The 72,089-nt window shown below is 40.0% G+C and overlaps 1 protein-coding gene across 1 annotated transcript; it reads right to left on the minus strand.

The window, feature by feature from the left end:
- Window positions 1-11,277: 11,277 nt before the first annotated feature.
- Window positions 11,278-49,947, minus strand: LOC116413594 (splicing factor, arginine/serine-rich 19). Its single transcript, XM_052894450.1, has 21 exons — window positions 49,781-49,947; window positions 49,547-49,710; window positions 46,792-47,157; window positions 44,513-44,922; window positions 42,069-42,245; window positions 41,835-41,991; window positions 40,074-40,199; window positions 39,910-40,019; window positions 39,693-39,828; window positions 33,135-33,358; window positions 32,636-32,894; window positions 32,125-32,452; window positions 26,127-26,281; window positions 25,624-25,824; window positions 25,156-25,419; window positions 22,628-22,861; window positions 22,145-22,339; window positions 19,642-19,718; window positions 18,534-18,594; window positions 17,711-17,757; window positions 11,278-17,259 (listed from the first exon to the last, which is right to left on the minus strand). Exons 1-21 carry the CDS (start codon window positions 49,836-49,838, stop codon window positions 16,920-16,922), a joined length of 4,089 nt encoding a protein of 1,362 aa, XP_052750410.1. The 5' UTR covers window positions 49,839-49,947; the 3' UTR covers window positions 11,278-16,919.
- Window positions 49,948-72,089: the final 22,142 nt, after the last annotated feature.

Genomic DNA, 72,089 nt, shown 5'->3' on the forward strand with positions numbered 1-72,089 from the left:
AAAAAAGATAAATTTATTACAGCCCTCCTAATCTATACGTGGTTTAAAGGAAGGACGACCTTCGAAAGGAAGGCAGAATAAATTTGTTGTTATTATCGCATTCATATAGAACAAACAGCATATGAGTTGGGAGGAAAGGGATTTGTTAGTAATGGAGATTTAGAATCCCATTGCTAGCAATATACCCAACCGGGTCGACCTCCTTGCGGTTCCCCCTGGAAACTATCATGATTAATTCTTGATGGATTCATCATGATGGGCTAACTGGCCTGTTTTCATTGTCATCGATCACCCTTCACTGGTGCCCCGCCAGCGTATCCCATTAGCACAGGCGGGGTTACCATTCCATTATCACCCATCAAAAAAAAACAGCATATAAGTACCACTTCTACCCAATTATTTGCCCCAGTGCCTTTACCTCAACGCAATCCTGAGTAATATCATAAAATTGTTATAGTGAGTTTATTTATTTATTAAGTCTTTGTGCCTTAACTGACGAATCAATTGTCATAAAATTTGATATACACTTACCACAGAGAGACTACGTATAAAAGTCGTTTGCTTGGGTACCTCTGTCCCATTCGTGTTTCTACCGTGAAGCAATTGTGTCTGTATAGCTGTGTTTCGGTTTGAAGGGTGGGATATGGCAGTGAATTTACAGGATATAGAGGAATATCACCCAAGTCCTCAGGAATGGCAACGCATGGGAGTATCATAGGCGAAACAGTATACTCTGTTATGTCCATGATACTGCTCATGTCTGTAGGCGACGGTTACCACTTTTCATCAGGTAGGCCGTCAGCTTGTTTGCCATTCAAAGTTGCATAAAAAAAGTATTTAATATAGAGAGATATATAGGTGGGCTGCTTTTTATCTAGATTAAGGAGCATTCAAAGGAATAGTGTAGTAGTGAGACCGATACTAGGAGAGGGAGATACGTTACGGTTACGAAGCGGACGCGCGGTAACCGCCTGCCGAGCTATGTATTGATAGAGATCGATTTACGGCGCGCCGAACACCAGAACAGATGTTCAGCGAGATTTATTGGACGTCAATAAATTTCCCTTGAAATTAATTAACATTTTATAAAATGTGGCCCGAGTGAAACGGTTTTATCGAAATCAGTTTCATTATCAAAAGAAACTTCCTCTTTTTAGTTGTTTTTGATATTTTTACAAATGTATTAGTTTTTCACGTCTCTTATGTGTCTAGATATAATATAAATCTCATAGTAGAAGGAAAGATAGAGCGTAAAAGAGGATAAGGAAGACCAAGAATTAACTACATGGGACAGATAAAGGAAACACTAGGCGTCATGTCGTATAGGGAAATAAAGGATATGGCCTGGGATAGAGCTGGCTGGAGGAAGATGCATGAATTAGTTGCACCGACAAGAGGGAACTCTTAAATGAAAAGAGATATGTCTAGATAAGTTACTGTATACATATATAGCTACTACATAAACGGCTGACTCTTGACTACAACAGAATATCAGTGTTTTGGGGCAAAGCAATAAACTGAGTTGTGACCATTTTGTGTTACTGTGGCACACGCATGAAGGAAGGGAAAGAAAGGAGATTGTTGGTTTATAATTTTTGTTTTTTTTTTTGTTGCTTTTTTATTTTCATTCTTTCATCTCTTTTACTGTATATTATGTGTATGTTTTTTTATTGTAATTCGTGTGCTGTAAGTAATGTAAATAAATTATCTATCTATCTATCTAAAATAGCTAACCCAACACGGCCCAGCAGAGAATGGTCCACCCCTTCCTTTTCCGTGGATGTCGTAAGAGACAACTAAAGGACTATAATGGTCGAGTGATAGGCAACAGCGTCCCTCTTAAAACATCACTAAAGCCTAACTATGATTGCCAACTCGCTTATAAAGCGTGAGACTACTACTGGCGAAACCCCTAAGTGGCAGTATCTATAATTAATAGTAGACAGTTAATGGCGGATAAAATGGTGATGATGAAGATGATGATGAAGATGAAGATGGTGATGAAGATGATGATGATGATGAAAATAGCTCATCCTTCCTTCTCCATTCTAATACAATATATATAATAATTTTTGTTACGATTGATTAAACCGTAACAAATAAACAAAATCGCTTTCACGTTTACTATATTAGTAAGGACGTAAGGATTCCGAAACACTTCTGTAAGTGCGTGTCTAAGTTGCAATTTCCAGCGTGCAAGCAGCCTAATCCGTGATTGAGCGCGTCTGCGAGACGCAATGCACAACTGCAGCGAGCGGCGCCCAGCCGACTAGCAGTAACGTGCCCCATTGTACGCACTGCACGACACCGCACCCGTGTGTGTATGTATGGGTACACATTACGGAGCGACTAATTAAATTATATTAATATTAAAAATGTGAAAATTTTAACAAATATATGACTATTCGTTGCTCAATCACGCTTGAACGGTAGAATGGATTAGAATGAAATTTGGTATACAAGTAAGTTATTCTGACTTAATACATACAATACTATATACTTATGTATATTGGTCCACGTGAAGTTAGTATAAAATATATTCTACGCGTTTGTTTTATATATAATATGATTCACCTGTGTACAAAATTTCATTAAAATTCTTTCAGTTTTTTAATCATGACTGAATAAGAAAACAAGAAATGGGCAGCAGCGGCCGTCTTATAACATAACCAAAGTCTAACTGTGTTTGCCAACCCGCCTGCCAAGCGTAGCAACTACTGTATCAGTTGATAGTACAATATACGAACATACGGCTGATACCAAGCTTTCGAAACGTCTGGAATATGACCGACGGCTCCATACCCACTTTTTGCAAGGCGATCACTGCAATCCTATTTTCTTTAACACCCCATTTTATATTGTGTTTTTAAAATGAATACGAAAAAATATGTGAAATGGCGCGAAGTCGAAAGAAGTTTTTAAAATAATAAACGTGTTCCAAATTCAAAATGATTAAAAAGTTGAAAAAAAAGAAAAGTTTTTATGTTACAGTATTTATGGCCAGGCTGGTTATATTATGTGCAGTTCAGCTAAGGCACTTAGTAACTATGCCCTCTCTAAACACTATAACTGAGTGAGTATAATGGGATGCCTTGGGATGTTATCTGACAAACGTTTACACAGTGTTACACTGCACTGGATACACCTACACTGCGTACAACGTGTTGCGGAAAGATAAGGAGATCAACGCTTGATGCACCCACTCATGCATTAAGCTGTACGAGAATATTCGATAAGTAAGATAAGCATTTATTACTTGTTCTAAGAAGTCTACTCGTATTTGCGGATTCGTTCATGTTTAATCAATTTCCCTTTTGAAAAGAAGCAAGTTCTCAATATCGATATTTTTTTTATTATAACGCAATTACGTGGACATTTTATTTATTTATTTAAACTTTAATGCGCAGTAAAATTCTATGTACATTTAGCGGACTTAACACCGGACGGTATTCTCTACTAGTCAACCATCGGGCGAACAGAGAAATACGTAAGCGGTGCATTATTGAATGGAGGGAAAATAAAGCAATACTTGATGTATTTATATAATATAAACGTACACATAATATATTAAATAAATAAATAAATATATAAATAAATAAATACATAAAATATTACTATCTAAAACAATTAAATAAAACAACTGCAATAGAAGAGCAAATAGTGATCTATGACTCAAACAGAGTACCCAGTAGGAGAAGTTTAAAAGGAAAGTGATCTTTCTAAGAAATTTATGAACCGATTTGATTATTTTTAGAATCAATACCGTATCGGTACCATTTACATTTTGCGACTATTGATTATTTATCTTTGCGGCGCAAAACAAATCAACGCCTTGTTGACACCCAATTCCGCATTCCGAATTCAAAATTTACAGTCTAATATATCTACCCACAGGTAATAAGTATTTTTATTTTATAGTTTCTATGAAATATCTCATAATTTATCGGTGATTAGTCGCCATTTCTCTTAAGCAGAGACTCCTTCCATTAGTCACCTATATAGCCTTCAGAAGATAGCTTACTCAGAAGACAATATCCCAGATAATCAAAAGGACGTCTGCGACTCGAATAAGATCTTAGTTTAAGTCGTTTTAGAGTCAACGATTGAAAATCAACTTTAATATGCCGAATAATTGCTACCTGAGACAACTACCTCGCCGATGTCTTTCGAAAAGACGTCATTATTAAGTCATAATAATTTCGCGGATCATAATTAAAGAATGCCGCCTCCTTAGAGTCCCAGACGGCAGCGTGCCACCCGGTAATGCAAGCTGCTCAACCTATTCGTATTCAAACAGCGTTAGCGAAGACTTTACAAGTACAATTTTCTTGTTGGTTACAGTTAACAAAGTATAATATCCTATCCGTGCTATCTTATACGCAGATTATCAACACAACAGTGTTGTGGGATACGTCCTAAGCAAACACGGGCCGTGTTCAAATGATGCTATCAATATAAGTGGATACGTACTGTTGTGTTATTGTTGCCTAACTTAATCTGTGCTAACGTTATTAATACTTGAGACACTGTCAGCCTGTTTGTTTGTTTACAGCGGAGTAATTGTATCTCCCATATCGCCGGCAAACAAATACCGACTCAGGTGAGTACTGCTGTGTACATACTGACTGCTGGGTACTGTAGTAAACCATTATTATCAACCGACTTCAATAAAGAAGGAGTTGTAATTCGGTTGTATTTTTTATGTTTAATACCTCATATGTCCAGCATTTGTTAACAGATTTAATTTTTTTTTATCTAAAAAGATAAATTTTTTGTAAGGCTTATTAAGGCTTCTGACCAAAACGGAATATCAGTGTTTTGCTCTTTTAAGGCCTAAGCAATAGACAAAATTGTGTCCATTTTATGTTACTGTGGCCTTTTGTTTCTTATTGTATATGTATTCTTTTATTTATTTTTTTGCGTATGTATATATATATATATATATATATATATATATATATATATATATATATATTATAAAAATATATTATAAATAAATTATATATCTATCTATACTTACTGATTAGTCCCATAAAATTCTTTACAAAATCCAATCGGTAATTTTGTTTTCAAAATAAAATAACTGAATTGCAACAGTTTAAATTGATGTTATTTTTTGTGGAACAAAATCTTGAATTATATCATTATTATTATGATAATAAATATTTATATCTTTATTAATTTTTTACATTCATATTACTTAAAACTATACATAAATGGTTCATAAATCTGGATATGAGGGGGGGGGGGGGAAGTGGTTGGTCACGGCAACCATGTGCAGTGTTAAAAATGTACTATTCTATCCTATTAAACTGAACTCTACACGACCCCACTTGGAACTACCGTGCTTAATCTCAGGTTTTTTTTTTTGTTTTTTTATGCAATTTAGAATGTCAAACAAGCTAACGACCGATTAGCAGTACCATGGACATAACAGAGTATACTGTTCTGTTCGCCCATGATACCCCCCATACGTTGCCATTCCTGAGGACTGAGATATTATTCCTCTGTACCCTGTATTCGTCACGATGGACTAACTGACCTACTCTACCATGCTCACCTATTACCCCTCACTAGTGCCCCATCTTGCCAGCATATACCTTTAGTGCAAACGGGGTTACTACTGTTTTCATCCTTAAAAAATATTTACATAAACGTGGGGGACCGCGCGAATTCCATCGAAATTTCCCTAAACTCCTAACTAGGAAAAGATACTTTATCTACTTTAAGTACTTAAGTTACTTCCAATGCATTATAGTCGCTAATTCTAGGCCGATTTTCACAATTCAAGGTAACCGACAGGGTTTATTCTCGTCTGGTTTCTAATTTTTTTACGATGGAAGCTGCCAGTTTTTGCCGGTTTTTGCCGGTTAAAACAAAACTGCATATTGCGAAGCAAAATCTTTTTATAGTCGCACAATTCTTAATTCAAACATTTTTAATGTAAGGTATCTACTAAACATCTCGTTGTTCATTAGTGTATGTGGATACGTGGGTGTGTGTGTATGTATATGTGTATGTGTATGTGTTTATCGCCGTTTTTTTTTTTTGAGCGAATTAAGTACTTGCAACCGTTTTTCTCAAAATCGTCGAAGAATTTTAGTTTTTTTAACTAGCTTTTTGTCCGCTATTAAGTATGCGTGCATTTTAAAAGTAAAAAACCAAGGAAATGGACCATTTTTAGAGGGCGTATCAAGATAAAACATATATATGCTCGTATAATTTTTTTCCAAATATCTCCCATTTAAGGTACAGAGATCGTCTAATTGTAATGTTATTACATTAGTAAGACAAAATTAAGGCCAGGAATGCAATAGAGCTGCGTCCGTAAAGCATATTGTCACGAGAGCTGCACGTGTGCCGTCCGTCTGGCCGCCTCAGCTCGCCACCCAATCGTTACGTACCAGCCCGCCCGCCAGCCCATCTAATATATTATGTACACACGTATAAATTGTACCGGCAAACCGATCGCCCCACATCCGCAGACACGTGAATTTCAGAGGGAACACGATCACCTTCGAATACATAAATCCAAGATCTCAATTATGTATCACAGTTAGAAGTACCTACCTGCATTTCTACGGTGCACTGTTTGTATCTTTGGTTTTGTTTTGTGTTATTTTATAACCACAGCAGCCACAGTCCGTGGCGTGTAATATTTTGTTTCTTAATGGGTGAAAAGGGGACGGTAACCCCGCCTGCGCTATCGGCATACGCTGGCGGGATACCAGTGATAAATGATAGGTGAGGATGAAAGTAGGCCAGTCGGCGCATCGTGAAGAATTCGACAAGAATTAACCATGATGGTTTTCAGGAGGAACCACGTAGAGGTCGACCTGACAGGGTATATTGCTAGCAATGGGTCTGGTAGAGCCCGTTACAAACAATCCCTTCTCCCAATGCCGTGTAGTAGTGTATACACGAGCCGTGTGGTCTCAACAGCTTAAGGTAGAGGGATGAGCAACTACGTCCCTCTTAAAACATTACCACAAGTCAAACTGCGGTTGCCAACCTGCCTGCCAATCGTAGCAACTACTGGCAACCCTCCCCCCTTATGGGGGAGGCTATGTTCAGCAGTGGACAGCTAACGAATGATACAATACAGCTACTATCAAATAAATTGATTAGATAAGTAATGTATAACTACTAATACTCAAATTTAATTAATTCATTTATTTATTTAGGATCACCAACATAAGATACAGCGAAAAGCGAAACATTTCGATACAATACACTAGTGGATTACAGCTAACTGTTCTTACATTTAGAGACAAGCACAGCATGCTTTGTGTTTAAAAAATATTAAAATATAATTAAATTATTAAACAATTAAATATCATCAAATGAATAAAAATATAAAAAATTTTCATTCATTCGATGACAGCCAACAATTCAAATTACTTGAATTTAATTTAAATTAATTTAAAAATAATACAAAACATAATGGTGAGTTACATCCACTTTTTAATTTAGACATGAACACAGAGTGACTGTCAAAGTAAATATCAAGTTCAGGCTTGGTTTTTTTTATACAACTTAGAATGGCAAACAAACTGACGGCCCACCTGATGGAAAGTGGTAACCGTCGCCTATAGCCATGGACATAACAGAATATACTGTTTCGCCCATGATACCCCCCATGCGTTGCCATTCCTGAGGACTCAGGTGTTATTCCTCTGTATGTATGGGACAGAGGTACTCAGTTTTTGGTAGCGAGAGTAGATGTACTAAATTGGTTTTGACAATATCGTTATCGTTATATATTTATTTATTTTATTGTATGTATTCTTTATAAAATTCATATTTCTATAGTGACATAACTATTTAGTTACTTCATTGACGCATTTCATCTACGCCGATATAGGTACATATATTATTACGTAGATGGAAGAAGAGCAAATATTTCGTTAAAGACAACTATTATTTTAATCTATGCTTACAGTAATAACAATAAGCTCGGTTCACATCCTGCACTGTTGTTCTACCGCTAACATAAGACTACATAGATTCTATTCTGTAAGGCATAGATTGTATCTATATTTTACTTAAAATATATAGGTATTTCATGGCATCAAAAACAAATAAGTGATTATTAAATTAATATAATTTAAGATTGTGTTTCATAAAAAAAACAAATTCGTTTTTTTTTTATATAACACAGGGGCAAACGAGCATGCGGTTCACCTGATGGTAAATGACTACCGCCGCCCATGATCACCCACAACACCAACGGCATTGCAGGTGTGCTGTCGGCCTTTTAAAATGGAATATGCTCTTTTCTTGAAAGTTACAATGTCGTATTGATTGTAATATTTTGGTTTAAAAACTAAACCACGGAACCGATTTTAATAATATTTCTGTAGGACCGATCTATAATTATGTCCTTTCAAATACAAAAAAAATACAAATCAGTTTACAACTGACAGAATTATGAGGTAAAAAAATATATATATATATATATATATATATATATATATATATATATATATATATATATATATATATATATACGCAGACGAATTGAGAACTTTTTATAATCGGTTGAAAATAATAGAATGAGTTACGAAAGTCAGGGTGGGCCGTCAGCTTGTTTGCCATTCTAAGTAGCATAAAAAAATTTCGTCCATGTAAAGAAATATGCATGTCGACAACCAGTAGGGGTGAAAGGTTATTGAATGGCGACCACGTACAAGCACAGTAAAGGACGATTCCCCACTAAATGGAGCGACAACTTTAAAGAGGTACATTGCAGAAAGTCAATGGATATAAGTGGCTCAGAACCGTTCTTTATGGCAATCCATATAGGAAGCCCATGTTCAAAAGTGTATAGTTGCCAGCTAAAATTAATACAAAAGTAAAGAAGTCCCACGAATATGGGTTTAATCTTAAACAGAGTGTTTTAAAAATATGCCTGTATGAGAGTCATCATTCAACAACAAGAAGGTAAGCCAACCTATTTCAGTTTACTTATGCTTCAGGCTATTGCGGTCAATAAATAGGTATATTTCTACTCTATTTCCACTTCCTATGCCACTGTGTTAGGTTGACTGCAAGAAATCTCTTTTAGAGATAAGATTGTTATTAACTTCTTGTTATTACTGCATGCTTTAGTGCAATAAAGTATATATACTGTTTAATTGTTAATTTATCGAAACAAACATTACAGTTCTAACTGTGGAAAATACATGACTAAATAGAAAATCAGTGCATGCACCTAGACCAATATAATACAATGTAAATATAACGCAAGAATTCGTACATTCAATCCAGCCGTTACATATTCATAGCGCAGACATGACATCCACTCCTGCCATCATTATCATGCCAAATCGATGTGATGAACGCTTAAATAGAGACGCGGCGACCCTCCGCCGTCCGCCGTTCGCCGTCCACCGTCCGCCGCCCACCGACGGTTTAATTCGGCGCCCGCTACACAAAACGGACGGATCTCATTTGAATAGGTGTTTGGCGGTTGTTTAATGCTAATTCCGATATCGGACGAGTCGCCAGCGCGACAGCCACCGTCGGATGTTGTACTCAGCTGCGCGGAGCGATACAGATGTCATTAGCATCTTTTTAACTGTTCATCGAACAGTGAATGTTAAGTTTCACTATTAATTGGTGGATCAGAGGGGAAAGGGATGGTTAGTAATGAGATTTAACAGCCCCATTGTTAGCAATACACCCTAGCAGGTCGACCTCCGCGCGGTTCTCCCTGGAAACCATATTGGTTAATTCTTGTTCAATTGGTCACTATGGGCAAACTGACCTGCCATCATCCTCACCTGTCACCCTTCACTGGTGCCCCGTCGGCGTATACCGATAGCGCAGGCGAGGCTACAATTACATCTTCACTCATTAAAAAAAAATTGGTGGTCAAAAAAGCTCCTTCCTTGCTCCGTCAGTTCTAAACCGATTAGGAAAATAATTTTTTATGAAAAGATATATTTCAGATTGATCCCATAGAAAATTTAAAAAAATCTGTTCAGATTCAGTGTTACTTTTTAAATGAAAACAACTGGTTTCGACACAATGGATGTTGGTTTATTTTTTGTGGAAAATGATCTTAATTATTATTATGGCTAATTACTGACTTCTTGACAACATTTTAATTTATAAACATATTAGCACATTCATATGATATTGTAGCAAATATTTTTATTACAGTAAGTCTATACAAGTATTTCATCTTCTATCTATACTTATAATAAATCTGTAGAGAGGTCAATTCTGTACATGAAATATATTTCCAAAATAACTATCAGGCGGTGATTAGTGATCGATACTGATGCCAAAAATGCAAACAGTAAAATTTTTGTCCGTCTATCTGTATGTTCGTTATAGAAATAAAAACTACTCGACGGATTTTAACGAAACTTGGTACAATTATTCTTCATGCTCCTGGGCAGGTTATAGTATACTTTTCATCACGCTACGATCAATAGGAGCAGAGCAATGAAGGGAAATGTTAGGAAAACGGGAGAAATTACTCAATTTTTAAGCTTCCGTCGCGTGTACACCCTTAATGGGCACATCTTTAAAATGTAAAAATGTCCATCCGCGCGATGCCGGGACGGGCCGCTGGTATAAACAAATAAAGTAGAAGGATCGTAAATAAAAAGCAATATTTTTCTATAAAAATTTATTCATATTCCACCTATATGTATGACATAATTTCAACTATTATTGTTGTAACATACTTGTATCTATACAAATAACAACAGCTCGATTAGTTGCGCCCGACGTCATTACAACAACGCACCAACATACATACATATACGTAAAACTCGACTATGTCTATAGCAGTCACAAGCACCTCAGTTCGATGACCGACAATTAATAATTATCAAAAAATATTCACTATACTCGCGTCTACTTGACATAAATAATAACTACCTACATATTAAACTTACCACTTACATCTCATAACCATTGTTTTCATTAAACTATACATTTCACTGAAATAAGTTACATTTAAAACACATATTTCCATTTATTATAAAATTAATTTCAGACATTTTATTATTACATTTAAGTTAAAATAGAACACTGAGATCTCAAATGTTACATACAAACTTAATAGATGCAAAATACAATTAAATATACAATATTAAATTAATATGTAAGTTTTAATCTGAAATCACTTTTGAGTAAACGATATAATAAATAAAATAAAATCATCAAAACGAGTTAAAACTTATAATAAATGTGTATTTATAAGTTTTTAATAAAAAAATTACATTTAAGTTAGGTCTTATAATAGTAAATCCAAATAATATAAACTGCTTACGGTGTTTATGAAAAAAATAGGATTCTTCCCATTCTTTCTCATCCCCATGACGGTCTAAAGAACGTATCACAATAAAAACATGTAGGGGCCAAGTTTATATTATAAATCATTGAATTATTGTCAAATTATCAAGTTTAACCACTAAAACATTGCAGTTAAATGTGATAATGTAACACAGTAACGGTGAATACCTCAAGAGTACACCATACGATCTGTGTTAAGCTTCTATTAGAACTAGAAGTTTGAAGTTGATACAATTATTTCAATTTATAAAACAATGTATAGACATCCCAAGTGCCTCCAAGTTGTGTACAAACACAATGAAGTAAACAAAACTATTATGTCTACCCCTAATTCAAATGAGATAGGAACAAATTGAATAGTTATTAGCAATTATCAATTGCATTGTTTTATTTCAAAATTACGAGTATTTACGTATAAATAATTTACCATACATTTAATTACCTATTTTTAATGGTTAGCTACCTAATTGGCTGAATTTTTACAACCTTATTCATGAAAACTGGAATCTCACTACAAACTTAGGTTTGAAAGGTGCAATATGGCAATTAAATTATAAGGTACAGAGGCATAACACATGTCCGTAATGAGGGATACCCCATGAGCGACACAGTATACTCTGTTAAGCCCATCGTACTATTCGTTTATAAGAGATTTAACGTTTTTATGAATAAGGGGATTAGTTTTTTAGAGTAATGTATTTCAAACACTGCCCGCTAGAGGCGCTTAATAACCAATCATAAGATTTTAGACTCTAATACAAAGACAATAGTGTTCACATTTCTAAGTCAGCACCTATACCGTTTTATTATTAATATACATACATTCTCGTTGTCTGCCTATACATAACATTGGATAACATGATAGTTATAATTCATATATAATATTCATAAAAATAGAATTTATTGTAACAATTAGCATTTATTGGCAATCAATTATATAAACTAGGGTACTATATGTATATATGTAGAATCGTTGAGCACAGCGCCAATATAATATTACATATAATCATATATCGAGTCGGCTAGTAGGTTTGCATGTTATCCTTGCCAATACCTCACAACGCAGGGGGGGAGGGATTATTAGTAACGTGGAGTACCAGTCCCATTGCTACCTTTTTTAACGGGTGATAATGCAATGGTCACCCTACCTGCGCTATCAATATACACTGGCGGGGCACCAGTGAGGGATGATTGGTGAGGATGAAAAGGCAGGTCAGTAAGGCAATCGTGATAATTCCATGGACTAGAATTAACCACGATGGTTTCCAGGGGGAACCACGTGGAGGTCGACCTGTTAGTGTATATTGCTAGCAATGGGGTATTTAAACCCAATTACTAACAATCCCTTTCCATTGCTACCAATATGCCCAACCTGGCCAACCAGCCCGTGGTCCCTCCTTGAAACCACTGTGCTGAATTCCAGGTGAATTCATCACGATAGACTAACTGGCCTGTCTTTTCATTCTCATCTGTCATCGCTCACTGGTGCCCCGCCAGCGCATGCCGTTAGCGAAGGCAGGGTTACCATTCCATTATCATCCATTAAAAAAAACCTCACAACGCGGCGCAGAATTATCATTTATATATGGCTGTATAAAGGGCGGTTTCGGAGGAGTTTTCACCCGCGAAAGTTCCAGTTGTGGATTGAGCTCCCTGCCGAGGTTTTGCTTAGAGACTGCAGCATGGAGTTCTTCAAAAAGGGTACGTTAAGGTTTCTTCAGGGTGGACAACGTGCACGTGACACCCCTACTGTCGCAGGCGTCCATAGGCTACAGTGACTGTTTACCATCAGACAGATTGCATGCCTATTTGCCAATTTCGTGGTATAAAAAAATGTATATATTGTAGCTTTGTAAAAATGGTTTTCCTTCTTTTTTTTTTTTAATAAAATACGAAAGCCAGATAATTTCCATAAAAATAATACATACGGAATATTTGAAGGCACAATCTATTCAAAATTACAATATAAACCGTTATCATTGTTTCCCCATCTGATATTACTAATGTGAATGTGAGTTTGTTTGTTTGTTACGTCCTCCTCAACTCGACTCTAACTGTCATAAAATTTGGCATATACCTATTTGGCATATACCTATTTGGCCCGTAGTAGGAGATACGCTACATATGAGTAACGGACAAAGTCGCAGGCGTAGCTAGTATGGCATTGTTTATCCATCCATTACCTATTATTTATGTACCCCATTAGAGGAGGTGAGAGCTGCGTGAGGAAATATATTTCCTCATTTTTTCACTCCCTGAAGGTGGGATCAGTTAACTACATAATTTTTAACAGCTGTTTAAGAGTGTCGCGTCACATGGTGCAATAGTGGCTACAGATATTGCGTTATCAATCAATACATATAACAAAATCAAAACTGATCGCTGTCTGTACATGGAAAATATACAAGAAAAACTATTATAGGGATTTTTAGAATTTTCATCCGTTTGTCTGTATGTCTGTATGTCTATACGTTTGTGCACGCTAATCTTAGTAACGGCTTAACCAAATTGAATGCGGTTTTCACTAATGTGTTGCGGTTTGCTTCCCTCAACATTTAGTGCTTATTTTTTTAGGCTAAGCGAGGAAAATAGAGTCTTTTTCACATTCACATTCACATAGTGTTTGTTTTATTGCAATCGATTCATAAATAAAAAAGTTACATCAATCTAAGGAATCACATATAAAATGCTATAAAATAACCGATCAGTCGAATTGGCTGAAACATTTTTTATACTTATTGAGTTTAAATAATATATATATAACTAAATTATTGTACGTAATACTGGACGTTTCTCGTTTACACTCCCACGAACACGGGTCACGATAGATACCTTCATGCAGACTCATTCAAGTTTCAACTTGTCATTCATATATACCATACCATATATGTATATATATATATATATATATATATATATATATATATATATATATATATATACACACACATATATACATATATGTACACAGGCAACTGAGAAATGCACGCATTGCCATGGTGACCAAAAATAACAGAAAAAGTTCATTCTCACTAAGAATATTTTTCTACCAGGACAACGTTTTTTATTTATCACAAAATTAATTAAATAGATCAAGTAATTCCTCAAGATCCACATCAGGGTTGAACAGCGGCAATTTACAATTTTACACAAATTACAATTTTCCAGACGTTTTATTTAATCTTTATGTTTTTTTTTTCTATTGCGCCCACGCAGGGTCTCTTATTTCGCATCGTATACCGTCATCATTGCACATACGATGTATTTTTCTATTATATCCGTACAGTTCTACGATATAGTTTCTATCACACTACAGGCAGTAGAACGAAACGGACTTTCTGCCCGTACCTAAGAACAAGGAATTACATAGAAGAAATGATAAAATAAAAACCGTAAATCATACGGTTGTCTCCTCTCTTCTTATGCAAATACAATTAGTAAAAAGAGGACGAAAGATACACCATCAGTTGCTATTTCTCACTTCATAGCAGGCTAGCGTATAAGAAAATGTTTGATATGTCAATTATTTGTCAATGTCAAATTTTACATTACTAGATTATATATTCGACACAGTTTATGTAGACAGTATGCGAGCAGGTTGTATCTGAATTTGGTAGGGCTATACGGCCGTATAACATTTTCTTTACACTGGCCTACTACGAATTGGCAGTTTTATCACTCTTCTATGTAATTCCTTGTTCTTAGGTCCGTACAGTTCTACTATTTGCAATATGATTTTAATCATAATACTTTATAACACTAATTTATTCCACAATTAAAGATACACGTCTATTAAAATAGGTACAATATAATGAGCAAGCACCACCGTGTTCATAGTACGTATTATTTACTTTACACTACATACGTATTGAGTATACATTTTTTATACAACATAGAATAGCAAACAAGCTGACGGCACACCTGATGGAAAGTGGTAACCGTCGCCTATAGACATGAGCAGTACCATGGACGTAACAGAGTATACTGTTTCGCCCATGATACCCCCCATGCGTTGCCATTCCTGAGGACTCAGGTGTTATTCCTCTGGACCCTGTAAATTCACGCCATATCCCACCCTTCAAACCGAAACACAGCCATGCAAACACAACTGCTTCACGGTTGAAACACGAATGGGACAGAGGTACCCAAGCAATCGACTTTTGTACAAAGTCTCCCTCTCTGTTATCAATATACATTAGTGGTAACGCTTACTGTACGTTCCTCTATACAGTGGCTGGTTTAACTTATTATAAATCGTTCGTGGACTTCACGATATATGTTTATAATTTAAAATACATATTACATTAAATTTCGCAATATTTACACATTTTTTTTCCAAAACAATACATGTTTAATATATTTTATATATTTGTCTCCTTTTTTTTTTCATAACAATTATTGTACTTCGTCGTTGATTACTTTCAAATTAGTTGAAAAAGTATAAAATTCGATCGTTTTTAAAAATCACAACCTTTTACAAACAAAACGAGTATTGTATTACAGTTGCTACACTGACGGACTGACGAATAATTTATATTATATTTATTTGTGTATATATATAACATATATATATCGTATTTAAAAACGATAAAAAAGCATATATTAGTATAGCTGTTTACAGGCAATATTATAATAAAACCAAAATATGGTACATAAGTCACAACTACGCCTAAAATGACACCTGGAGGTGAAACAATTTTTTTTTTTTTAGAAATTTGTAAGCTTTCCATTTTAGCCTATGAAGTAACAGACGTGTGCGGGCATATAGTGTATTGTATACGGCCAGACGGAGTGCATCTCTTTTTCATTCCACTGTCACATTTCTTTTCTCTTTTTGCTTACAAAGTAATGTGTGTGCAGTTGGTATATAATGGAAGTGTGGAGTATACTCGTGACTTGATATGTAACAGTAAATGATATATTACAAGATTTATTAACGCAGCGCTACTCAGGTCGTGGATTATAAAAAATTTGAGAAAATATTTTAATTTTTACATAATTAGTATAAGTAATAAATAAGCGAGAGTTATTAAAGTTCGTGGTGTAGTTATTTTAACATTTGTAACACCTGAAAATTATACGATATTTGTTGCCAATCTAAATTTTTGACACTTCGTTAGTATTGATAGATACTATATATATATGAAATCTTAAATTATATGGACATATCTAGTTAAAAGAGATAAAAAAATGTATATACAAAAAAAAGCAAAATATATAAAACAAGTATTTTTTTTTCTAAGTTATATATTGCTTCTGAAATTTGGCGAAGAGTTCATGTAAAATGTAAAATATTGACAAGATAGAAATGTATTCAAAAAGTTACAGTTACCATCTGTCTAAGATTTTCTTGGAAATATTCCTTTAATATATTCTTCGTACAGTTACTAGCATACGGAATGCACATTTGGCATGTTCTTTTACTCCTACTGCATTCTTCTACTGGTAGAAGTGCGAGGGTGACACAACTGATTTTTTATTCTCCTACCTTTTATTTGGAGCAGATAAAACTGTCACTTTACGTCGCACATTCTCGTTGAATGTCGATAAATGTTTAAATATGTAAAACTATGAGTGATCGCACGTGCTGGTCCACCGGGCGCGTGTCACGGCTGGCGGCGGGGCGGCGCCGGCGGTGCTGGTGCTGGCGGTGCTGGTGGTGCTGGTGCTGGTGGTGCTGGTGCTGGCTGTGCTGGCGGCGCGAGGCGTGCCAGCGAGTACGTCTCTGGCTGGAAGGTGGGCGGGCACTGCAGGTGCGGGTACTGCGGCCGCGCCGCGAACACCTGCCGCAGCCGCCGCACGCCCGCCGTCCCACTACTACCGCCACTACCGCCACTACCGCCACTACCGCCACTACCGCCACTACCGCCACTACCGCCGCCACCAGCACCACCGCCGCCGCCGCCGCTCGCGCTGCCCGCCTCCGGCTGCCGGCCACGAGCCCAGCTACAGACAGACACACCGCTTATTATTACATCTCCACCTACCTCCACTAATATACAGCAACTATCAAATATGGAGGGGACAGGGATAGTTAGTAATGCGATCCAACAGAGGGAGACTTTGTACAAAAGTCGATTGCTTGGGTACCACTGTCCCATTCGTGTTTCAACCGTGAAGCAGTTGCACAATCCTAAATAACACGTAAGGTTATTTTAACTCTCTCTTTTAATTCGTGGAGTCAAACTTATCACATTACAGGTGGTTACAGCAGGCTCTCTAGACAAGTGGCAAGCGAATTCGTCGATGGAATCGACAACGCTAGCAAGTCCGTGATGGAATGAGACATCCGGCGTTTCTATCTCATTCTATCTCACGGACTCGTCAGTAATGTCGATTCCATCGACGAGTTCGCTTGCCACTTGTCTAGAGGGCCTGGTGTGTGTATGTAAATTACCTGTCAGGCGATTGTGCCGGTGATTCGGTTCCGCTTTCACTGTGCACCTGTATAAAAACAAATATACATCTATTTCTCTGTTTGCCCAATGGTTGTGATAACTGGTAGAGAACACCGTTCGGTTTTAAGTACAACAAACGCATCTACAACTACAATGTGCATTAAAATTTAAACAAATCTTTAGTTATTCTCTAAATGATTATAGTGTTAGTTTGTCTTAGTTGTTGCTATAAGCTATGTTACGTCCGCTACTTGAGAAGCAAATTGTAAAATTAAGTAAGCATTTTTAAATGGTACCTCTGTCCCATTCGTGTTTCAACCGTGAAGCAGTTGTGTTTGCATGACTGTGTTTCGGTTTGAAGGGTGGTATATGACAGTGAATTTACAGGGTACAGAGGTATAACATCTAAGTCCTCAGGAATGGCAACGCATGGGGGTATCATGGGCGAAACAGTATACTCTGTTATGTGCATGGTACTGCTCATGTATATAGGCGACGGTTACCACTTTCCATCAGGTGGGCCGTCAGCTTGTTTGCCATTCTAAGTTGTATAAAAAAAAAGAGGTGGCCCATTCTATGCCGGGACCATGCGGCAAAGGATTTGAAAATGTATTAGCTGAATTACGAATAATTTACGTAATCTTAATGAACAAATATACATAGAATTTTTATAGCAGTGATTATTTTTAATTTAACTGCACTTTGGACAGTTCGGTGGCTACCAATTGGAGTGCATAGAAATATGTTACTCGTTAAACTTTTTATTTGAACATCATGTATATATTTATTTTAAACTCAACAGTGTAAATACGGCGGCGGTACCTTGTGGCAGCGTCGCAGCGAGTGGCGCCAGGCGTCCGCCGGCCACACCAGCCGCTCGTACCTGCAACACACGCCGCACACGCCGCACTCGTGTACAGTGACACACATCACCACTATCGTATTATTGTACTGATCACAATTATAACTTTAGTATACCAGACCATGTAAATAGGCATAAGTGGGATTTGTCGGTGTTGGGGCAGTCGCTCTGCCACTTGTAAATTTAAATAAAAATAATATATTTTTAATATAAAATCCGCCGCCAAACACTTATTTCGTGCATCACCACTGCCCAACGAGCCTCTCTCCGCCCACCACTAACTATAGGCCTATAGGGATATCGCCTATAGAGATAGGATTACCAATTTCTCCCTAAAAAGGGATTGCTAGCAATGGGTTCTAACAGCCCTATTGCTAGCAATATACTCTGTCAGGTCAGCTTCCCCGTGACCCCCCTTTACCCCTACAAACCAATAGTGATTAATTCTTATCGAATTCTTCACGAGGTACCAACTGACCTGCCTTCATCCTCATCTATCATCTATCTACAGGTACCCTGCCAGCATATACCGATATCACAGACAGAATTACCATTCCATTTTCACTTATTAAAAAACCCCTCGCCTATATATACATACATACATACATACATATATATATATATATATATATATATATATATATATATATATATATATATATATTATTTTTAACTCTTTAAAATATTTTAAAATCCCAAAACAATTTCATTGATGAAATAGTATTAATATAAGATAATAAAGATCCCAATCTCTTTTACTCCCAATTCTTGATTATGCCGATACTTGTTATCTGGATCTTACGGAAGACCAGCTTAATAAACTTAAGCGTCTTCAAAATGTTTTTATCATAATTAGAACTAACAAAATTTATGTAGAAGGAGCATCGTTCACTACTCGCTCCATTTGATCGTATCAGTGATAAATGGTCATATATATATGTATATATATATGTATATATATATATATATATACATATAATTGTCTCTAAATAACTACTTTGCAACAAAAAGTATATAAAAATTATTACAATTATAATATAAACAATAAAATTCAAAAGCTACACGAACCCATCTTTTCCCTTGACAGAAATCGGTTTCCCGTCGCGACTCCCAGCGGAGGAGCTCTGCTCTTCCGGACTGCGGCCCTGAATGATCAACAAAAACATACATTACTGATATATTTATGGATAATTTCATTAATTATCTATTAGCAGCAGTTCACGTTATGATTATTTGTCAATTTAAAAAAAAACAAATTATTTAATGTTTTAGTTTACTAGTGTGTTACGGGTGCAAACCCCTTCAAAACCATACTACAACATACCAATACATATTGCAAAGAATGAAGACACAATTTTCAAAGAAAATTGATAAAAAGAAATACCACATGGCGGTAAGAGGCCAGTATGTTTCAAGTCGCGAACGTGCGGTGTATATTTTAGGAATCAATCACGATTCATAGATATAACTAATATTATATAATTACTAATTTTAAATACTCCGTGTTAAATTATATTAAACCACATTGTGAACTTAAATAGTATTCGTTTTTTAAAAAACCTATCACTGACCGTCAGAACGTAATTAGTGTATAGTGTATCATCATACCAGCCTTTAACTGTCCACTACTGAACATAAGCCTCCTCTTTGGGGGGTTTTGCCAGTAGTTGCCACGTTTGGCAGGCGGGTTAGCAATCGTAGTTAGGCTTTAGAGATGTTTTAAGAGGGATGCTGCTGCCCATCCCTGCCCGCCCTTAGTCGATTCTTACAATGATGATTTTATGCCGGGATCACACAGTAAGTGTATAATAGTCCTTAAATAATTAAACATATTTAAAGGTTGTCTAATCTGTTTTTTAAATATGACACATAATTCATCGTGCTGTACAGCTGTGAAATAAACTTCCCGTGAGTATTTTAAAATAGCCCGTCTAGCAGTTCCTTAAAAAAAAAAAATTAAAATCATTCTATCTTTCCAATTTAGTTTAAATATAAAAGATGAAAAAGACTGTCATCATTGTGTTTTCTTTTATTTGATATTTATATGTTGTATCTAACATACATACATACATATATATATATATATATATATATATATATATATATATATATATATATATATATATATATATATATATATTAATTACGACTTGACCGATACTGAAATGAAAGAGCGTTGTTAAGCAGAGCCAAGTACGATGTAAGGAAAGTTGTCCAGGGTCGGGTGGCGGGTTGCGCCTAGGCATGCGCGGAATTCGTGTAGTGGAGGAACTATATATAAGAATGGAGGATGTAATACACTGAGCACTGTACTTATGATTAGTATCGCAACTACTGAGGGAACACGTACTATTAGAAGCAACAAGTCGCTCAGATCCTACAGGTGTCAGAGGAGGACGGTGACGGCGGTGGTCCCGGGCGCTCGTCGTTATGAACGTACTAGTCGACGGTCAGCCGCCTGTAGCTGCGGAAATGGTCGACTGAAGTAGATTCCAGTCGGAGCTATTCTACGCGCCGACTAGTGAGATGGTGACTGAGTGCAAGGCCCGGTATGTGGAGCCCGGCCAGCCCGGACGTGGACTGCGGCGGCACTGCGGCCGCCCGGCGCCGCCGGGGCCGCGACCTCGCTACACGCACACGCACACGCACACGCACACGCACACGCACACGCACACGCACACCTACCACCCCGGCCACCGCCCTAGCGCTGCGTACTCACAACGCAGCCTATGTTGTATCATCCATTTGTAAGAGGTGCGCAATGCTGGAAATACAAAAACTATTGATCGCCCCACACAAATGACTAGAAGAATGAAAACTATCGGTAAACAGACCTACTTCGACTCGAAGCATTACCCGCCCGAGCTACACCTGTACGACTCCCAATCGAGTAATCCGCCACCACCACCTACCTAAGAGTGGACATCAATCGACGACAACTTCAACATTCACGAAAAAAGATTTTACAACAAAATTAAAGTATCCAAGCACCTCAAGGACACCCTCGCTGTACACCCACATCAAAAACCTGATCACCAGAATATTCAAGCGTGTTTTTACACGTCAGACCGAAACCACCTCAAAGACCTAGCGCCGTTACACGCACAACAACCAAACTCCAAGCCGTACAGTTCAAACTCGTCTCTCACACACGAGGAGAACAACAAAAAGCCAATCCCTAACGAGATCAACATTGCCATAAGACTGTTTCATACACTAACTATTTACTATGCCTCCCCCTTCATCAAATTTCATTCGGAAAACAAAAACCGCATAGATTAAGTTGAACAACACAACAACAAAAACGCCGTCGAACTACACCAGTCTACTCCAATGGCTCGCGAATATTTATGTGTGGCGGAAAAAAAAAACACCTGAGAGAGGTAAAACACCCCGAACAAGTTTCCCCATCCTCTCACAGGGAGACATGAGAAAACAAAGATGAAGGACTGAGCACTAAGAGTAGCCGCCAAGCGCGACGCGGACGGAGCTTGTCATCAGACTGCATTACAACAGCGAGCAGTGTGCAGTGTACAGTGTGCAGTATGCAATGTGCAGCGTGTACTGGTACCTGCAGCTCGCCGTAGATGACGTCGGGCACGATGCGGTCGAGGCGGCACTGCAGGTCCCGGCCCCGCTCCACGCCCATCAGCACGCGGTTGCTGTACACCTGCCGCCGCTCCTCCTCCTGTTTCTTCAGCATGAACTCCTCCAGCGTTACGAACCCCATCAGGTTCTCGGCCTTCTGCACTTTCGGCTTCGGTACCTGGAAAGCCACAACCGAGTATCAAATATTAACAATACAGAGAACATACACTATTGCTTCCTATAGGACAAAGTTTTACATTTAATACTTCATTTTTATCAATTTTTCTTAATATTATTTTTATTTTTCTTAAAAAAAATAAAAACATTATAAAAACAGTTTATAGAACTTCATACATAAAACAGATCATGAATAAAATTGAATTAATTTGCTTACACTCTAGAGGTCTTGCAAACTACCATAGTGTAAACGGATAATCACTTGGATTGGCCTCCAGTTACAACGTACCTGCAACGTAGGCTTGGTCACAAAATCGCTCTTCTCAAAGTCTAGTAAGTTCGGGTTGGATGCGTGTATGTAGTTGATCGGCTTGGGGATCTTCTTGGCGGCTCGCTCGACGTCGGGCTCGAGTGGTGGTTCGCGCGCCGGCTCACGAGCCTGCTCGCGAGCCTGCTCGGCGGGCGGCGCGCGGCGGTAACTGCGGTAGTGCTCGGTCGGCACTGGCACACCCGTCTGCTTGCTCTAACCAAACAATAATGCAATACATTAAATCCCGTTTCTTATAAACCATAAAACATACAGCGCATAATGTTAATATAATAAATGTGAAACCGTTTGTTTGTTACCTCTTAACACATTGACGACTCGACTAATCTTTATTTAAATCGGTTTATACGTCGCGTTTGTTATGGTGAGTTATTCTTATCGAAGAATATATTATACCAGTTATACGGATGAACTCGCGGTATAGTTAGTTATAAATAAGCCGTAATCGAATAAACAATTCATCTGCAATTATTGATCGAGTTACATTAAATGATGAAATATTTATTCAATCAGCAAAACTTTGTGTGGAGACCAGAAGAAGACTGTACAGATTCATTAGCACAAGTACCTACATCTATTAATTTTGCCGCTAAGTAGCTTGCCTTTGTATCCTCATTTTGGATTCTATCACGCAAAGAAACACCGAGCACAGCCCAACCATGTACGATCCTGGTTCGATTCCATAGGTCATCACTGGCTACATGCACTGATTAAAGACTTTCCACTTCAAACTTTAGAGATATTTTGGATAAGAAGATGTGGCTTATATGTCGAAAGGCTACTGAGCCGAGTTGGATTCGTCGATTGAACTCTCGGTCGAAGTTTGAACGTTCCTAGTCAAAAAAATTGTGCCAGGTATACACACTCTTCGACTTCGAACGTAGTTTTTTTTACAACACAGGGGGGCAAACGAGCGTAGGTATGACATGGACGTCAAACATGATTTTTGTCTTATCCATGTTCATCTTAAGATCTACCTATCGAGAAACACCATTGAGGTTATTGAGCATAGCATTCAGATCCTCCAGAGATTCCGCCACAATTACTATGGCATCAGCAAATCAGAGATGAGTGATGTATTCACCATTGATGTTTATACCTATCTTTTCCAGTCCAAAAGTTTTAAAACATCTTCCAATGCACCTGTGCAGAGTTTCGGGGATATGACGTCACCCTGTCTCATACCTTTCTACACTCGGATGGGTTACGTAATATGGTTCTGTACTCGAATAGACATCGTAGCGTTACTGTGCATACACTTTAACACTTCGATATACCTACAGTCAATCTGACGCTGCTGGAGGAATTGTAGTAGCGCCCATGTCTCGACCGAATCAAAGGCTTTCTCATAGTCCACAAACACTAGATATAGTGTCATATTATACTCTTCGGTTTTCTGTATAATCTACCGTAGCGTATGCATGTGATCTATGATGCCCTTTCGGAAACGAGCTTGCTTAGGTGGCTGGCAGTCGGCATATCGGTCTAAAATTCTTCAATGGGGAATTATTGTCAGCATCCTTGAAAAACAAAACCACCGCACTTCTACTCCACGCCTGTAGCGTAACACCATCATGGATAACGAAATTAAATAGTCTCTGAAGGAGTACAAGCATTGATTTTTCACTCGCTCTCAGAAGCTCTGCTGTAATTTCGTGCTCTTCCGATGCCTTGCCGTTTTTAAGCTGTTTGAAACCCAATTCAATCTCCAATAAACTACGTAAAAAGTATAGTATCGGATGCCTTTAGCTCTTTGGTCGTTATTCGCATTAGCATGCGGTGATAACGACAATATGTACTATCCATAGAATTTCTTGACTTAACTCAAAATCTCAGATGTAGAAGGAATTAAATCAACGATATTGGTCTTCAACTTTATCAGTTGTCTTTGCCCAATAGCCAATTCTTTGGCGAATACTTTGGAGCCTTCATACCGCTATATTGCCTATACAATGTATGTAAAATTTAACTAGCGTATGTCACGACGTAGACATTTGGAAATTTGCCTAATAAAGATTATTCTGACGCAGACGTTGAACGCTGGGACCATAATTCACGCCGTTTCCTCATAAGATCTAGAGTGCGATCAGCGTGTTTTTGGGTTCTTTTTGAGTATTGGGACTTGCAAAATTTATTTCCCACTACTTGGACAGTTTCCACTAGCTTGTCATTTATATTGTCCGCTGTTTCACAGTTCATCATATTAAAGAATTGCTCGAGCTATTGGAACGTATCAAAAGCTTTTAAATTTTAAATTATGCAACCCGTTTTTGTAGAAAAATTTTCAGTTTCACTAATATACAATTATTTAATAAACTTCTAATGATTTTGATTGCATAAAAGAAATCTACCCTCCTAAACATGAACGAATCGATAGAATCATTATCGCTAATGATTCCTTGACATACAATGAAATAGTAACGGCTGGTTTCTTGTTCAGTCTCATGCTTACACTAAACTGAACTACCTGAAAGGGAGAGGTTCCTTACCTTGGCAGGCTTAGGGTCGTCCCTGCTCCTGTTCCTGGAGAAGAAGCGCAAGTACTTCCTGTCGAGGCTGGTGGACGAGTGGCTCACTGTCTCCTGCGACTCGCTGCGTTGCATGCGTCCTGTCAGCTTCTTTAGCGACCCGAACTTGGACTTGTCCTTCTCTTTCTCCTTCTCCTTTTCGCGCTCATTACGTTTCTCTGGACTCTCGTTGTCCGATTCTGTCTCAGAATAATCAGTCTCGGAGAATCGTTTCGAAATGTCCATCTGTAAAATAGTATATTTATTTAAATTAACGTAGCAAGCATTGTTATTGTAGTGAACTGTTCATTTGTTTGCCATTTACAGTTTACATTTACATTTTGATCCTTTGTGCCGGACTTTCAAGACAGAGAGAATGGAATAACAAATTTTATTTTTTAGACATATCCGTTACAACAACGAGCCGCAGCCGACTAGTACCGCACCGACCTGCGGGTGCGCAAGCGGCGGCAGCAGCGTGGCGCGGTGTATGAGCTGCAGCCACGTGAGCAGCGCGTCGTGCGAGTCGGCGGCGAAGTAGAAGGCGGTGCCCGTGTGGTACACCTTGAACGCGTGCTCGCGGGACTTCACCTCGCCCGCCGCGCACACCGTGAACCCCTCCAGGTAGATCATGCAGTCCGCGCGCAAGCACTGTGGCCAAAATTCACACGTAAACCGCGTTATTTTGACACACACATATCCCAAGTATATCTTAAATTACTCAATAATAATAAATTAACTGGGCCCTTAACTAAAATCACAAGTAAGTTGACTATTTTTAGTAATCTTTGTCGAGATCAAAACAACGCAATATAGGACAGAAATAATAGACAGTTGTTTGTATTTCACATGTCTGTTTTATAGGGGTGCAAGACCATACTGAGCCACAAAGGCGCTTGAACTCGTCTACTAGCTGCAAATCGCTAACAGAGAACGAAGAAAGTACTACTCACGTCCGGCGACCTGTAGGCGTAGAGCAGGTTGTGCGTCAGCAGCAGATGGCGGCGTGCCCAGCGCGGCGCCGCCGCCCCCCGCGCCCGCACCCGCTGCCACACGCCCCCCGCCGCGCCCCGCGCCGCCAGCGCCCGCGCCGGCACCGCGCGCCGCCCTGCACACCACACACGTCACACGTCACACGTCACACGTCACACGTCACACGTCACACCGCACCCGCTGCCACACGCCCCCCGCCGCGCCCCGCGCCGCCAGCGCCCGCGCCGGCACCGCGCGCCGCCCTGCACACCACACACGTCACACGTCACACGTCACACGTCACACCGCACCCGCTGCCCCACGCCCCCCGCCGCGCCCCGCGCCGCCAGCGCCCGCGCCGGCACCGCGCGCCGCCCTGCACACCACACACGTCACACGTCACACGTCACACGTCACACGTCACACGTCACACCGCACCCGCTGCCACACGCCCCCCGCCGCGCCCCGCGCCGCCAGCGCCCGCGCCGGCACCGCGCGCCGCCCTGCACACCACACACGTCACACGTCACACGTCACACGTCACACGTCACACGTCACACCGCACCCGCTGCCACACGCCCCCCGCCGCGCCCCGCGCCGCCAGCGCCCGCGCCGGCACCGCGCGCCGCCCTGCACACCACACACGTCACACGTCACACGTCACACGTCACACCGCACCCGCTGCCACACGCCCCCCGCCGCGCCCCGCGCCGCCAGCGCCCGCGCCGGCACCGCGCGCCGCCCTGCACACCACACACGTCACACGTCACACGTCACACGTCACACGTCACACGTCACACCGCACCCGCTGCCACACGCCCCCCGCCGCGCCCCGCGCCGCCAGCGCCCGCGCCGGCACCGCGCGCCGCCCTGCACACCACACACGTCACACGTCACACGTCACACGTCACACCGCACCCGCTGCCACACGCCCCCCGCCGCGCCCCGCGCCGCCAGCGCCCGCGCCGGCACCGCGCGCCGCCCTGCACACCACACACGTCACACGTCACACGTCACACGTCACACGTCACACGTCACACCGCACCCGCTGCCACACGCCCCCCGCCGCGCCCCGCGCCGCCAGCGCCCGCGCCGGCACCGCGCGCCGCCCTGCACACCACACACGTCACACGTCACACGTCACACGTCACACCGCACCCGCTGCCACACGCCCCCCGCCGCGCCCCGCGCCGCCAGCGCCCGCGCCGGCACCGCGCGCCGCCCTGCACACCACACACGTCACACGTCACACGTCACACGTCACACGTCACACGTCACACCGCACCCGCTGCCACACGCCCCCCGCCGCGCCCCGCGCCGCCAGCGCCCGCGCCGGCACCGCGCGCCGCCCTGCACACCACACACGTCACACGTCACACGTCACACGTCACACGTCACACGTCACACGTCACACGTCACACCGCACCCGCTGCCACACGCCCCCCGCCGCGCCCCGCGCCGCCAGCGCCCGCGCCGGCACCGCGCGCCGCCCTGCACACCACACACGTCACACGTCACACGTCACACGTCACACGTCACACGTCACACGTCACACGTCACACCGCACCCGCTGCCACACGCCCCCCGCCGCGCCCCGCGCCGCCAGCGCCCGCGCCGGCACCGCGCGCCGCCCTGCACACCACACACGTCACACGTCACACGTCACACGTCACACCGCACCCGCTGCCACACGCCCCCCGCCGCGCCCCGCGCCGCCAGCGCCCGCGCCGGCACCGCGCGCCGCCCTGCACACCACACACGTCACACGTCACACGTCACACGTCACACGTCACACGTCACACCGCACCCGCTGCCACACGCCCCCCGCCGCGCCCCGCGCCGCCAGCGCCCGCGCCGGCACCGCGCGCCGCCCTGCACACCACACACGTCACACGTCACACGTCACACGTCACACGTCACACGTCACACGTCACACCGCACCCGCTGCCACACGCCCCCCGCCGCGCCCCGCGCCGCCAGCGCCCGCGCCGGCACCGCGCGCCGCCCTGCACACCACACACGTCACACGTCACACGTCACACGTCACACGTCACACGTCACACCGCACCCGCTGCCACACGTCCCCCGCCGCGCCCCGCGCCGCCAGCGCCCGCGCCGGCACCGCGCGCCGCCCTGCACACCACACACGTCACACGTCACACGTCACACGTCACACGTCACACGTCACACCGCACCCGCTGCCACACGCCCCCCGCCGCGCCCCGCGCCGCCAGCGCCCGCGCCGGCACCGCGCGCCGCCCTGCACACCACACACGTCACACGTCACACGTCACACGTCACACGTCACACGTCACACGTCACACGTCACACGTCACACCGCACCCGCTGCCACACGCCCCCCGCCGCGCCCCGCGCCGCCAGCGCCCGCGCCGGCACCGCGCGCCGCCCTGCACACCACACACGTCACACGTCACACGTCACACGTCACACGTCACACGTCACACGTCACACGTCACACGTCACACCGCACCCGCTGCCACACGCCCCCCGCCGCGCCCCGCGCCGCCAGCGCCCGCGCCGGCACCGCGCGCCGCCCTGCACACCACACACGTCACACGTCACACGTCACACGTCACACGTCACACGTCACACGTCACACGTCACACGTCACACGTCACACCGCACCCGCTGCCACACGCCCCCCGCCGCGCCCCGCGCCGCCAGCGCCCGCGCCGGCACCGCGCGCCGCCCTGCACACCACACACGTCACACGTCACACGTCACACGTCACACGTCACACGTCACACGTCACACGTCACACGTCACACGTCACACGTCACACGTCACACCGCACCCGCTGCCACACGCCCCCCGCCGCGCCCCGCGCCGCCAGCGCCCGCGCCGGCACCGCGCGCCGCCCTGCACACCACACACGTCACACGTCACACGTCACACGTCACACGTCACACGTCACACGTCACACGTCACACCGCACCCGCTGCCACACGCCCCCCGCCGCGCCCCGCGCCGCCAGCGCCCGCGCCGGCACCGCGCGCCGCCCTGCACACCACACACGTCACACGTCACACGTCACACGTCACACCGCGCCCCGCGCCACGTAACCTCATTTCCTCATCACTCACACAAGTTTCCTCATTTCCTCATCACTCACAAAAACACTTTTCTAATTCTTATTATATTAATAATGTTTTAATTGGGAAGAGAGAAAGGGGTTGAAATTAAAAATGAAACTAGGTTTCCTTTTCAATGTATTCTCCCTTAACCTTAATACATTTTTCGTATCTCGCACATAATTTGTTTATACCATCGAAAAAACTGGTTATCTTTTCTGTCAAAGACCGAAATTGCAGACTTGACTTCTTTATCGTTGCCAAATTTGTTTTCATGCAGCTCCTTTTCACTTTTGGAAATAAATAATAGTTGCTGAGAGTCAAGTCTGGACTATAAGGTGAGTGGTCTTATTTTTCTAACCCGCATCGGTGGATGGCAGCGGTCGCAACATGGCACGTGTGGACGGGAGTGTTGTCATGCAAAAGAACACCTTTCTTCTTCTTTTTTCCTTGATAGTTTCTTTCAATCTGTACAATAAAGAAGCGTAGTACTGTCCCGTTATAGTCACACCACGATTTTTGTAATCGATCAGCAAAATACCTTCTGTATTCCAAAAAATAGTCGCCATGATCTTTTCGAGCGATTGTGACACTTTAAACGTCTTCGGAAGAGTTGTGCTTTTATTATATCTCCAGTAACAATGCAGGCCATAACTTCTTCCTTACTCTCTCCACAGACCTCCAAAAACTGGCGAGAACATTCGACACGCTCACTTTGTTGAAGTGGCGTGAGTATTCTTGGAGCCCATCTTACACTGACCTTAGTCATGCCAAGATGATGATGCAAAATATTTAAAATACTTGTTTTGGATACTCCAACCATTGCTGCAAGCTGCTTCTTCTTCAGCCGAGTATCTTCTAATACAAGTTTTTTCTACTATTGCGACAATTTCCGATGAGGTGGCGGTGTGTTATACAAACTAAAAGATCACCGGCCGAACGTCCCTGTCGAAACTACTACTAAAACTAGTGGCCGCACTAAAAGTGCGACCACTTAACGTCGGTATTCTGTGAGGGTGTGGTACTACCCCAGTCGAGCCGGCCCATTCATGCTGCAATACCATACTGGATTACAGCGTGGCTCTACCACAGTCTTCTTCCTACCCTTATCCCAATTATTATATTGGGTCGGCGTAATATATTTTTTATCCATATTATAAAAAGATTTGGCTTAGTTTTACGACCAGCCGCCTGCCTGACGTCAAACTCTGGCTCTACCGTAGTAGCTTTACCACAGTAACAGTAAAAAAAGTATTGTAACCGATTACAATTCTAACCTAATTCCTTACTGTAGCCTCATGAGTGCGGTACGAAATTGTGATTGATAATAGATTGAATGGAAATTGATATTAGATTCAAGAATAGACCAGCAGATCATAAAACTTAAAATACATAGTATATAATAGAAATGGGTAATATCCGAAATCTATATATTGAGTTCCTCTGGACATTGATGAGCACCATGACATGATATGATATTGCGATATCGCCAATACCAGTCCGATACCTATATTTACTACGAACGGGTTCTTCTTTTTAATATTATATATTGGATACGAGGTCTGATCAAAATTATATATGTTGGCAATATCAGCCATTTTAGTTTGTCAGTTTGTTTTTGACAGATAAAAAGGTTAGTCGTGTTTTGGTGTGCTGTGTAAAAAATGAAATTAAATGCGCAAGGACATTTGAAATGTTGACTGTGGCGTTTGGCGAGTCTACTATGAGCAGAACACAAGTTCAATTATAGTATAACCGGTTTAAAGAAGGCCGAGAAGATGTCGATGACGATGCTCGTCTTGGTCGCCCGAGCACGTCAATAACCGATGAAAACATTGAAGCACTGAAGAAAATGATTTTGGATAATCGTCGAATCACTATCAGAGAGGTTGCTGATGATGTTGGCATATCGTTCAGCTCATGCCAAGCAATTTTTACAGATGTTTTAGGCATGAAACGTGCGGCAACGAAGATTGTTCAAAAATTGTTCCAAAACATCGATGTTTGTGCGTGAGTTTTTGGCCAAAAACAAAACCGTTATCATGCCTCAACCACCGTATTCACTGGACTTGGCCCCCGCTGATTTTTTCCTCTTCCCAAAACTGAAGACACTGATGAAAGGAAAGCGTTTTGCTACGATTGAGGAGATAAAAGAAAAATCGAAACAGGAGCTGTTGGCTATACCAAAAAGCGCGTTTCAGAAGTGTTTCGAGGATTGGAAAAAACGCTGGCATAAGTGTATTATATCTGAGGGGGGTTACTTTGACTAGATTTGAGTATTGATGAATAAATAAATAATTTGCGAAAAAATTGAAAATAACGGTTATTTTTTTATTAGACCTCGTATCTGTTATTGGTCTAAGATGTGTCTATTGTGCCTACAATGTATAGATATTGCTAAACATTACCCACCCTTAAGTACATAATTAAAACAAATCAATAAAATAAACCAGTTGCAATGACCAGAGCAGACCAATCCTTACAGGCAGTATCCGTTCACGAGTATGACGGGTGACTCAGCCGTCGTTGCGCTCAACCATATGTTCCCTAACATATGGTTGAGCGTAACGTATTCTAAAACCCAGCTCACCACGAGACCACCTGTCTGATCATTTTAGTGAGCGTGACTTACTCAAGGGCCACAATATATAACATAATATAGTTACAGTATTCACTCATTATACAGTTAAAGGCATAAGTTAATTCATAATAAAATTGCCACTGAATCTTCGTGATTCTAAGAGTGCATTTTTTGCTAGATTTAAACATTTTTTTCAGGCAAATCCAGAACAGACTCTGGCAGTTTGTTAAAAATTTCACACAGTTCTCACAGAGACAATTAAGTATCTTATTATAAGGTATATATTATATATACATATCTACTCACTGGCAAGTATGGAGCTCTTTTTCTTGAGGCTTCTAGATTTGGAAGACGGAAAAATACTTTTGACGGAGGCGGTGGAGGGCGAGGACGCGGACGCGGCCGCGGGCAGCACCACGTCCCCGTCCCGCCGCGGCCCGCCGCCCCCGCCCCCCGCCGCCACCGCCGCCACCGCCGCGACCGAGCCGCCGCCGCCGCCGCCGCCGCCCCCTGCCGGCGAGCCCGGCGCCGCCGCTGGGGGCTCCGGCTCGGCGTTGATGGGCGGCAATTCCCGCCGCTCGCTCGGTATCACTTTAATATCGTGCTTTGTAATGTGGCGAAGCGGGAGGGATATCTAACAAATACAATTTTTGATTTGATAATAAAAAAAAATTGCACACTTACATGTCAATATACTTCATGCGAACAGTTGTATTTAAAAAACTATACGAGTTTTTTTTTTTTTATTGCTGCTTTTGTTTACTGTAACCACTTACATAGGAAACTGAACGAATTATGCTGTGTCTAATATAGGTACCTGGTTAGCGTCAATCGGCCTCGCGAGCTTGAACGGCGAATAGTCCTGCGCGGGCTGCTGCGGCACAGCGCGCAGCACCGGGTATGTAGTGGCCGGAACGGCCGGCGTGGTCGGCGCGACCGGCGCGGACGGCGCGGTCGGCGCAGTCGGCGCAGTCGGCGCAGTCGACGCCGGCGGCGGAGGCGGGCCACGTAACGTAGCGGCGGGCCGCGGCGGCGGCGCCGGCGCGCGTTGACTAGCGCCCGCCGCCCGACTTGGCCTGCCGAGCACCGCAAGCATCATTTATTACTTTTTACGTGAATTCAAATATCCTATACCATTTTAAAACGTTCCGGCTCTTCGAGGCGATCGAGTGAAGTCACATTCATTCTCACTCACTTAATTTTCTAGCTTCTCTTTAAGTCACTAACCTTACATCCATCATCGTTATTAATCTGTACTGAAATGTTATTGTTTATAAACTCAAATGTATGAAAATGTATATGAGTACAAGCCGCACCTGTGCGCGGCGGCACCGTCGGTGGCGGTGGTGGCGGTGGTAGTGACGATGGTGGCAGCAGTGGTGGCGGTGGTGGTGGTGACGATGGTGGCAGCGGTGGTGGTGGTGGTGGTGGCGGCGGCAGCGGCTGCGAGCCGGGCGTCGTGCAGCGAGCGGCGGCGGTGCTCCATGGCGGCGATGTTGACGGTCTCCAGCACGCGCTGCGTGTCCGAACACTCGCCGTCCTGTTTCCAGTATTATTTTCAAAGATAATTTGAAAATAATATATTACAGCTATCCCCCAGTTCGAAATACTCGTAGCTGGAGTCGACGCGTCCATATATATATACACTAACGGAAAAAATTAAATGATCAATAAAAATATCAAAATTTTCGGCAATTTTGCAAATACCTTTGATAAAAATTATCGTATTGGAGTAAAAAAAAAAACTTGAAGCTTGAAGTTTCTAATTTTTAGATCTTGCTAAAAGTTTTTTTTTTTTTTTTTAATTAATTAACACGTATTGCGCAATTTTAATGAATATCGTGAAAAAAAGTCGAATTTTTTTTCGATTTCTTTTTTGGTGTACGAACATGAAAAAAATACTTCCAACTTAACCACATACACTTACAGATTAGATAGGTTCCTTTAGCTTTAATTTTGTTTCTTTTTGGTCTCGATACAACCATTTCTCGCTAAACTATCAGACTTTCAATGAAAATGGATTATTACATGGGACAGATAAAGGAAACACTAGGCGTCATGTCGTATAGGGAGATAAAGGATATGGCCTGGGATAGAGCTGGCTGGAGGAAGATGCATGAATTAGTTGCACCGACAAGAGGAAACTGTTAAATTAAAAAAAAAGAAAGGTTTAATTTTGTTTCTTTTTGGTCTCGATACAACCATTTCTCGCTAAACTATCAGACTTTCAATGAAAATGAATTATTTTCTCTTTGTTCATCGATATCTCTAAAACCAGTAGGTGCCAAGCCTGGCAAACGAATTGGCAACAGCAGTATGATCTAGAAAGCTGTGTTTTGGAGTATCTTAGTGTGACAGAATCCGAAACGAGGGTATTCGCAAAAGAACCAAAGTCACTGACACAGCCCGAAGAATAAGCAAGCTGAAGTGGCAATAGGCTGGGCACATAGCTCGAAGAATCGACAACCGATGAGGAAGAAAGGTTTTTGAATGGTGACCCAGTACGAGCAAATGCAGTGTAGGATGACACCCCACTAGATGGAGTGATGACCTCAATTGCATGGAGTCAGTGGATGTAGGTTGCTCAGAACTATTCCTTATGGCGGTGTATCGGGGAAGTCTATTTTCAGCCGTGGATAGATAGTGGCTGAGATAATGATCATTATCGCTCTTCGCCGCTGTTAGAATTCCCCTACTAGTAACAATAGATAATTCCCTTCAGCGTTACGTCACAATCAAGCAAGCCAACGGTTATGCTGCTTTTAGGGATCGGTGCCAACGTTCTACAGCACTGTTACTTTATGACTAGTAAGGTACAGTACGCAGATTTTTCGATGCCCAATAATCTCATCAATTCGTTAAAAGTGATTGTACTGACGACCTTGACCGACCATACTTTGAAAATGACGAATTGATTTAAACCGAATTTACGGCCAAAAGTTCGCGATCATAAGTTCTTAATAAACGTTTCTAAACGTAACTATAAAGTTTGATATGATACTCGCCGCACACGTGTCGCCTGCATCGGGTCATTAGTGCAAGCGGTGCATTCGCGGTATGGCGCATTCGTGCAGCTGCATTACACAAGCTCCGCTTACATTCCTCGAATGCTAACTCAGCATTAGGTGTCCACGCAATACGTGATCTTTGTTTTTGACCTATGTAATACTAATTGGCATAATACAGCGTTTGGACCGTGAAATCGTTAAAAATTTACCATTTCCAATAATCTAGTATAGAATATAGTATAGAAAGTTTCCAGCTTTGGGAGATCAATGATATATTGAACTTTGTCATCAAACCGATGTATCCAATTACAAGTCCCGTGCCCTAAGAAATCAATTACTGATTGTCCTTATGACCACTTAGATAGAGTTATAGTTAGAACACATTCCACGTGTTGTTGAGGCTACCTCAATTCTGCAGTGCATCGGGAATGTTTGTGGGAATCCATGTGGATTGTTACTACACCATTATTCGAAAACTGATCTGCATCACTGCTTTTCTGAGTAAGGGATAACTTCAACTGCGCCCTAGCCATGTCAACAAGTAGGCTGGATTCTTTCTATAGAACCATTGTGTTAACTTGCACGTCGAAAGAACCCAACTATAATTATCGGAATTTGTAAAATATAAAAAGTGGGTTCTGGTAACCTTAATAAAGAATTATTTATTACTAGCGGCCCGTCCCGGCGTCGCACAGGTGGACATTTTAACATTTCCCTTCACTTCTCCACTCCTATTGATCGTAGCATGATGAAAAGTATACTATAACTTGCCCAAGAGTATAAAGAATAATTGCACTAAGTTTCGTTAAAATCTGTCGAGTAGTTTTTGTTTCTATAACGAACATACAGACCGACAGGCAGACAAAAATTTTACTGTTTGCATTTTTGACATCAGTATCGATCACTAATCACCCCCTGATAGTTATTTTGGAAATACATTTCATGTACAGAATTGATCTCTCTACAGATTTATTATAAGTATAGATTAATAAAGTGATTGCATATGTACTAAATTATTGAAATAAAATCCTAGGCATATATAGTATTCCCATTCATCACTACTTACTACTATAACGCCATCTATGTAACAAAATACATTATGTCGAAAGTCTTCATCTAAATTTTGTAATACAGTATTTCATAAAACATTGGTACGTTTGCAGTTTTCTCAACATCCTCCGGAGCGATCGCGATACAATGACAAGCGCGGCCGACATCTATTTTGGAAAATAGTTTATTTCACAGTAGCTATGTAAACTCTAATAACCGAATAATGGGATAACGATCCAGTACGGTGACAGGGTTATGCTTTCTATATTCCTCACAAGGACAAATTTCACCATTATTCTTGATACGATATGGAACGTTATGAGGAAATGGCCAAGGACTTTTGGACGACAGGCGTATACCCATGTCACACGTTTCTACACGACACAAAAGTGCTTCATGACCTTTTACATATACTGGAGGTCCAGTCGTCTCCATATGACGGCAAACTCCAATATTAGGCACTTCTTTATACGACACAGGGTTAGTGTTATTTTATCAACCAACTTCGAAGTAACGGAAATTTTCAATTTGGTTGTATGTTTCTTTTTTTGATGTTTACCTCATAACTCCATCAGTTGTGAACCGATTTGGAAAATTCTTTTTTTTTATCTGCAATCTGATATATTTACAGTTTTGTCCTTTAAAAATTTTATCACAATCGGTTCAGTAATTTAATTTTTAAATCGAAATAACTTGTTCTGTCTCAACTGAAGTCGATTTTTTTAATTAATTATCACTACATAGTATAAAATAAAGTCGCTGTCGCTGTCTGTCCGTCCCTATGTATGCTTTAATCCTTAAAACTATGCAACGGATTTTGAAGCGGTTTTTTTTTAATAGATAGAGTGATTCAAGAGGAGGGTTTATATGTATAGTACTTGCATAATATTATAGATAAATATTCTGCAGTAGGTAGGTATATTTAGTATCAGCATTGCACCCGTGCGAAGCCGGGGCGGGTCGCTAGTTACTTAATAAAGCAAAAAAAGGCTTTTATCATCTATACGTTTCAAAGCAGGTTGATTGACATTAATTACGTATGCAATAGAGTTTAATTTAGCCAAACTGTCCATCAACTTACGTGTGCTCAAATCAACAATCACTCCGTGACGTGGTAAAAAGTCTTCACTTAATGTTAGACGCTTGATATTTGCAACAATGTCCACTTCCACTGTCTACGTAAACTAAGTTCTAAAGATATATTATGTTTAAGATATATTTATTTAACAAAGTATGTTTGAATAAGCACAGAATTTATCATCGATTCCTACACTAGGCTGAGCCTGTCCTGTACGAAACAGGATTCGTGTTACCATATACATACTTACAGAGATTATCATAGGTTTTTTAGTATATATCTAGCACCAACGATTCAGTTTCGAATGAACAAATTTCAATTCTATTAGGCACATACAATCATAAACTCTTGATTCACTATCGCGACATAAAAATGTTGACGCCGGTAAAACAAACACATTTGCCCCGGTATCTACAAATTGTAATTTGCTTATTTATCCGTAATACACACGTGGTCACATGGCACAATTGAACAGACATCCACAGACAGCTAGCGACCGCCCTGTATTAGTTTGTATTTCGTCATTAACATACTCGGAGACGTGCTTAACGCACTGCATACGTACACACTGGCAGTGCAATCACAGAAACGAGACAAGCAAATGGTCACACTAGTGTGCGCGTTTTATAAATCCCTACCTGTCATACACAGGACAGAGTTTATATAGAATCGAAACGGCAAAAATAAAAAAAAAATCATATAATTATTATAATTTTAATTTCAATTCGTGGACAATATAAATAAGATATTTTTTTTTATACCACTGAGGTGGCAAACAAGCATACGGCCCACCTGATGGTAAGCGGTTACCGTAGCCTATGAACGCCTGCAATACCAGAGGTATTACGCGCGCGTTGCCAACCCTGAAGAAACCTCTTTACCCCCCTTTTGAAGAACCCCATGCTGTAGTCTCTTGGGAAAACCTCGGCAGGGAGCTTATATATTTTCCTACCTATTGTTGTACAAAGTAGTTCTGATTGTTTTGTCATATTGCATTTAAAGAAATAAATGTTTATAGCGTAATTACTTGAAATATGTGCAATCTAATGGTTCTTTTCGTATTTTGTTATATTCAAATAAAGTACACTTAATTTTAACTACATTTACGTAGTTAAAACTAATTCCACTACGAAACGTAAAAATAATTTTACTTTTTATTCTAATTTCTGGCAAATCCGCTTCGAGCTTATATTTTTTTTTATACGACTTAGAATGACAAACAAGCTGACGACCCACCTGATGGAAAGTGGTAACCGTCGCTTATAGACATGAGCAGTACCGTGGACATAACAGTACACACACATACTGTTTCGCCCATAATACCCCCCATGCGTTGCCATTCCTGAGGACTCAGATGTTATTCCTCTGTACCTAGTAAATTCACGCCATATCCCACCCTTCAAACCGAAACACAGACATTCAAACACAACTGCTTCACGGTTGAAACACGAATAGGACAGAGGTACCCAAGCAAACGACTTTTGTACAAAGTCTCCCTCTGGTATATTATATTCTGTAGGTGAGCGTCCTATTTATTTTCTCTCTCTGACACGTTATTATATTTTCTCTTTTATATTGCCAATCTACATACTTTATATTCAGTTGTTACTCTCATGCACAGAATTTAATGTGCTTGTGTGTATTTTAGCCATAATAATGGAAGCAAAATTAATTTAAAATAAATTTTTTTCGCATATCATTTCGGTTTCTCGACTGTGAACGGAAAGAATAGATATAAGTATCGCGAAATCTCGACCTAGACCTATTTGATTTAGCCGCTTCATTAATTTTGCCATTTATGCTAAATCGTTAATTACCTGTAGAGCTCTTAGACCAGCTTGTGACACTTCCTATACCTTCGGACAGCGACAGGGTCATAACAAGGAGCTTCTCCAGATCTGTAACTTCTCTAACGATAAGAACAGCCCTTGCTGTTAAGTGCCTCCTTCACAGTTAGCAGCGTTTCGTCCGAGAACTTTTTCCTTGACAAGCCTTTCATACATGTATAGAACTGCAAATGCTTTTAAACAACTAGCTCTAACTCTCTCAGCAGCTTCTACAATTGCCGGACCTTGGACTCTTTAGAGATGGTAGATAATCTCAACTTTAAGGGTTCGTATTTTCTGGTCGCCGATTTATTCCTCGTACTCTTTGCTCAGCTACTACTATGTACACTAGATACTAGCGGCGAGCAAGTTACAAACGACTATACTCGTATCAACTAACTTTTGATCGGCTGCGACTTCCTCAAATTCCGCGTACCAGTCTCGGTGAATTATTCCAAAAACCAGGTATTCTGGAGGATATTTGCGCCAGCATCATGTCTCCTATTTATATTTTACTGATTCTCGACAGATTTTTTAAAAATTTATCACACCACAAATACGTTCACTTTTCAAAGGTCACACATGATACATTCCATTGTTGAGCCACGAATAGCAGATGATTACGTGGATTACCGATAACAATAAAAATACGACTGATCCCCAGGCCAACGTACCCGTGACTAGAAGTACGCGTCTGTTTACATGTGTTATGTATTAGTTAGATAATAATTGCTACTATATATCTTACAGGACAAAATTATTAATGCCCGCCTTCAATGTGTTTGTTAATTGCACAAGATTTTGAGCGCTCTGATTAAAGATTCTAGTTACTGGAAACGCGTTCCATGTATTTCTTGTTACCCTTTTTTCCGCGTCGTAAATTTGTAAAAAGAAAGTATGTTCAATGTATACCGTGTGTTCCGTGTGGGCGACCGGATCGGCGCGGCGACTCTGCTGCTGCAGAATAGCCTCCCCGATCTGGGAGCTAGATTTCTTGAAGTCCAGGATCTGATCCGCTTTCTCCGCCGAGTGAATTAGTATCGTTGGACTGAAAATAAACAAAATTGGTTGTTAAATTGTAATATAGTAGGTGTTTGTAGAGCGGTAGCGGCAGATGGTGCAGCAGTACCTGTCGGCGGGCGAGGTGGGCGACTCCGGGATGGGCTGCGCGTGCAGCGGGCGCGCGTCCGGCGCCGCGCCGCCGAAGTCGTAGGCCGGCGTCGAGTGGCTCTTGTCCAGCTTGCCGCGGCCGGCGGCGGCGGCGGCGGCGGCGGCGGCGGCGGCGGCGGCGGCGGCGGCGGCGGCGGCGGCGGCGGCGGGCGACGGCGGCGGCGACGGCGCGGGCGACGGCGCCGCCAGCACGCCCAGGCACGTGCGCGGCCGCGGCGACAGTTCCAGCCCCGTGCTGTACGACACCGCCTGCCACGCCACGTCCAAATACAAATTTACTTTTTTTTATACTACTAAGGTGGCAAACAAGCATTCAAGCCCCTGATGGTAAGCGGTTACCATAGCTTATGAACGCCTGCAGTACACCTGAACGCCTGAAACAAATTCTTTACTCCTTTTTCGAAAAACCCCATGCTATAGTCACTTGGAAAAACCTCGACAGTACGTTCATTCCTTAACCTGAGCATTTGTGAGAGAAAACATCTCTGAAACCGCGTTGTACGCGACCATCTAAGTTCTTGGGTATGAGGGGTGAAACCTGTCGATGGTGAGCCGTACGATGGTAGAAAGTGGACGTGGGCATCATATTGAACACAATCCGTTGTACAAACGGTAGAATACGCAGATATCACTTGTAAGCCTGGGATCATTGACAATTCTCATAGATAGATAATTTATTTGCATTACTTACAGCACACAAATTACAATACAAACATACACATAATACACAGTAAAAGAGATAAAAGAATGAAAAACAAAAAAAGCAACAAAAAACCCAAAAAGCAAAATATATAAAACAACAATTTCCTTTTTTTCATGCGTGTGCCATAGCAACACAAAATGGTCACAACTCAGTTTAATACATTGTCCTCAAAAGAAAAAAGTTGTGGCCAAGAGTCAGTCGCGAAATTCCTTATTAAAAATAATAATAAAAAGAAATATGAATAAAATGCATTGTGTGTATTTCCATTACATTCGCCTCCATTTGTTATTATATTCTAAATAAATAAATAACAGATACCATTAGATGAGAGGTAGTCAGAGGTCACTTTCTGTCACACTCAGGCATTCAGGCAATAAATATTTCCGCTACATACCATTAGGTATAGCTCGTCGTTGCACCTAGTCTAAGGATTCCAGCTGGTATCTAGGTGCTCCCGCACATAAATAACAACAATACTCCATGTGGAGCGGGATTTGCAATTTGTAGAGCATTAATCGCTGATCCGGCGTGAAGTAATTCTTCGTTCTATTAAACACACCGAGATTTTTGGATGCCAGTCTCAGCTTATCTTCGCGGTGGCTACGGAACTATATGTCACTAGAGATATCGACAGCAAGGATTTCGTTTTTAGAGATATTAAGAGACATGCCCTGGAATTGTGGAGTCACAGCAAATGGTTTTTATTTAGTGGTAAACGCGTAAACATGTTTCCTAGCGGGGTTAAACTGGACTAAGTTTTGTCGTTCGCAATCAGAGACTCTAGCTAATGTTCTCTCGATTTCAGATATTGTTCTCCACGATGGAACGAGGGGCATGGTATAATGGAAACTATCGCAATCGGCCTGCAATTTGAAGTATCTGACTTATGGTTGAAGGAAATTGCCCTGAGGAGTACGAAATCGTGAGTGTGCAATCTACAAGTTTTCTGACAATATGATATATTTTACAGTGAACTACTACAAGTACTAATAGTAAATACCAACGCTCGAGCATTCAGCGTAAATAGAAATTCTGTCAACAGAAAAACGTTGACATAGAACGTGGACGTAGGCTCTTACGTTACAAGAGTGCCAAGCTTTGAAATTAGTAAACAAAAAGCGAAACCTTATACTGAATTTTGGGCAGCAGGAAGCAAATAAGGGTTCCAAAAAATATATTACCTTGTCGCGGCGGTAGAGCGCGGCCAGGTCGGGCTCGAGGCCGGGCGCGGGCGCGGGCCGCAGCGGGCGCCACACGCGGCCCAGCGGCCACTCGGGGCTGCCGCCGCACACCGTGTGCCGCCGCTGCACCGCCGCGCACGGCTTCGGCGGGTACATTCTGCCGGCACGACACACACTTATACTCTCTGGCCTGCACGCTGTCCCGCCGCCCGGCAGTCACGCAGCGAGCCTTACCTGGTGTGCGAGAGGTGCAGCGTGGGCGACGCGGGCGGCGACAGCGGCTCGCTGTCGTCCGAGGAGGAGGCGGCCGTGTCGGCGCGCGCCTCCTCCGCCTTCTCCTCCTCCTCCGCCTCGACCTCCGCCTCGGCCTCCGCGACGTGCGCCACCGTGTGCATCGTCGATATTTCGTACCTGCCAGTTTCATTTACTCATATAAAGAACCGTAAGTTAGTACAGAATTTTAGAAATGTAAATTCGCAAAACAAGCATCATCATCATCATTTCAGTTTTCTAGTGGGGGGTCGTCCTCCACTGCGTTTGGTTTGCGAAGAAAGGTTCTTGATTGACGCCACTCAAGAACCTTTCTTCCCCAACGGTGGTCGGTTCTTCGAGCTATGTGACCAGCCCATTGCCACTTCAGCTTACGTATCCTTCAACCTATGTCAGTTACTTTGGTTTTTTTGCGGATCGCCTTATTTTGGATTTTATCACGTAAAAAGACTTCGAGCATAGCCCACTCTATAGCCCGCTGAGTAATTTGAAGCTTTCGCATACCGGTAATCGTGTTGAACCATGTCTCGGTTCCATAAGTCATCACTGGCAATACGCACTGGTTAAAGACCTTCGTCTTTAAACTCTGAGGTATTTTGGATGAAAAGGTATGGCGTAGTTTTCCGAATGCTGTCCAGCCGAGTTGAATTCGTCGGTTGACCTCTCGAACGAAGCTGGACTTATCCATTCAGATAACTTATCCCAGGTATACATACTCTTCGACAACTTTGAGCATAGTGCTCTTAATCATAACCAGTATAGATGTGACATGAACGTTAGACATGATTTTAGTCTTATCCATGTTCATCTTAAGAGCTACCTGTTGAGAAACACCATTGAGGTTATTGAGCATGGCATTCAGATCCTCCAGGGTTTGAAAACATCTTCCAATGTAGCTGTGAAGAGTTTAGGAATAGTTTTCGTACTCTGATAGACATCGAAGCCTTACTGTACATACACTTCAAAACGTCATTATACTTATAGTTAATCTGACACCGCTGGAGGAAATATAGTACCGCCCATGTCTCGACCAAATCAAAGGCTTTCTCATAGTCCACAAACGCCAGACACAGTAGCAGATTATACTCTTCGGTCCTCTGTATAATCTACCATAGCGTATATGGTCTATTATGCTAAAGCACTTTCGGAAGCCATCTTGTTCGGGTGGCTGGAAGTCGTCGTGTTTGCGCGTAAGACGATTGGTCAGGACTCTCGAAACCAGTACGTACACACGATTCAGTAATCGGTCTATACTTCTGCAATAGGGTATTGTCACCCTTCTCGAAAAACAGGACTACCGCACTTTTGCTCCACGCCTGCCATTTTTAAGCTGTTTGAGAGCCATTTCAATCTTCCGCAAAATGACGTCCATAATATCATCGGTATAGTGTCGGATGACTTTAGCTCTTTGGTCGTTCTTCACATTGGTATGCGGTGTTAACGACGTTGTTTACAGCTATCCATAGGACTTCTCAATCTCACTCAAAATATCAGATGTGGGGAAAATCATATCACCGGTGTCGATCTTCAACTTCGTCAGTCGGCTTCGCCCAATAGCCAAATCTCTGGCGAACACTTTGGAGCCTTGATTCCGCTCTATTGCCTGTTCAATGCATATAGTATTGAACTGACGTATATCAAGCTGTATACATTTGAAAATTTGCCTATTAAGCTGTCTATATTCTGACGCAGACGTTGAACACTGGGACCATAATTCACGCCGTTTACTCATAAAATCTAGAGTGCGATCAAAGAGTTTTTGGGTTCTTTTTAGGGGTTGGGGCTTCCAAAATTTTGCTCCCACTGCTTGGACAGTTTCCACTAGCTTATTGTTGATATCGTCCACGGTTACATAGTTCATCAGGCACTGAAAGCGATTCGACAATTCGAGTAGTAAACTCTCCGGGTTTTTAATAAGGGTATACGAAACTCGAAGCGTAGACTTCATCAGACGAAATTTTTCAAGCCTAATATTCAGGTTTAATGTACCTCTTACTATTCGGTGATCGCTTCCGGTTTTAAACCTGTTGATCACTAAGACATCATTAAACAAATGACATGATATTAAACAAATGACAAATGACTTCATTATGAACCCGACACCATCATGGGACGAATAGTCACCCTCCAGGTGATAGAACAAGTTATCAGATTTAAGGATCATAGTATTCTCCCCCTGTCTTCGGACTTCAGATAATCTTATGCTATCCCAGTGTAACTTGTTCATCTCTTCTTTCAGCTCCGCAATGTTTTCACCGGTCCTCAAAGTTCGTGCACTGTATGTTGCCAGTTTCAATCGCCGTTACTTCGAGCGCTACTGTGAAACTTTCAGCATCAGAGATCTACTTTGCGATATGAATTCCGGCGTTAGAGTGAATGCGTAGTTAGAGTAGAAGCGCGAGGCGCACCTGTGCTGGCGCGGGTCGAAGTGGTAGTGCGGCAGGTGCGGCAGGTGCGGCAGGTGCGGCAGGCGCGGCGGGCGCGCGCGGCGGTGCAGGCGCGGCGGCGCGGGCGCGGGCGGCGGGCGCGCGGCGCGGCGCCGCAGCCGCAGCGCCAGCTCGCCGGCCGGCGCGCGCGCGCACAGCCGCTCCACCGCCTCGCCGCTCCAGCCCACCACGCAGCGCCCGCCCACCTGCACGATCTCGTCGCCGTCGTGCACGGCGCCCGACGCGTGCGCCGGCGACCCGAACCGGATGTGCGCCAGCTGGTGGTGCCCGCAGAACGACGGCAGCACGTGGAACCCGAGCGGCCGGCTGCCCTGCCGCAGCGTCACCGAGTCCAGCGACGCCGGCTGCAGCACCATCGGGTCCGACACGTCCTGCACCACTACACACTTACACACCTGTTCTCTCGCTCGTATCCTCGTGCCGATGTGACTAGTTCAGACAATGAGATCTATAATTTTCAGCAGTCAAATTAGCACATCTTGAAGAAATAATTTCATTGAAAAAAAATGTGTTTACCATTACACGATAGACTGAGCATTATTATAACTAGTCTGGCCATAAATACTGTTACATACAAACTTTTCTTTTTTTCAACTTTTTAATTATTTTAAATTTGGAACACGTTTATAAATTCAAAAACTTCTTTCGATTTCGCGCCATTTCACATATTTTTTCGTATTCATTATCAAATTACAATATGGAATGAGATGTTAAAGAAAATAGGATTGCAATAATCAAAGCGAATGACAAAGTATCGTCGGTCATATTCCAGACACTTCAAAAACTTGGTATCAGCCGTATGTTTGTATATCGTACTATCAACAGATACAACAACACCTCCTCTCTCGAAGACCAGAAAAGATCGAGGCGGCCGCGTGCTGTTAGAACTACAAAGGCTATTAAAGCCAGCATCCGTCAAAACCCCAATAGAAAGCAAAAAATCTTATCGCGAGAAATAAAGATTCCCGCTAGGACGCTGTCGAATCTTATTCGTAATAAAACAAGACCTGAAACTCGGTGCTTATCTTTGAAATACAGGACATGCCCTATATCAATCTTTGCAATTAAAGAGAGGGAATCGATCGAAACGCCTTCTGTCGAAATACGCAGATGAAAGGCACAGAAATATCCTCTTTACCGATGAAAAAAAATTCACAATAGAAGAACACTACAATAAGCAAAATGATCAAGTGTAAGCTCATAATTCTTAAGAAGCTGCTCAAGTGGTCGGAAAGGTACAACGTGGTCATCATCCAGCAGTGATGGTTTGGTGGAGCGTATCTTATCAAGGAGTCACAAAAATACATTTTTGTGAAAAATTAGTGAAAACTTCAGCCAAAGTGTATCAAGATACAGTCTTGGATCGTATTGTGAAACCTCTCAGCAATATGCTTTTTAAAAATATACCGTGGACTTTCCAGCAGGACTCTGCATCTGGTCACAAGGAACAAACTACCCAAACCTGGCTTGAAACCAACGTTCCGGACTTTGACGAACTTTGAAGACTGGCCATCATCCAGCCTAGGCCTCAACCCATTATACTTTAAATTATGGTCAGTTTTAGTAGGCATGGCCTGCTCTAAAAGACACGGCGACATTGAGTCTTTTAAAAAATCTTTGGAGCAAGCAATGGCGAAATTTCCCTTGCAGTGCGTAAATCTATAGATTCGTGATCAGACAGATTAAAGGTCTATATAAAGTCTATATAAGATGGCCATTTCGAAGAGAATATTTTTCACTTTTTGCTGAGACTAATACATATGTTCTGTTAAATTCATTTCATGTATTTAACAGAACTTATGGCTAGACTAGGTAAAAGATTTTACTTTAAATTTCGCCAATAACCTTTTATGACATCCTGAAAATGAAACAGAGCGTATAATAACACAAAAGTAATACAAATATTTTTTATTATGTATCATGCTAACCTACGATAATTATATCATATTAGTTGTTAACTGTCCACTCTGAAATATAGGCCTTTCCCTTTTGAAATTTTTTAAATAGTTGCTATGCTTAACAAGCAAATTGACAATAGCAATTAGGCATTAGTTCATCTTTCAATCATTAAGTTCCCTTGTTCGCCTTTTATGACACCCACGGAAAAAAGAAGGCCCATTTTTTGCCAAATCTGCATGGCAACTATTTATCTAAGACAGTGTAAAACAACGGTACCGACGCGATAGATACATAGCAGAGTGTGAGAGTAAGTATGTGGGTGTGGGTGTGGGCGTGCAGACCTGTATGATGTAGTCGGCGGTGGCGGCGGTGGCGGCGGCGGCGGCGGCGACGGCGCGCGCGGGCTGCTCGGCGAAGCGGTCGCGCTGCGCGCACGTGGCCGCCTCGAGCGCCAGCTTGAGCAGCGCCGCCTTGCGCTCCTGCAGCGCGGCGTCCGCGGCGCCCGCGGCGGCCGCGGCGGCCGGCGGCCAGCGGTCCAGCCAGCACACCAGCGGCTTCACGGCGTGCACCGTGCGCGCCACGTCGGCCAGCGTCTGCGTGTCCAGCCGCGCGTCCGCCTGCCGCCGCAGCGCGCGCGCCAGCGTCGTCGCCTGCGCCGACACGCGCACGGCCAGCTGCTGCACGCACTCGCGCGACGCCTCGTATTGCTGCCGGCACACGCGTCACCTCCACCTTGTACTATCCGACCGCTACCTACCCGCCACCAGTGGCCCGCTAGCCACTAACATTTTTTACACAGTAAAGAGTAAAACATGGTTGAAACTTTACTATGTAATTCCATGTTACCTTAATTCTCCAATTTGCAATCTCAAATTAGAGGATTACAATTCTCTTCTCTTCTAAATAATGTTTTCTATTAGCTTCACCACAAAAGCTTTTGTTTCCTCAAAAAAAAAAACAGAGATCCAATTTTCTCAACACTAATTACTAGCAACCCTGAGTAGCAACCCACCCAACTTTGCACAGGTCCTTCACAGAAAATATAACATACCTATGTTACTCTGAAGAGATGCAGCTTTCAGTAATATTTTTAAAATTGATTGAGTAGTTTTTGAATTAAATCGCAACAAACAAAAAAACAATCACTTTTCTTCATTATACATAATATTAATTTACATTGATACACTACCTAAACTTTCGAGTTTTTGAATTCATTACGAACAAACAGATGTAGAGGAAGACTTTGTTTTATAACATGAAGTGACCCATAACTACATCTGTGTCATTTATATTGACTGAGATAAAATGTAGCTTATATCCTTCTCTTTCCCATGTACTACATGTATACCAGAGTTCATGGTGATTAAGTAGGTCATTAAAGTATTATAAAGTTATAAACAAACAAGCTCTTTTTCATATTTATAATATTAGTAAGGAACTAATTTGATAAGAATTAATATAAGGCATATACTAATAGATACATTTTGGTCTGCAGCTTCAATTATATCATCATCTTCCTACCCTTATCACAACTACCATTTGAGGTCGGCGTGATATGTTTTCCTCTTCCATTCTTTTCTATTCCCAGTAATTTCCGCATTCACTCCCTTTCTGGCCATATTGTCCCTCACACAATCCATCCATGTCTTTTTAGGTCTTCCTCTGCTCTTATAGCCATCTACTTTCATTCTTAATACTTTTTTTAAAATATGCTCCTCATTCCTGCACATCACGTGCCCATACCAGGATAAACGGTTACTTCTTAACTTTTCTATCACTGGCGCTACTTTCATACTTCCTCTGATATAATCTTAATTTTGTCCATTCTTGTCACTCCGCACATCCATCTCAACATCCGCATCTCAGCTACATGCAATCGCTTTTCGTCCATCACCTTTACTGGCCAACACTCTGATCCGTACAAAATAGCAGGTCGAATTATGCTCTTGTAAATTTTCCCCTTTAATTTAAGAGGAATTTGCGAGTCATAGGTGGTTGCCATAACTTGCCGCCATTTCATCCATCCATAATGAAACTATAAATGATTTAAAATATTTTGATTACATTTAATCTATATTTTGTGCAATAAAATGTAGATTAACCATTTCCCATCAGGCAGGCCCTCAGCTTGTTTGCCATTCTAAATTGCATAAAAAACTTCACAATGAGCAGTTCTTTGAAAACCATTAACTTTGGTTATCACAAAATTAATGGGGAACTTAAGTTTAAATTCTTTCAAATGTAAAAACAATTATTAAAGTAAAATAAATGCAAAAACAATTACACAACATCCACAAAGGAAAATATATTTTTCTACAAGTCACATAAAAGAGAAATTCTGTTCATAATTTTGGAATTGAACACTAAAAGTGCCATTTATATGCATACTTGTTCAAAGTGATAAGGCTAGGTGGAGTATAAATTATAGCTGTGAGTGACATGTGGTAGCTGATAACAACAGAGATAGTGTCACAATGCACTGCTGACTCACACCACACTCAGTTACAGTGGGCTGTTGCTACTGTAGCGACCATGGCCCCTCACTGATTAATACATGTTGCCAGTATTGGAGATGTCACATGCACAATATTATGATCACATAGCTCTAATATTTTTTTATTTAATACAGTAATTAGTCTTGATGCCTCTTCAATTTATTTTGTGATAGATGTATTATGTAGAAACTAATGGGTGCATGGAAATATAATTTAGCAAAGAACATAAGAACGGGTCATAAAGTAACATATAAGCAATCTTGTCAATACATTTAAGAGCACTTCCTTAGTCGAATTTCTTATAGAAATAACAAGATCACATAATAGTGACATTTTTATCTGAATCAATTACCACAATTTATAGAAATAGCAAGGAATAAAATTACATTTGTTTTTCAGAAATATTCCTAATAATGTTATGTTAAGCAAAAGACAAGCCTGCTAAGTATATTTCTCACTGTCTTTATATTAATAGAGAATTTATGAATATTAGTTATTTTACTGAATTATCATTGCTAATTCTGCACAGACTGTTCTGTCTGAAATATTACCAGAAAATATGGATTAGAGCTAATAGCTGGCATATAGAGATAACACTCACGAAATTCCGCAAATGTTCCACTGCCTCAAGTAATAACTCCTGGTGGCCAATGATGTGCATGCCTAGGTACTCCAGGTCATCGCACCGAAGCATCAGCAGCTTGGTGCCGTCCAATTTCTTTTCCCGCAGCCCTGGCACATACCGCGCCACCGTAGGCCCAAGACCTGTACGCAATTCACCGTGAGTGAGTCACCTATGCCGGATTATTTGTAACACAGCATCCGCAACACAAACCTGACAACCACTCCGCCACTTGATCTGGAGTCCATTCTGCAACGTTTAGACTAGCCATTTGATTTAACTGATTGCATTTTTCGCTCAAGGAACAATGTTTATTATGAAAGTTGTGAAAAAAAATATTAAAAGAAAAGAATACACAGTAGACAGAGTGACAGCAAAACAAAAATTAAAGTGACATAACTAACAGAGTAACAGACACTTGACGTTAGTACTGTCAGTGTGAGTGACGGCGCGGCGTTGCACATCTGTCACATGATGCACGTTTATAATCTACGTAGTAATAAAATAATACTTAAATGTTTACGTAACAAGTGTTTTTCTTTAAAAATTAATATTAAATTTACTTTATCATACTGAATAACAATGACTGAATATTTGAAATATTTTTTTTAATTTACTAATTTTCATAAGTCAAACCTAGATGGCATTAGTGTACCGATTTTAAGTTCTACCATTTTTTATCCGACTCTCAAAGGAAGTGTTTATTTTTTAAATAGATATGTGCAGATCTTAAACAAAACGAATAGTTAGCTAAACAACTTGTAGTGATAGTTAAGTAAAGAGCTTGATACATGCGCGTCTCGTTTTACCTGGAAACCGTTGTAATAGTGGTACTATATCAAAGTCAGTCTGTTACAGTAAAAATATTAATTCTTTTTTATTATTTAAATTCTATTGTAGTGCGCTTGTCTACTAATAAAACTCGAAGACCGATGTTTTTTTCCTGTTAGATATATATTATTTTATTAAGCTTTTTCCAACAATATCTTGCGTACCACTTATAAATATAGACAAGTTTGTACCAATGCAAACTGTTTGTATATATCTAAACTTATTGTAGTGTAACAACTCTGATCGGGAGGAAAGGGATTGTCAGTAATAGGGTCTAACAGCCCCATTACTAGCAATATACTCTATTAGATTGACCTTCACATGAAAACCATCGTATTAAAACAACTGACTTGTTTTCATCCTCACCTATCATCCTTCACTAGTGCCCCGCCAGTATATACCGATAGCGCAGGCGGGGTTACCATTCTATTACCATCCATTAAAAAAAATACACCTCCTAGCTTCATAGGCTCACTGTGTCAATCTTATTATCTACACTAATATTACAAAGAGGAAAACTTTGTTTGTTTGTTTGGTTGTAATGAATAGGCTCAAAAACTACTAGACCGCTTTAAAAATTCTTTCACCATTCGAAAGCTACATTATCCACGAGTAACATAGGCTAAATTTTATTTTGGAAAAAAATAGGGTTCCGTAAATTATTTGGGTTTTTCGGACACAAGGTGTAAAAAATCAACCAGAAAAGTTACTTATTTTGCGTACGTTGCCTAAACTATAAAAGATAGAACCATAAAATGTTCTAATTAATTGTAGATCTTATAAATATCTACAAAAAAGTCCGCGACACACTATACCTATCTATGTCGAGTGAGGCACAACAACCATTTTTTTTATTTAAAATTCTTGATTATTTTTTGGACTACATTTAAACGCATTTATTTTACTCATGCTATTAATTCTTATCAAAATAAATTCTCATCACTAAGTATAGTTTATGTAGATAATATTTGGTCTTTTAATGATTAAAATTGGATGTTTCTTTTTTTTTTTTTGAAGTTATGGCGAAATTAAAATGTTACTATTTCTAAAAATTGCATATTGCGATAACCAAGATCCACGCGGGCGATGCCGCGGGCGAAAGCTAGTATATAATAAATTTATCAGATAAATTACTTGCCATGCATTAACATGTAAGCTCTGTTTGGCGTGGCGGTTGACTGGTAGAGAATGCCATCAGGCATTAAATCCGCCCTGTAGACATTTTTTCAATGTGTGCATAAGTACAAATAAATAATTAAAACTTATTATAAATATAAAGGTGTATATGTAACCAGCTATTTTATCATATCGTCATATCAGCCCTTGACTGTCCACTGCTGAACGTACGCCTCCCCCATAAAGGGCGGTTTTGCTAGTACTTGCCACGCTTAGCAGGCGGGTTGGCAACCGCAATTAGGCTATGGTGATGTTTTAAAAGGGACGCTGCTGCTCATTTCTCGACCATTTAGTTTCCTTGATCGCCTCTTACGACATCCACAGAATAGGCAAGGGTGGTCCATTCTATGTTTTGACCACACGGCAACTCTATATGTGTATAACTCTTTTCAACTAGGGGGAAGGGGATTGTTAGTAATGGGGTTTAACTGACTCATTGCTAGCAATACACCCCATCAGGTCGACCTCCACGAGGTTCCCCTTGGAAATCATCGTGATTAATTCTAGTGGAATTTGTCACAATGGGCTAACTGACCTGTTTTGGGGGGAAAGGGATTGTTAGTAATGGTGTCAAATAGCTCCATTACTAACAATACCCTATCAGGTCGACCTCCACGCGTGGATCCCCCTGGAAACCATCGTAACTAATTCTAGTTGAATTCGTCAGGATGGGCTAACTGACCTGCTTTCATCCTCATTAGTCATCTATCACTGGTGCCCCGCCATTGTACTCGTATACTGATAGCGCAAACGGGGTTACCATACCATTATCAACCATTAAAAAAAACTGACCCGTTTTCATCATCACTAATCATCCCTCACTAATGCCCCGCCAGCGTATACCGATAGCGCAGGCGGGGTTACCATTTCATTATCATCCATTAAAAAAACACTTTTCAACTGAAAAGAAAATAAGAATGCCTATAAAAGGTACCGTACTTTAAAAAAATCCAATCATTAATAATATAAATACCAACACCTGCACGTAACTTATAAGAATCGAGGAATTATTAAAATCCCTGCGCACATTTAGCATTGAGCACCTACCTATTTACTGTATCATAATTGAAGATCGCTGTGACCGCGATCGTCCAGGTGGTTGGTTAGCGACAACTTCGCTTCCTGTCATTACTGCAGCCCGCCGCCGATACTTAGTTGTCAATTCTCGGTATTGGCCAGTGATGTAAACAAATTCGAGCGGGAGTGGCGCAGTGGCGCAGTGCCGCAGTGCCGCAGTGCACGGTGGCTGCCGGGTGACGCACACACGCACCGGCACATCGTAAGATGATCGTATCAACAACGCCGCAATAAAACACCCATTCAAAAAGAACATTTAACTTAATCCGCCATAAAATACACATTTAATCGGTCCTCCCGCGAGATTGGCACCTTCGTTATCAGAACACATTCTAGACGGGTAGTTGTGGCCGTGTTATTAGCATTTTAAGGCATTGTCAAAGGCATTCCTCGGTGGGTTTTCATTAAGAGCGGCGCAGGGACCCCATTCACGTGTTATCTGATGGGATCTTTTGTATATTTATTGGGGCATCAAAGGGACGAGCGACGCGAGCTCGGCCGCGACCGGTGTAGCGCGGTAGCGCTCTTAAATTCGACAATTTAATACCGCTCATAAAGCGGACGGTCACCGGCCGGGCCGCTATCGATAATTTCTCTTATTGTCTCGATAAATTAGCTTAATTAGGGTGTAAAAAACGCGGTCGGCGTGGAATCTAGTGCGCCCTCGGTGGGTGGCCGCCTGGCCGCCGCTGTCGTGCAGCCGTCTAATTAGTCGGAGCTGCCGCGCCGCTCGTCTGCCCGCTGTCCTGCTCGCCACCGCTACCTGCACTCCGTGTCCCCTGAACCTTACACATTATTTGTGAGTTTAAACATCGAGACATCAGACAGGCGTCTCCGGTACACGGGCACATACCTATATCAACTTACCAAACTAATATTCATTCCAACAGAAGTCCACATCACACATTAATCTGAATAAGTTGTAAAAGTTACGAAATATAAATATGGAATTACGAGTATAAGGTTATAATCCTCTGTCACATTCGTGTTTCTACCGTGAAGCAGCGTGTGTTTACATGGCTGTGTTTCGGTTTGAAGGGTGGGATATAGCAGTGAGTTTACAGGGTACAGTAGAATAACACCTGAGTCTTCAGAAATGGCGACGCATGGGGGGTATCATCGGCGTAACAGTATCAACAGTATACTCTGTTATGTCCATGGTACTGCTCATGTCTATAGGCGACGGTCACCACTTTCCATCAGGTGGGCCGTCAGCTTGTTTGACATACTAAGTAGTTTGGGTACCTCCGTCCAAGTCGTGTTTCTACCGTAAAATAGTTTTGTTTGCATGGCTGTGTTTCGGTTTGAAATGTGGGATATGGCAGTAGTACATTTACACGGTACAGAGGAATAACACCTTAGTCCTCAAGAACGGCAACACATGGGACCTCCCATCATCATCATGGTTGAAAGAGTATACTCTCTTATACCCGTAGTATCTACTGTTCATGTCTATAGGCGAGGATTACCACTTTCCATCAGGTGGACCGTCAGCTTATTTGCCATTCTAAATTGTGTAAAAAAGTCATTTTGTTGCTTGTTTATCTATTCATAACTCAACTGGTGTTTCATATGTCACATTCCGCCGTGTTAATGAATGCGTTTCGCAATTGGCCATCAATCATAAGCGACGGCTCGCCACATAAATATCGCGTAAGTGGCCATAAACGCGGCGACGGCAAGAGTTACGGCCGCGTTATCTTGGACGGCCATTCCTGCATAGATAACGTGCGTTAGGACTCCGCTGATGCCTCCGCTCGCGCCACAGGCGCCGCTCCCGTCCGTCCAATACGAGTACTCCAGCCACCACGCGGTATGCGCTGTTAGATGGAGACGACACGTAATTATACTGAAGTTATGCGTTATGACTGTTGAAATGATCATGTATGAGGATGTTTTATGGCTTTGTTTAGGTTTTATTTCTTTTAATAGAATACTGTATAATTGCAAATGTCTTCTAAAGACTTCTAAGTTTCAATTTAAGACATGAGACAATGATCTATCTAAAAACAACATATTTATTAAAGCTTAAATAGACGTATGTATGTAACCTACTTAAGTAAAGTCATTTTGACCTAAAGCAAAGAATGAGAACGACACGTCATTTGTTAATTTTGATCCAGTATTCCCGGACATAATAAATAGGTATAGGTACATACATCGATACATACTAAACAGGCATAACAAATACCACACGCACAAAGTCACGGGCATCAGCTAGTGGGTCGATAAATTTGTATCTAATTTACTATGCAAATACTGTTTTGCAAACTAAGCTGCTAGCATTAATGGAATCCCATTATGAATAATGATATTTAAAATTAAATGAAAGCATACATCCTAGCGTCGTTAGGAAAAACTCACTAACTGTTTATACCCACAATAAAAGCAGTCGTGGCCATAAATCTAATCCTGCGGTAGCACCAACTTGGGGATTAATTAAATGCATATGTAGTATACTTAGCGGTCGTAAATTTGTCAGTTTATCTGTACACAGGATCTGAGTTATGACATGTCCAGCCATGGGACACCACGCCCGACGTCTCCATCCACACCCCTCGCCACCTGTCCCCCGCTGTCCCTGTCACACACGCCGCTTACAGTAACTGTCTCCACCATTTCAAGTTAGCTTTTTGAAATAACTGAGAAAGTTTACATGATTACTTATAAATCAATAATATGCACAAACATAGGCACAGTTAAAGAAGATCCCAATATATTTTATAGTTGTTATAATATTTTGAATTTATAGAGTTCAGTATATTTAATTTTCAACCAAATTCCAAAAGAGGAAGATTCTTTTTCGATTGTTTTTTTTTTATGTTTGTCACCTCTGTCAGTTGTGAATAATTCTTTGATATCTGAGGGAATATCCTTATAGTTTGATCGCATGAAATTTTTATCAAAATCGGTTTAGTAGTTTAGTTTTAAAATGAAAATAACTGGTTTTGTCACAATTGAAGACAGGGTTTTTGTGGAAAACAATCTTAATATTTTTTTCTACTTACCTAGCTTCTTTGACTATGTTGTTTAAATTGATTTTATTATGTTAACTTTTTTTAAATGATATTTTTTTATTATATTTCATTAAAAAGTGTTGATTTATTCATTCATTTTTTTATATTATTATAAATAAACGATAGATAAAGAATAATACTGTTTTAATCTTTGTACACATATATTTATTGAAATATCAGCGTTTCTAATTAGGTAGGCGTTATTTATGGTATATCAAGTATTTTATATTGATTGAACTGTTTATATTGTAATTTCACATCTCTGCTTAGTAACAATGAATGGTAACAGGAAGGCAGTAGATATAGTTATATACATAATCATAGCAAGCAGTTGCGTGACCGCTCGCATACAATAAATCAAGTTTATCATCGCGCGACACTGGCCCCCGCGTAGACGTAAATAGATGGACATACACCACGCGTGTACCCACCGTTACTGGATTAGGAATATTTTTCGCAATTTTTCGTATAAAAACAATAAAAAAAAAATGCAATTCTTGGTAAAATTTTTGGAGAAACCTAAAAGGGGCTTATAGAAGTTTGGATAATTTTTATTTTGAGAATTTTCACATTTATAAACCGTACAACGATATTTAAGTTATCTGGTGTTAACCTAATCCATAAATCTACATGAAAACTAAACGTAATACTACTGTAATATTTGACGCGTAGTCACAAAAGCTATTATCGATAATATACCACCTTTCGCAATAAAATCTCTCAGAAAATAAATACCGCATTTTAATTCACTTTCGCTAGGTAAAGCTTTAACTTTTTTCAATTTGAAATTAAACTAGGAATTTCGAATCAAACTGTCAAAGATCGACTTGGTTCTTTTGAATGTGCCTGTGGCGAAATTTTGACACAGGAGAGGAGGCGATCGCGACATCTATTTAGCCGCGTTCTATGGAGCCGTCCATGTACGAGTAGCACACTGCGATAAGTGTAAGCACTTACCTCCAATTGGAACGCTAAACAAAACAAAATGTGTTAATTTCTCTCTGTCTAAAAGTTTTAATACTAATTGCAATATTAAATTAAATGACGAATCTCTCGAATTTATAGAATCTACTGTCTTTCTAGGAATCACACTAGATAATAAAACACAATGGGGTGCACAAATTCAAAGCCTTGCAGCGAAACTAAGTTCAGCAGCTTTTGCCGTGCGTAAAGTTAGACAGTACACTGATACTGATACTGCTAGATTAGTCTATTTTAGTTATTTTCATAGTTTACTCTCTTATGGAATATTACTATGGGGAAAAGCGGCAGATATTAAGAATATATTCATATTACAAAAACGTGCCGTTCGAGCGATCTACTGTATGAAGAGTCGTGACTCATTAAGAGAGAAATTCAAAGAGGCAAATATTCTCACCGTTGCTTCTCAATTTATATATTCAAATATCCTATATGTTCATAAAAATCTTGACTTATTTCCAACAGCAATATTCATAATATTAATACTAGATTTAAAGACAAACTTGCTGTCCCCAAGTATCGTTTAGAAAAAGTTAATAGGTCTTTTATGGAAATAGGTATAAAAATTTACAATAAGATACCAAAGGATATGTTGGAATTACCCTTAAATAAATTCAAAACATCTGTTAAATCATATTTACTGAGCAAAGCCTATTACTCACTAAACGATTACTTGAATGACGAGTGTGCATGGCAATAGTTGTTCATGCACTGAATTTTCATTTAATGTTAGACATAGACACCTATATAAATATACATTGCAAATAAACTGGCTTTAAAAAAAAAAGTAATTCAATTGAGTTTCTTGCCAGTTCTTCTCAATTGGATCTATATACCGAACTGGACGGTAGGGAAAAAAATAAAATTATAATGTAAAAATTTGACGTTCATAAGCGGCTAAAATGTCCTACATGAATAAATGATTTTTGAATTTGAATTTTTGAATTTGAATTTGAATTTGAACTGAGTACGGATACTTTAACTGACAATAAATACTGCAGGTACTTCACAGATAACAGGCTGGTAGTACATAGATGATTACCATGCTATTTAAACTAAAGTAATAAAATCAAACGACACGAAGAATAAGCAAGCTTAAGTGGCAATGAGCTGGTCACATAACACAAAGAAACGACAACCGATGGAAGAAAGGTTCTTGAGTGGCGACCGTGTACGGGCAAACGCAATATAGGACGACCCCCTACTAGATGGAGGGACGAACTTAAATTTATTGCTGAGGATTCAGGTGGCTCAGGAGCGTTCTTTATGACATTCTATGGGGGAGGCTTGTGTCCAGTAGTGGACGGATGATGGCTGAAATAACGATGATGATGAATAAAATCAAAATTAAAAAGAAAAGTCAGGTGCTATCTCTAAACTAATATCCCTAATGTGAAAATGAATAAATGTGAAAGAAGTTTGTTTGTCACTTCTTGGCGCCATAACAGCACAACTAATTGTGAAATTTAATATAAATTTACTACATGGTATGTAAAAGGATATAGCCTACACTTCATCCCGGTCAATAAACATATCCCAGTCACGAGGACGAAATCGCGGATGAGAGCTAGTCTGTATTAATATTTTAAAACTTTATTTTTCGTTTGTTTATAACACATAAACTCAAAAACTATTATTATACGATAATAACATTTCACCTATAGAAAGCTACATTATGGGCGAGTAACACGCTATACCTATTACCTTTTTATCTATCTACCCATGCGAATCACTAGTTATATTTAAAGAGAAATGTTTGAATTTTTGTGTGTACTGTATAAACACAAAAATACTTAACCGATTTTAAAGATTCTTTCACACGTCGAAAGCTGCATTATCAGTGAATAGCGTAGGCTGTTACTATTATTGTGTATCAATTAAAACTATTATTGATTGTTATATTGCATAACCAAGCATGCCAGATTTGCAATGTACCTTAGAAGGAGAGGAGATTTACCAGAGGGAGACTTTGTACAAAAGTCGATTGCTCGGATACCTCTGCCCCATTCGTGTTTCAACCGTGAAGCAGCTGTGTTTGCATGGCTGTGTTTCGGTTTGAAGGGTGGGATATGGCGTAAATTTACTGGGTACAGAGGACATAACACCTGAGTCCTCAGGAATGGCAACGCATGCTCATGTCTATAGGCGACGGTTACCACTTTCCATCAGGTGGGCCGCCAGCTTGTTTGCCATTCTAAGTTGAATAAAAAAAAACCTTAGAAGGATATTAAATTGACTGTAATATATATATATATATATATATATATATATATATATATATATATATATATATATATATATATATATATATATACGAGGTCTGTCCGGAAAGTTCGTATAAAAGTGTTCTGGAATGCGAGAAAGAGGAGTGGGGAGGCCAGGTAAGCGCAGGACCCCTTCCTTATGTCCCTAACAATGCTTCAGTTCTGGTCTGACCGCCGTGCGGTGCGAACTGGCTTGTCACGCCATCTGTGAAGTTACCTCTTAACGAAACCCCGTCGGCATGGAGCCCGCTTCCGTTGAAGAGCAGCGCGTCGTAATCAAGTTTCTCTCGAAACTCGGCAAGAATGGCCGTGAAATTTTTGCCGATCTCAGAACAGTTTATGGGGATGATGCTGTGAAGGAACCAACCGTCCACAAGTGGCTAAAAAGATTCAGAGAGGGCCGAGAAAGCGTTCAAGATGACCCACGTTCAGGACGTCCTTCCACTTCACATTCCGACGAAAACGTGGAAAGAATTCGAACTTGTGTTAATGGGGACCGTCGTTTAACGGTCAGACAGGTGGCTGAAGAGCTTAATTTGGGCAAAACCGTGGTCCACGAAATTCTAAGAAACGAACTTCAAATGAAAAAAATTTGCGCCAAGATCGTTCCGTGAGTTTTTGAGTAAAAATTCCATTACGGTGACCGAACACCCCCCCCTATTCGCCGGATTTGGCCCCGTGTGACTTCTTCTTGTTCCCAAAAACCAAATTGGTACTTCGGGGGCGGCATTTGGGGGACATAAATGAGATAAAAAAAGCTACGACGGGGCAGCTGAGAAACCTACAACCAGAGGACTTTCAAGGAGCCTTCTCACAGTGGAAACGGCGTTGGCACAAGTGCATTATGTCACAGGGGGAGTACTTTGAAGGGGATAAAATTGATTTACCTGAATAATTGTAAAATAAAATTTTTAAAAAACTTTTATACGTACTTTCCGGACAAACCTCGTATATAACCACTTAGTGCAAATAAATTATTTGACAAAATTAATATAAAAAATTGCAACTAGCAGTCCCTAATGATGAATGTGCTGCCATATCACAGTTATCGAACCAAACCGGCCATGCAAACGCAGCAGCTTGGCGACTAAAAGACAAGTCAAGTTAGTCCATTACCTTAAGGTTGTCTTGAAAAGATTGCTCTCAGCAATAAGACCGCCTTACTGTACTTATACAATTTTATCGTTGTGTTTGTAAATTGTCTTGTTTATTTCCTATATTGTATAATGCAAATAAAGTATACACATTAATTCTATCAAGAGTGATGCAGAGGTTACCACATGGATGACAAACTCTCTTTATGGTGTCCTCCCCTTCCACACAAATATACATAACTAAAGTTATTAAAAAGAGATATACAGGTATTACAGAGTCTTTGATCTTATTTCATATCGTTAGTCAATTACAATTAGGCGATTACATACATTGTCATAATGCAGGCCTTACGGATTTGCGGCAGTTTGCCACCTAACGGCCCAGGATTACGCGGCGACGGATCTATCGTCGGCCGTCAGCAGGACCGGTGGAGTTATTATGAATTCTATGTCACTAGATGGCTGACGGTGAAGAAGCTGATGGAACATATGGCTCCTATTAAAAAATTCTTTAGAAAAGTTCTGGTAGAGTGATCAGCGAATGAAATACATTAATATTAAAATTTGCTCCATTTATTAAACGCTAGCGACCGACAGAAATAGTTTATTTTATAACAAATTACAACGCATAATGTACTTCATCATATCAGTCTTTAACTGTCCACTGCTGAACATAAGCCTCCCCCTAGGGGGCGGGGGGGTTGCCAGTACTTACCACACTTAGCAGGCGGATTGACAACCGCAGTTAGGCTTTAGAGATGTTTTAAGAGGGACGCTGCTGCCCATCTTTCACCCTCCTTCAGTCGCCTGTTACGACACTCACGGGATAGGAAAAGGTGGTTTATTCTATGCCGGGATCACACGGGTAATTTACTTAGACACTTAAAAATAAAAAATTTTACACAGACATTTCTTTTGTAACATTTTTGCTACTGAACCCTAAAACAGACGATATGTTGGCTGAAGAAAAAAATATTTGGCATAATGAATGGCAACTTTATGTTAATATGTGCGAATTTCATACACCTAGACCATGCATCGGCTTTTGTTGTGCGTTCATTTAGCAAAAGTGTCCCGTTCTAGATGTAGATAACACAAACAGCTGCGTCTAAATACCTATTACGACCACTCGCCTTCAGTATTCCTCGATTCGTATATAAAAATCAACTGTCTATAATTTATTTTGTACTTATTATAAACTTTATGGACATAAAGCTAACAAAAACTACGGCAACTTGCAGTAAACGTTACAGGGGCGCGTCGGCGGCAGAGCGATTGTATTCATTAATTTATAGAGCACAAGGATTAAATCGCAATGGCCGCTGCTTGCGGTGGCTAAACGTTTTTCCCGCCATTAAAGACTGATGCATGAGCGTCGAGAATGCTGCACACGTATTTATTTATAGAGTGGACGGACGACGGAGTACCATTAGTGGTTATAAAGCCATATTGTCGCCGTGCACCACTGTTGAAAGTCACCTAGAAAAGTTCACGTCGCTGCGTCGATTTGGCCCACAGTTGGATTAAACATGATAAACACTTTTTTCTAATATTGTAGACCAGCTTCTTATCTGCTACTTTGTTTGTACGCATGAAGAAGTAATAAGAACAATAAAATAGCTTCTAGATGGCGTATTTAAATAAATTATATCTACACCAGATTTTAAGTTAGACTTTCAGAGACACAACTGAGAAAACCGCATCCATTGTGGTGCATACGGCGATAGACGTAGATAGACGAAGACAAAGTATCTAAAAGTTATGGTTTTTGACATCCATTGGTCTTGTTAAGACATATCGTAAGCTATAAAAACAGCAAAGGCTAGATTAAAAAGTTGACATGGTTGGTCAAGTGAAACCATGACAACCTTACAGGATTTACTCGTCATCTAAAACATAGGAGTAAGTTTATGGCTACCTATATAGTGTATATATATATAATATATAATGAACTGCATTTGATGCATGTTTGGAGCTACCACTAGTGATGGACGGCGTCATAACTTATATTTTATTATTTTATATTTTAAACTTCAAAAAAGGTTTTCAATTTAGTTGTATTTTTTTTTAACTTTGTCACCTACGTCAATTATAAGCCGATTTGAAAAATTATTTTTGATCTGAAAGAATTTACCTACTTTCAGATTTTATCAAAATCGGTTCTGTAATTAAGTTTTTAAATTATAATAGGTAACTTGTTTTGCCACGAATGAAGTCCGTGTTTTTATATGAAACAAAATCATAAATTATCGATTCATACTTAGATAAGCTATTTGCAGAATATCTTTCTGCTCGTAATTATCTCTTAGGTATGTGACTAATTAAACATATAAAGGTCAAATATATAGCCTGGGATAGAGCTGGCTGGAAGAAGATGCATGAATTAGTTGCACCGACAAGAGGAAACTGTTAAATGAAAAAAGAAGGAGTAACTATACCTACCTATTATAGATATTATCAAACAATTTAGTTTCCATCCGTTGGATTGTCGGCTTGTTTGTAGTTCTCACCAGTTGTCACCGCACAATAATACTACCTATATGAATACCACTATCTATAAAAAATATTGTTTTGGAAAACGGAACTCAGTGAAGAATTTATATGAACAGGCAGGCGTACCGCACCAATATATTATATGCTATTAAAATATCATTGAAAGTCATTCAGCAGCGTTTATTTGTTTAAAATATTGTGGCAGAGAGGCTGCGCCCGAGGCGGAGGCGTGTCGCGGTCGCGGCGAGATCACACGCTGGAGCCGATCCTGCGCTTCCCGCCTCCCGCGCCCCTCCCACCCCACCCCCCGCATCCACCAGGGCTCCAACGTCTCCGGAATGTGGTCCGCAAACAAACACCCGCTCACAATGCTTTATGTAGCCACTACCAGTGTACCTACCAGCCAATTGGAATCATTCATTTACCTTATGCCCGGTTTACATTTTTAAAGTGCTCGTATAACAGTTTAGTAGTAGTATTTAAAGAGTACCCACTCGCCATGCGAGTGATTAGCAGGTTGTACGTCAAATCAGGTCTAATTCAGACAAAATGCAACTAAATACTAAACAGTTAAAATATTTTAGTAACATTACTACCTACCTACCTACATAGTCATCTAATCAAAAATTACTAAATGAATCCTATCTGAAATAAAAAGTGTTTGAATTTGAACAACTACTGCTACACAAATAGGTACGGTGTATTATTAAGGCACTAATATGCATTTATAATACCTATTATAGATGCAAAAGTATGTGAATATGAATGGACGGGATGTTTATTATCCTTCCACGCAAAAATTACTGAACGGATTTGAATGAAATTTAACAAACTGATAGTTCATATCCAACCTTAATATATACAATAGCAAACAACTCATGGTAAGTGGTAACCGTCGCTTATAGACATGAAAAGTACCATGGACATAACAGAGTGTACTGTGTCCCACATGTGTTGCTATCTCTAAGGTGTTATGCCTCATATTACATAGTTAGTACAATCTCTAACACAAAAGACGTTATGTCTTTCGTGTTATCTTAGTTTTCAATAATAAAATATGTATAAGGATCATAATTAATAAATTTTTTACACTTTCATCATATTAAGACGACTCGTCAAATTGTTCACCATTCCTACTAGTATAAATAAAAAATAACATACCAGTTCATTTTGCGGTATCCGGATACTAAGCCGCCGAGAATATTTTAAACTAGCATGATAAAAAAAAAGTTGAAAGGGCATGTCCTTCGCCAACGCGACACGGGAAAAAGTATGGCCGGTGGATTCCTGAGAGCGGTCCCTCTGGCCGGCACAAATTATTTACTTTTTAGTTTTACCAAAGAAGTTAAACGCTTCTCCCGAGAACCGACACCGGCGCAAGCGTGGAAAAAGGCTAGCGAGGCCATCGATATATTTATTACAAAGATTAGATGATATACGTACTATGGGCTGATGTTATCTTGGAAGTAATTAAATGCATTTTAATGGAGACGTAATTTTATAAACGTGCCTGTAATCCGGATGACAAATGTGACAATTAGATTTTTAACTGGGCGCAATTTAGTTATTTCCACTGACGATAGAGTTAATAGTCTGTCCTGACTTACTCATAGAATAGAACGAGTTTATCAGTCAATTATATCTATCTATCTATTTAAGAGCTGCGCTCTTGTCGGTGGAGATCTTGCCACTCACTACGATTTTCAGCGAGTCTCTTCACCTCTTGATACGACACGACACCAACTCCTTCCTTGATCTGCCTGATGTAACTATGTCTCGGTCTCCCTCTCCCCCTCCTCCCTTCTATCTTACCTTCTATTACAATGTTCATAAGTTCGTCGTGTCGTATCAAGTGTCCTAACATTTTTCCCCTTCTGTCCTCAATAGTTCTAATAATTTGTCTTTTTTCCTTAACCCTAAGCAGGACCTCCTCATTGCTAATTGGATCCCTCAATTATATCAGTTGGACAAATTTATAGAACTATAATATAGTCCAACTACGGGTACAAACGAAAAGAATTTGGAATCTTCAATTGTTTCTTAAAAACAGCAATCTCAATAATCTTAACACTTAGAGATACAAATTCAAACTTGCTGTTCAGAAAAAGTTAATAGATATTTTATAGGAATGGGTATTAAATGTTATAATGGTACAGTTGTAATGTACCTTTTAATAATTTTAAACAGTTATTATTTATTATATATTATTAGTACCTACTTATTAAAGAAAGCTTATTATACACTAAATGATCACTTGAATGACAAATGTGTATGTAGCTAGTCGATCATAGTCGGGTTTTTTAATGATCACGTAATTTTAAACCTAGTACATTTATATAAATAAATACGTAATTTTTCGAAACCTCCAGTAGATTCATAAACAAATATGTTTTTAAAAGTACTTGTGAGCAAGTCTTTTTGAATAAAGATGATTTGAATTTGAAGTCCCTGATGATGAATAACAAAGCAAATTCAAGTACTTTAGCTCGGATGAAAGGGATCGTATTGGGGACCAGCAACCTCATTGCTAACAGTATACCTACCATATCGGCTCGACCTGCAATTCCCCCGTTTTGGTTAATTCATAGTCATATATATATATATATATATATATATATATATATATATATATATATTCATAGTGAATTCGTCACGATGTGCTAACTGACCTGACTTCATTTCCATTTATCATCACATACTAGTGGCTTGCCAGCGCAGTATACCTACCGGTAGCGCAGGCAAGATTACCATTCTATTATCATCCATTAAAAAAATAAATAAATTATGTGATGATGATGTCCTTTCAATCACTGAAAATTCAAACTTTTTGTTTTATCCATAATGAAGTTACAGGTATATCTAAAGTGCCGTGAGTCGCTTCGAGATAAGGATGGTAGAGCAATGTTCACACAGTCTAATATTTCACTTTAACTTTACCTACATATAAATAATTCACGTAATGCTACTAGTAATAAAGTATTCATACAAAAATTGACACATTAAATAAACAAGAGACGGTGTCACAACTATACATTTTAATAAATATAAATTCTAAGCAAACGGAATTACTTCGCAAGAATAGAAATTAAACGAACTTGTTGCAGGTAGGTACTTGATTACTGGCAGAGAGATATCTTGGAATTGTATTCATTAAAGGAATATCTTTAAGAGCCCATTGTCTCCGCTCTCGTTTCATGTACTAAGTAAGCCGTGGATTAGAATGAAGTTAATGGAGAGAAAACAAAGTTAGGTAAGAGGCGCGGCGCGGCGGCGCGGCGCGGTGCGGCGGCGAACGGTAGGCGCTCCACAATGAGACAATTACATAAAGAGTCTATTGGCGTGGATTTACAATGGCACGAGGGTTGAGGTCGAATCCATTTCAACACACAGTTTTTTCAAGAGAATTATTATTTTATTTTTTAGTCACTAATTAACTAAACGACTAGCAGCACATCTTTTATATAAATAAAATACAACCTATATTACCTGCTAATAACGCAGCTTTCTTTAGCAGATTTTTTTCTAATCGGTTAAGTATATTTTGAGTTTATACTGTACAAAAAATAACAAATCTTTCTTCTTTTATAATATTACTTTAGTTTTTTTTTTTTTTTTTTCAAGGTTTGATGTATTAATCCCATAACTAGTTATTTGTTGTCTATCGTAATAAAAGGTATCCTTGGCTATTAGTTTGATTACGAAGAAATGTATAAATCTACTCTTAATTAATAATGCTAAAGTATATTTTTAATAAAGTAACATTTTAATATATCACAATAGTAAATATGCTGATAACATGATAATAAATAAAAAACAAACTACAATTTTATCAAGTCCAGTTTAAATTAAAGATTTTTTTACAATTGAAAGAGCCCCGCGATTGATCACAATCTCATCTGATGGAAAGCGATGACGTGGTCTAAGACGGGGCTCGGAATCGAACCAATATTTCTTGAAATGTACGTATACTCACAAAATCTGAATTATATATGTATCCTAATTTGAAGTCTCTCAAAAAAGTATTATAGTATATATTATACAACAAAATATGTATCTATTTACATAGGTAAGCATGTATCTATGACTTTGAAGACGATACTCGAGTCTTAATGACAGGGGTGCGTTACGTCTTTGCAAAGTCCATATTAAAAACATGAGTCGCGTCTTGTAACACGTGCTTGTAAAGTAAGAGCGATTCTCAATCGGGCCCTCCCGCCCCGATCCGAGTTAATCCCGCGCTCCATTAGCAAACTTCGCGAAGCTCCATGCATGGAAATTAATAACACCCGCTTCCGTTCCTACCCAATATTCCTCGAGTCCCATTAATGGAGTATATTTCCTTTTAAAACATGTTTATAAACAATATACCTTAGAACTTAGTACAGTTATAACATTAGAACAACGTTTAGATGAATATCTAGTGGATAAACCTTAATCACATCGTTTTTATTGCATTTTTGTTGATCATTAAACACGGCGACTATACGACGCAATGTACTTTAAATGCCATTTTGAAACTATTTCCGTGTGTTTACTATATTTATTAATGACACAGAACTCTACTACTTCCTGCTATCTGGATATGTATTGTTTTGTTTAAGTAACAATAATATACATAATAATAATAATATTTTTATTCTAGTTAATTAAAAAAAAAATGCTTATAGCATTTTTGAACAGTCATTTGTTTATTATTCTAACGAACATTTGGAATGCAATTTCAGCTGAGAAGAAAGGACAAGAAACTCAACTTTTGCTTTTTTTAAACAAAAATTGATTTCACAATTATAAATTTGTGTCAGTATAGTCTATCAAACAGCAAAACAGTTTTTATTTTTAAATGATTATTATAAGGACATAATCCTGTACTTAAAATTCCTGGCGCAAATATAACAGACTTTCGAAGTTGACAGTGTCACAGGAAATGTCTAAATATCAACTTAATATCAAAATAAATAAAAACAACATGGGTACCTACCTGTTCCACTGCCATGCTCGTAGGTATCTTTCCATAAGAGACGGATTCTAGACTAGTACTACAAGTACCCCGCTGACTAGCCGACCAAGTGTAATGTTCCTACTGTTGGAGTATTAAGCGTGTTTCACTAAAGGTCCAAAAATATTATTAATGTTATTCATAGGTGGCAACTCTTTTTTTTTTTTTTAATAGTGTGTGCTGTCTTGCCTGTAGTTCTTTCTTTTCCAACAGAAACTATATAATGTACAAGTGAGTCAAGAGAAAAATTAAATATTATAAAAATATTGTCCGCTATTTTATATTAAAAAACCATCACCTACATTACGAATTTTCTTCCTCTGGCATTATTGTCCCACCCATGACCCTGGCGACTCTGTTAGATGAAAAAATGGTTCACATGAGTATCATATCGATAATTATGTGCGCCTTCTGAAATAATTATCTTCAACAATTATCCTTACAATGTTAAAACCTTAGATCATATAGATAGAATATCGAGTCTCAAAAACGGACCTTTTTTTTTCGTTCATTTTTTAACAGTGTTCTATATACTAACGCATATAATGTATTTTGACGTATCTATATTTAATTATTTAATAAATAAAATGAGTTTTACGCATTAAAGAGATGTAAAAATTATAAATTATAAATAAATATAGAAGTTATAAAAGAATCACACGTAACTATATATCACGCAAAATTGTATGAAAAAATTGACCCGCTTTTTTCGAAGCATTTGTATAAATAGATAGATAATTTTTTGCATTATTTACATCACGCAAATTACAACATATATAGATATACATAAAAAGCGAAATAGCATAAATGATTAAAAAAAAATACATAAAGCCAAGTACAATTTTTTCTTTTGTGCGTGTGCCATAATAATACAAAATGGTCACAACTCAGACATTATATCTATACAATCCAAGGTTAAAAACTAAACTAAAAAATTTTGTTTACAAGTAAGTACTTTTTGTTTCTTTTTAGAAGTCTCAGTTCACCACGGTCACAGTTCACACTATGTATTTTACTGTAATAAATAAAATATAAATGTAAATAATAATCTATTTCACTAAATTTCGACCGAGATAATAATTTCTGTTGTTCTCTTCGAGTCTCAAAGGATTCGCGAAAAGGATAATTGTGTGAAACGGTCTCCGTAATAAATCTTTCGAAACGGAGCAGGTAAGTAACATGAAAAGAGCGCGTAACTCAAAAAACGTGGCATTCGTGTTTTGTTAAGAATTACCACTCTACTTTTTACCGATCGCGGTGAAACATCAAAGAAGAGTGCATTTTCCACTTGTGTTGCGAGTTATTGAGCGCAATATCAATAGGTTTTATTGAACTTGACTTTATACGTCACGCATGAAATGCAATCTCTCCCCTACTTGTCTGCTAAGCGCTATCCGTCCAATCATACAATTTTATTACTATCCAAGTCTCAATTTAAAAGGTTTTTTTTTTAAATTATTTTCAAAATGGAACCTACACTGAAAAAACTAAACCTAAACAGTATACTCTGTTATGTCGACGGTACTGCTCATGTCTATAGGCGACGGTTACCACTTTACATGGGCCGTCAGCTAGTTTGACATACTAAATTATATAAAAAAAATACACTTTGTAGTCATATCAATTAAGCCTTTTTTTATGTTACTCGATATGTTCGCCAACTGCGGACCAATTCAGATAATTCTTATATTCCATTCCGCACTTATTAGAAATTATTCGAATTGTACTTAATCGGTAGAATTCGAGAAAATTTGTCGCGATAGGAACCATTGTTTTTTCATTGCAGAGCAAACTTAATAATTAGAATATAATTTACATAGACAAGTAAGTGCTGGGAGGAAAGGGATCGTTAGTAATGAAATTGAACAATCTTATTGCTAGCAATACACCCTATCAGGTCGACGTCCATGCGGTTCCCTCTAGAAACCATACTGGTTTATTCTTGTCCAATTGGTCACTATAGGCCAACTGATCTGCCTTCATCCTCACCTGTCACCCTTCACTTGTGCCCCATCAGCGTTTACCGATAGCACAGGCGAGGTTACCATTCCAACTTCACCATTAAAAAAAAATTGAGTAGGTGCTTGAAGGGCAGGTATAATATGCTTAAGGAACATATAACCAGTCAAATTGGACTACGAAAGACTATCTTAAATGTAAATCATGATAAGAGGGTGGACGTTGGTCGGAGTGCTTGGTAGTTTACTTCTTCTGCACTGGCACCAGCGCTATATAAGCACACAATAGCTTTATTACTATAGTTTTTTTTTTTTTGTATGGGTGATAATGAAATAGTAACTCCACCCACGCTATCGGTATACACCGGCGGGGCACCAGTGAAGGATGATAAGTGAGGATAAAGCAGGTCAGTTAGCCTATCGTGACGAATTCAACAAGAATTATTTACGATGGTTTCCAGGGGAAACCACTTGGAGGTCGACCTGATAGGACAAAATATTGCTAGCAATGGGGCTGTCAAACTCCATTGCTAACAATCCCTTTCCCCCTTGTTACTATAGTCGTCACTTGTAACCTAATTATCTTAAAACATAATACTGTAATATTAACAAAGTATGTCCACTTCTATGTCACCATAGTTCGCATATTCATCCATTCATTTTCATTTAAGAGTTTCCTCTTGTCGGTGCAACTAATTCATGCATCTTCCTCCAGCCAGCTCTATCCCAGGCCATATCCTTTATCTCCCTATACGACATGACGCCTAGTGTTTCCTTTATCTGTCCCATGTAGTTATACCTCGGTCTTCCTCTTCCTCTTTTGCTCGCATATTATGAAACACAAATTAAATAATTATCTTTTATCATTATGTTACGAGGCAACTGAAAAACTGTAGTCGGGAAATTAATAACATACAGTTACACATACTCACTAGCATATCCACATTTACTTACACCACTTCGCTTCTCTTATGGACATATTTATTTATTTATTTATTCCTAAGAAAACCAGGGCTACACTAGAGCAAAAAGTACAGTTAGGATCACGAAATAAGCCACTAATAGATTTTCACAAGTAGCAACAATATAGATACAAGGCGCTGTACACAAAGCAACAAAAATAGGAGTTAACAAAAAAAATATAAAAAAACAAGAACGAAAACAAACAAAAAAAATTATAAATAAAATACAAAATAAAAATTAATTACAAGTATTTGATTAAAACATGACCTTCTTGTCCATACAATAGTTATTCAAACTGCCTATATATATATATATATATATATATATATATATATATATATATATATATATATATATATATATATATATATATATAAAATTGCCTACTCAGTTGGTCTCTCACATATATTATATTTTCCGAAAATATATTAGTAATGTTTTATAATTGCTTGTGTAATTATATTTATTGATTTCACTAACGTTACAATTTTCCGTGATTGCCTGTGATCAACAAATGATCATTGTGTCAATTTTATATTGCTTTTCTTTTATATCAATACCCGCCCACTATGGACTCCTTATTATAATAGATTGTGATTTGTTAACCTTTGTCGGGTGCCCGCGATGCAGGCTCGCTTAATGTGGGGCCCATTGTATCTTGTATTTGTAACTTTGTGTTTTTGTCAAATAATAAAAATCTATTTTTTTATTTACACAACTTAGAATGGCAAACAAGCTGATGGCCCACCTGATGGAAAGTGGTAACCGTCGCCTATAGACATGAGCAGAACCATGGACATAGCAGAGTATACTGTTTCGCCCATAATACCCCCTACGCGTTGCCATTCCTGAGGACTCAGGTGTTATTCCTCTGTAACCAGTAAATTCACGCCATATCCCACCCTTCAAACCGAAACACAGCCATGCAAACACAACTGCTTCACGGTTGAAACACGAATGGGACAGAGGTACCCAAGCAATCGACTTTTGTACAAAGTCTCCCTCTGGTCTCCCTCTATTTAGATAGATAAACTTTTTATTTGAGCCATGTTATGACACACGTAAATTTACAAATGATTCTATACAATAAAATTATTTACACTTTTTAAAATATATTGTATATTTTAAAAAGTGTAAATAATTTTATTAATTTTATTAAAGATAAAATATAAAAATATGGTTTCATCATATGTGTCACAGTGACCCAATGATTTTGCTGAAAAGCAAAGCACTGATTTTCAACTGCAGCCTGAAGTTAGGCTATACGGACGCGTGCAACAAACCCAGAGTGTAACCTGTGTAACCAATTTAACAGTCAAAATTGTATTATATAGGTACATACGTAAATGATGCATAAATAATATATTTCATTAATTAATTAAACATACAGTATAAATAATTCACCATAATAATTATTACGTTGAAAGCAGTCGCTACCAGGCGACCAACCCAAGTTTTTGTTTAGTTAATAAATGCTGTTTTAATAACTTTTTAAAAATTGATTTGGATGCAGCTAGCCTCATTGAAGGGAGGATATTTCTATTTCTATAATATCCTTATAGCCGTACGATACCTACTGACCACCAGTTTTCAGAATTGCCTTGTCCTTTTCTACACTGTCAACTTGAATCAATATGATCCCGTTTGTATTGCCTAGTGTAGGTGGTGCTGA

The sequence above is a fragment of the Galleria mellonella genome, unplaced genomic scaffold (assembly GCF_026898425.1).
Source record: "Galleria mellonella isolate WM207_F2 unplaced genomic scaffold, CSIRO_AGI_GalMel_v1 utg213, whole genome shotgun sequence".
NCBI classification, from domain to species: domain Eukaryota; kingdom Metazoa; phylum Arthropoda; class Insecta; order Lepidoptera; family Pyralidae; genus Galleria; species Galleria mellonella.

What these genes read in the sequence shown, in the direction of transcription:
- LOC116413594 (XM_052894450.1), bottom strand. Translation starts at nt 49,838, where the DNA reads ATGGCTAGTCTAAACGTTGCAGAATGGACTCCAGATCAAGTGGCGGAG. An exon ending in TTCGACCCGCGCCAGCACAG is followed by an intron (nt 42,246 to 44,512) that starts GTGCGCCTCGCG and finishes TGAAACTGGCAG; the next exon opens with GTACGAAATATCGACGATGC. An exon ending in ACGACCCTAAGCCTGCCAAG is followed by an intron (nt 22,862 to 25,155) that starts GTAAGGAACCTC and finishes TTGTTTGGTTAG; the next exon opens with AGCAAGCAGACGGGTGTGCC.